The 72089-nt window shown below is 38.9% G+C and overlaps 1 protein-coding gene and 1 long non-coding RNA gene across 2 annotated transcripts; one reads left to right on the top strand and one right to left on the bottom strand.

Annotated features, from left to right (window-relative positions):
• Positions 1–8604: 8604 nt before the first annotated feature.
• LOC106007333 lies at positions 8605–17146 on the bottom strand. The gene is made up of 3 exons (XR_006601324.1): positions 16671–17146; positions 13140–13459; positions 8605–13045 (listed from the first exon to the last, which is right to left on the bottom strand). It is a non-coding gene; the product is annotated as an uncharacterized LOC106007333 (long non-coding RNA).
• A 33217-nt stretch (positions 17147–50363) lies between these two features.
• Positions 50364–64630, top strand: PDK4 (pyruvate dehydrogenase kinase 4). Its single transcript, XM_004767845.3, has 11 exons — positions 50364–50741; positions 51912–52053; positions 53610–53681; positions 54433–54617; positions 54777–54863; positions 55320–55397; positions 57347–57423; positions 59546–59644; positions 60072–60182; positions 60487–60600; positions 62418–64630. Exons 1-11 carry the CDS (start codon positions 50612–50614, stop codon positions 62559–62561), a joined length of 1239 nt encoding a protein of 412 aa, XP_004767902.1. The 5' UTR covers positions 50364–50611; the 3' UTR covers positions 62562–64630.
• The last annotated feature ends 7459 nt before the right edge of the window (positions 64631–72089 follow it).

The raw sequence follows: 72089 nt of genomic DNA, 5'->3' as shown, positions 1-72089 counted from the left end.
GATCATTTTATGTGATCTTCACGACCTCGTGGAGAAGTTAGGCAAGTGAGGCTTACTGCCATTTTTACAGATATGGAGAGGGACTAACTGAAACTCCACCTCACAGAAATTTCCCGATTCCGACTATCGTCGTCTTTCTAGTGTTTCTGATTCTATAAAAGGCAGACAAAATCACCATTCCGCTGAAAGGTTTTTAATTACAGTTTGGCGTCTTACCTTCTCAAACAGAGTTTGTGATTAGGTGAGTGCAATGTGAAATGAATGGAGAGACAAGAAGAAAACACTAAAATCATGCTCTTCCAACTGCAGAAAATTCAATGTAGTCTGTTACACACGTGGGTTTGGAATGACCATCTAAGATTAGCGTGTGGCAGCCACCAGATATTTTTTCCGTAATTAAAATTAATCTGATTTTGAGAATTTTCCTGCAGTCTTTGCGCAGGCATTGTCAGATGCAAAAAAAAAAAAAAAAAAAAAAAAAATCTGTGGCTTGTTTTTAATGATTTCCCAGTGATCTGGACTCTGCATTGCCATGCACCTCTCCCCCTGTCACAGGCTTGTGTTACATTCTTTGTCACTCTCACCCAATAAATAAACAACCAATTCATGCATGCATGTGTTAAGAGTTGTTCAGGTAATTTTCTAGTTTCTGTCACAAAAATGATCTCTTTGGTGGCCTGAGGAAATCTTGGATTTTTCTGCAGAGAAGTATCTCTTCAGTTAGGGGCCTGAACATTCTGGAAAACAGAGGTTTGAAAGTGTCAAATGGAAGAAAACCTAATGGAGAAGGATAAATCCAAAACTCCACAACTTCCAAAACTAGGAAGGATGGAAGGAAGGAAGAAGGAGGATATTAGAGGTCTCTGACCAGTCCCTGCTTTTTCCTCATCAGCCCGGGGACAAGTGCTTGGTTGATTAGATGGGTACATAAATTCAAGGTGATACATTCCAGGCAGAAACTTCTGATATAAACTGCCTCTTAAATTTTCTATCACTTTTGAGGCCCAAAATGAGGCCCGTGGCCGAGCTTGCACAAAAATCCTCAAAAATTAGTATTTTTTTTCACTTCATCTTTCAGTCACTTTCCTGACTACACAAAAGAACTAAAGAACATGGTAGTATGTATGAATTACAGTGCAATTTTAGATAATCTTTCTTATAATCTCTGCAGAACAGACTTTATCATCGATATCTTTTCAAAGATTAGGAAACCAATGCTCAGAGAAAGTAGTACAGCCAAGAATTTGGTCCAAGTCTTCTGGTTATATATCCTGGGCCTGGCCTATCAGACCCTTTTTTGTTACTTCATGGTGTTAAGAATCTAGCTATCATCCATGTAGTAATTAATCTGCTAGGAGTTGTCTGATCATTAATGATAGCTGTTTAGACTTAATGTTCCCAGAGACACTGAAAAATGTGGAAAATGGTGAAGTTTTGTTGTTGTTGTTGTTTTAAAGAACAGGGTCCAAAAGAATGAAATCGAAAAGGTCAAAGGACAGATTGGAAGGGTCGACATGTTCAGCCGGGGAAGCCCATCCAATATTCCTGTTAAGGCATATCCTAAAAAGTCCTTTGTTGATTAATATACATGTTCATTCAGATAGAAAGGAAGAGAGACAAAAACAAAACAAAATTTTATTTCTCTGTTCATGTCACATGCAGCTTGGAATCCTGACCCTACAGAGATGTCCTTCGTAAAGGTCTCTGTAACACAATTTCAGAGGGTTTTAATATAACAAAATTATATTTCTGCAGTTAATTTGTTCACTTGTTGATAAGTATATTCCAAGTCTGAATGAAGTTTTTGCCTGGAAAGCAAAATCTATTGCAAGTTTTAGCATTTTCTGTCCTTTGAATACTCTCTATGAAAGCCCCTGGAAAAGATTTTAGCTAATTTTTGTTTGACTTCTTGCTTATTAGGCTCTCCCTTCCATTCCATTTTTCATTACTTCAGTCAAGGCTGCCCTGACTTGAAACTTGAATTTGAATTATAAAATTCTCAGGCAACACTAGGTATTGTGCTTAGCTAAAGAACAATATTTATTTAGTGTAGAAGTTGCATTAAAGATAACTTAAAGGTGATTTGCATACTTGAAGATAATTGTTTAGTCTTTCACTCACAAATTACTCTATAAGAATATGGTGTTAAATGTTTTAATGGCTGTATTTGGATGTAATTGGTGTTCCTTATAATCCTATGTATTTTACTTTAGGCATTTAAGTATCTTTTTCTGATTAGGAATCTATCTCATACTGCTAAAATGTCCATGGTACGAAATAGGTTAATAACTTTTGCTCCATGTGCTAGAGTACTATAGGTCAAATAGAAGACAACTGCCCCCAAAACACACATTATAGAAATTAAGTAACATAGATACAAAAGGGCCTATTTAATGTGGTAGTGAAATAAAAATAACCTAAAATAGAAAGAGGAGATACAATGTAGAGATGTAATGCATGTGAATTTAGTTCATAAGTCGTAAAAAATTATGTAAATAATTGTGTTATTGGTATCAATACCAACAACGTTAAAGTGCAAAGAACAATATTTACTACCTCTCAAAAACTATTCTTTTTGCCAAGCTTTATGGAATTTCTAGCATTTCACTCTAGTGGAAGAGAGTTTTATTTTTAATCTTCATTTAGAGTACAAATTGAATATAAGCTACTACGTCCTTTCTTGAATGGGGCTTTTATTCCCCCAAGAAAAGGATAAGATTTGTATGTTTTAAAACAATAATTTCCTTATTTCAAATTCTGTGCTCCATATTCTGGCCCATAGGAAAAAATGGAAGATTCTAGAAAACTACCATTTAATGACATCACTTTAATTTAAAATACGAGATTTTAAAAAACATGTACTTTCCTATTCTTATAAATGTCTCCATTGTATAAAGGTTTTAAATTTTAAAGTCACAGAATTTGATTTTTTTCTGCCTTCATTCCAAAATAATCTTATGGAAGGAGATATACATATCACTCTAGACAAGAGACAGTTCATGGAAGAAATGGAAGGAATTGCTGAGGAACTCCTTATATTAATCAACAGATATAGTGCAATCCATGAGAATTCTACCTGGCTTCTTTGCAGAAATTGAAAAGTTCATATTAAAATTCATATGAAATTTAAGGGACCCAGAATGAAATAAATAAAATTAAAATTAAATAAAATAAAACCAAACCTTGGAAAAAACACTGGGGAACTTATAATAACAGATTTAAAAACTTACGCCAAAACATCAATAATCAAGACTGTGTGTACTGGCATAAGTGTAGACATAAAAATCAATGGAATAAACTAAAGATTCCCAGAATAAACCCATTTATCTATGGTCAATTGATTCTAAACAAGGATGCCAAGACCATTCAGTGGGGGAAAGAATTGTTTTTTTAACAGATGGTGCAGAGACGCCTGAATAGCCACATGCAAGAGAATGAAGTTCAACTCTTACCTCATACCATATAAAATAAATTCACTCAAAATGAATCCAAAACATAAGCATAAGAGTCGAAACAACAAAACTCTTAGAAGAAATCCTCACTGTTAGGTGTAAATCTTCCTGACCTTGGGTTCAGCAGTGGATTCTTTGTTATAACATCAAAAGCACAAACAACAAAAGAAAAATGGCTAATAGAACTTCATTGAATTAAAAACTTCTGGGAGCGCCTGGTTATCTCAGTAGGTTAAGCATCCAACGCTTGATTTCAGCTCAGGCCTTGGTCTCAGGGTCATGAGTTCAAATCCTGTGTCGGGCTCCACTTCGGGCAAGGAACTTACTTAAAAAATAAATTTAAAAAATAAATGATAAAAAGTCTGTACCTCAGGGCACCTGGGTGGCTCAGCTGCTAAGTGTCTGCCTTCAGTTCAGGTCATAATCCCTGGGTCCTGGGATCGAACCCCACATCGGGCTCCCTGCTCAGTGGGAAGCCTGCTTCTCCCTATCCCACTGCCCCTGCTTGTGTTCCTTCTCTCGCTGTGTGTCTCTGTCAACTAAATAAATAAAATCCCTAAAAAATAAGTAATAAAAAAGTTTGTGCCTCAAAAGACCTCATCAAGAAAGGTAGAAGACAACCCACAGAATGGGAGAGAAAGCTTGCAAATCTTATATTCGATGAAGGTTTCGTATTTAAAATATGTGAAGAACCTTTACAACTTGGTAGTATAAAAAAGATGACCAAGGTATACCTGAGTGGCTCAGTTGGTTAAGCTCAGGTTTTGATCACAGGGTCATAAGTTCAAACCCTGTATTGGGCTCCCCACTGGATGTGGAACATACTTAAAAAAATAAATAAATAAAATAAAGACCCAAATAAAAAATGGACCTGGGTTTGGTGGCCTGAAAACAGAACTGTTGAAAGCTTATATAAGAAACAATTCAACCCTTGGGTGAACTTCCAAAGCATGAATTCACTTGCCCCCAGTCTCAGCACAGGAGTGAGCACTTATACTTTGCTGAGGACCAGAAGGCTATGGAGCTCCAGGCATAACTGAAGGTGAGAATATGGCTCTGGAAGTGAAAACAGATGTTTTCAGAGAAACCTTGCTGGACTCCCAGAGTATCGGCAATCACATTTACACATTTACACCCTCAAGCAGGATATTAAATTTCTCCCTGGAAAAACTGACCAGCCCCCTGACCAAAAAATAAAATAAAATAAAAATTATTTTGAATTCCAGTATAGTTAACATATAGTGTCATATTAGTTGCAGGTATAAGTATAGAGATTCAACACTTCCATATATCACCCAGTGCTCATCATAAGTGCTGTCCTTAATCCCCATCACCTGTCTCACACACCCTCCCACCCTCCCCCACTTCTGGTAACCATGTTTGTTCTCTGTAGTTAAAAGTCTGTTACTTGCTTTCTCTCTCTCTCTCTCTCCCCAAGAAAAAATCTGGGACACCTTCTTAAAATACAATGAAGTTTTTGTTTAATCACCCTACCTCAGGTGTCCCCTCCAGTCATATTAGCAAGGGTAAGGGTAGAGGATTTGTGTATAACAAACGAACCTGGAAAAAACCATAACTGTGAGCAAAGAGTGAAAGGAAGTCAAAGAACAAGGCATATAGGCAAGGCAGAGACCCTAAGTGTTCATTGTATGTTTTCAGGATCTATGTGTTTACAAAGCAAAAGAGATAGGAGAAAAGAATTCCAAGCAGAGGAAAAAGCTGAAGCAAAGCAAGCAAGGGCAGGTCTTGTCTGGATACCAATACGCGGTTCTGTTTGGCTAACGGGGAGAAGGGAAGGGAATGCAATGCAAAATAACATCAGAAACGTGGATTCTGTGACCTTCAGACCTAACCCTACTCTTCATCTTCACCTCCTGGTTGAAGCAGCCAGAGGTCTGTTTGTCCTTTTCTGATGGTTGCTGTGTTTTGTACCAGTAGATTGCTGAGAGGATTTGAAAACCAACCAGTTCAGACATGTCTGCAAAAGCTCATGGAGGTCAAGTGGTGAGAGGTTTGTACAAGCGCCCAATCTGTCTCCTACTTAAGACTGTACCGGGAACATTTAAGATCCTAAATCCTCAGTTAAACTGGTTTCATAATTATTTTTCCAAGTGGAGTCCTACCCAAATTTATACTCAAGAAGCATTTAAAGTATCTGTGAGAGAAAAAGTGACCTTCTAAGTCCAGTGCAATATCCATTCTTGAATGCCATTGCTTGACATGATTTTCTAAGAGAATAGAAAACTTACCTGGAAAAAATGCCCAGAAAAAAAATATATCAAGATTCTTTGACAGAACACAAAAAATGGACAAGTGTTTCTGTAGACACATTTTTGAAAAGGTAAAAAGACATTAATAAACAATATTAGGAGAAAAATCAGTAATGTGTCTGAGAATAAAAAGATAATAAGTAGATATTATAAACAACTTGATGTGATGCATTTGGAAACTCAGATTTTGTAGATAAACCTTGAGAAAAAAAAATATGACTTACCCAAATTTACTCAGGAAATGTATGTAACCATGGAAGAAATAGGAAATGTAAACAGTCATATAACTATAGAAAAATTTGAATCAGAAGTTAATAAACTTCCTGTGCAAAACCCAGGCCCAGTCAGTGTTGCCAGCAATTTCCAACAAATATTCAAAAAAGAAGAAAGTCTTCAAAAGTACAAGGGAAAATAATTTCAACCTTGTTCAAACTATCTCAGTGTGTAGAAAAATGGGATTATCCTTAGCTCACTTTATTAAACTACTAAAACTCTGATACAAAACCCAGTGAAGCTTAAAAACAAAATTGCAGATTAATCTTCCTTGTGAACATAGACACAAAAATTAGAATATTAGCAAACACAATCCAGAAGTATGGGTGTGTGTTTGTGTGTGTGTATATTTTACAATAAGGCATCGTTTGGTTGATCCTGGAAGTACAAGTTTGATATAAACATATATCAGATATGTGTGTGTGTGTGTGTGGGTGGGTGTAATCATTTTACTGAAATGAAAGGAGAAACCACATAATCATCTCAATAGAAGTAGAAAAAGCAACTGATAAAATTCTATATACTTTCCTAAATTAAAAGAAAATAAGGTAAATTAGAAATAAAAGACAACTTCCTTAAACTGATGAAGGGCAGCTACAGAAAACCCACAGGTAGCATCATATTTAATGGTGAGATATTTAAAGCATTCTTTTTGATCTTAAGAACAAGATGAGGGTATCTATTAGCACCATATGTAGAACATTGTATTGGAGAGCATAGCCATTAATCAGGCAAGAAAAAGAATAAATGCGTGAGAACTGGAAAGAAAGAAAGAAAACGTTCAGTATTTGTGGATATGCTCTGTGAATTAAAAATCTAAAAATGGTTACAGATAAATTACTGAAGTTAATAAAATAATTCAGCACAGTTATAGGATATAAAACTCAATATATAAAAATAAATTTCAACAAATACAAACTTTTAAGAGCTATATACAATAACATCAAAATTATTAAATGTCTAGGAATAAATAAAACTGTGCAAGAACTTTATAAGAAAATTATAAAGCTTTATTGAAAGAAAAAGAAAACCTAACTAAACATAGATATGAAAATCAGATACATGGATAAGAAGAGTTGATGCCATATGAACACCTATTTTTCCCAAACCGTTTGGTATTTTCAATCATGTTCCCATCAAAATCCCAAAAGACATTTTGTCGTTTGACAAACTGATTTAAAAATTTCTATAAAGGGCCAAGATGAAGAAGAAAAAAAGGTACTTACTTTATCACATACTTGGAATTATTATAAAACTCTAATAATTACAACAGAGGGTATTGTCACAGGATCATCAAATGAAACAGAAGAGAAAGCCCCAAACAGATCTACTTACATATGGATCTTTGATATAGACTTTCTCATTGGAGAAAGAATGTACCTTTCAATAAATTATCTTGGTACACTTGGGTATCCACAAGTGATAAAACAAAATTGTATCTCTATCACACACTATATTTAAAAACCAGTTCCATTAAATTAAACTCTTAGATTAGAAAGGCAAGACTCACAACAAAGGAGAATATCTTTATGACCTCTATATAGGAAAGAATTTCTTAAAACACACAAACCATAAGGGAAAAGTTAAATTCTATCATTTCATTCAAAAATATAAATATAGTTAAAGGAAAAATGTACAAACTGGGAAAACAGATCTTTCAACACATAAAACTGACAAAAAAATTAACATCCAAATATGTTGAAAAATGAAAAATGAACACAAAACCTTCTAAACATCAATTAAAAATGAAACAACTCCATAACAAAGGGTAAAATTTTCAACAAGAACTCTACTGATGCATAATCGTAAATGGAAATAAACACAAGAAAAGATGCTCAACTTTATTGGAAATGATGAAGTGTAAATTCATATCACAATGAGATAAAATATCATACCCACAATGGAAATTAAAGTCTGGCAACACTGCATGCTGGTAAGAATGTGGGAAAAGCATGGATTTTATACTGCTGGTAGTAATATCTATAATAACTACAACCAAACACAATTTATCATTTTCTAATAATATTGAAAATTGCCTACCCCATGGCCCAAGAATTCCATTTTTGAAAATCCATGCACATATGCCCCAAGCCAAATGCCCAAAATTGTGCATAGCTGCACTATTTATTATTTCAACAAATTCTGAAAAACCCAAATGTCTATTAGCAACAGGACACATAAATAAGCTGTGTGTTACTACCATGGATTACTATGTACTAGTGACATTTAATAAATTTCAGCTACACAAAACAACATGAATTAAAGAACAATTTGATAAAAAATACATCTGGCATGATTGTATTCATATAAAACCAACATGTTGTTTAGGGAGTCGGGGAAAAGGTAATGCTATTATGAGAAGGAATGAAATGATAAACACAAAATGCCAAATCATAGTGATTTGAGAAAAGAAATGGGACACATGAGAGACTTGAACATTCTTGGTGATATTCTGTTTCTTTCTCTCTCTCTCTCTCTTTTTTTTTTTTTTTAAAGATTTTATTTATTTGACAGAGAGAGGTAACACAGCAGGGGGGATGGGAGAGGGAGAAGCAGGCTTCCCGATGAGCAGGGAACCCAACATGGGGCTCGATCCCAGGACCCTGGGATCCTGATCTGAGCCGAAGGCAGAAGCTTAACCCACTGAGCCACCCAGGCGCCCCTTCTTTTCTTGCTTGGACAGTGAATAAGTGGATGTTCACTGTATTTATCTTTTACACCTTACACGTATTCTGTAAATATTTTCATACTAACTGTGCATCTCAGTTTAAAAATTTTTTAAAGTTGTTTAGGTATATCAAACACAGTACCGACTTTTCAACACTACAGTTGCGCCGTCTGGGAGTTCGTGTCCCAGTCCAACGGTTCAACCAGCCGGAGCTTGTGGCAGCAAAATCCCAAATGCAGAAATGAATGCATTGGACCAATGTAACCTGTCACACTCAGTCACCTCATCTAATTTCTCTTGTTCCAATTCATCTCCCAATTATAAATTTAACATCCCACGTAGATTTGCCCACAGGGAGAGAGAGGACCGATCAACAAGCATGAGTCACCAGAGAGCTTGATAGCTCCATTTCTCACTGTAATTTAAAGCTGGCATTCTGGCTGATATTTTAAGTTCTGTAAGCATCCTCAGGGACAATCCATGCCTGCCGAAGAGAAGATGGAAAGATGAATCATTCCAAGGACAAGTGGAGGGGGAAACTGAGAAGGAGACAGAGGAGCCGAAGGGAAGAAGTTGTCTAAAGCCACATTTCAGATGCCATAACAAAAGACTTTATTTATTATTGTTATTTTTTTTAACAAAAGACTTTATTATAGAGGCACTTAAAGTGGTAGCAGGGTAAACTCTGAGTGTTCACAAAGCAAGTATGCAACTTATTAAAAAGTAGGTGCCATTGTAGAAGACAGCATCCCGTAGTGGAAAGAGGAACATTTCCAGAGTCAGATTTGACTCATGTCTTGGCTTCCTCACTCATGAGGTCCCCGAGTCTCAGCATACTCAGCTGTACATGAACATAATAGTACTGGTCAGGTTTAAAGATTAAAGGCAGCAACTCTTCTCAAAGGGGGGGGGCAGTTTGGTAAAATGCAGGAGCTTGGTTTTGATGCCAGATCCAGCCCGATTCCAACTCAGCGACCTTCTGGTTTGATGGTCTCCAAGACTTGTTTTTCTCATCATGAAGATGGGATGATGAGACATTCCTGAGGATGTCCTGAGACTTAGAGATAAGAAGTCAAATATTGGTACTTAGGAAGTGTTCAATAAAGCTCACATAATTTTATTGTTACTGGATTGATGTGCTATTAAAAAAGAAAGAGATGGCTATGACAGAGAGTCAGCAAGACACTGGGGTCAGGGAGAAGGTGCCATTAGAGTGATAGCCCATTGACACGAGCTGAGGCAAGTGGGCAGAGAGGGGTAGCAGCCAAGCTACATGGGGCTGGCTACGGTGAAGTAAGGAGAAAGTACCAACTAGGAAGGAAACCAACCCTGGACTGGGTATGGTCATCGGTGTCAGCCACTCAGACATGGGGGCTTGGACCTAAGGACAGGTCTCTGTTCACTAGAGAGGAGGGTTAAGAAGAAGCAGTACTTCCAGTCAGTCCCAGAGAAGCTTGGGTAGCGGTTGAGTAGTCAAGATAAGGACTCCAACCCAGCTGCAGCTGCGAGGCAGACGGGGCGAGGACCTAGATGGTGGCACGGTGGCGTAAGTCACATCCTCAAGGCAAGAAGCCACCAGATCACAGTAAGGCTGACAGAGACAGAGCTGACTTCAGCTTCTTAAATGCTCGAACCAGGCTGAAGTAATCATTCTCTCTTCCAAGAAAAGAATGTTCAAGACCTCTGAGCTGACCTGGAGGACTTTGCCTGGGAAACTCATGGTGGCCGGAGGAGGGAACATGGCTTCAGCTGGGGTTACAGTACCCAGAGCAGGTGGAAGAGTTCGGTGAGGCTGCAAGCCGGGCCAAAGCTAGATGCTGGCCAGATGCACCACGCAGAACAGGGCCAGTTGGAATCCTTCCAGTCGGAAGCAGGTTTGAAACCTGGGGTGGTATCTGTGCCAATAATCTACAGACGCATTTTATAGGATGTGGGGGATGAAAAGTAACATGTGGATGGATGGGGCATCAAAGCCACAGAATTTACTCGGTACCACCGTGCAAGGACTCTGTGGCAAAGATGAGGGGATGTTATCTGCAAGGAGCCGAGCACATTTCATTTTCAGAACAGCAGACTTGGCAATAGGACCCACACTGAGGTTGACGCCCAGAGCATGGCTAATCCCAAACCCAACACTCCTTAGCTTGAGCCGGTTCTCTGACTCATTCTTAGGAGTGACCGGGCAAAACTCTATTCACAAGGACGTCTGTTCCCGAGTTCCTGGCTACGCCAGATGCAACTTTGGTGTTTGGAGAATAAAAATCAATTTCCTGCAAGAATGCTATGCAAAAGAATGTGTCATTTCAAAGTATTATGAAGAGTTCTATGAGCATTATTGACTTGGAAAATCACTTTGAGGGGAACACAATGATATTTCTTGAATGGGAAACTAATCCAATTTCAGAATAACTTTTTCAAGACCATTTTTTCTTCCTAGTTTACCTCTCACTGAGAACATTAGCAATGTTCTCAGAGAGTCAATATTTGCTTGTGGATGCGTAGGTTTCCTCTATAATTTTAATTAATTTCAGCACATGCATTATGGTTTGGGATGCCATTTTTCACCTGGCATAAGTATGTCCCTACCCAGGGCCCTCCAAAGTGCTGTGATTTGACATTTGGTAGGACAGGTAGCTTTCTCTGTCACACAAAATCTCTTATTCATCATCAGTGACGCCAAAGAAAACACCTGAGTGCTTTTGAGCATCAATAACAAAGGTCTGCTTTTTCCAAATGCCCTTCAACTTGAAAAGAAATAAATCCTCTCAAATTCTACCGCCCACACCAGGAAGTTTATTTCATCGCAACTTAGAGTGGGAAGCAAACTCTTGGGGGAAATAATTGGACTTTCTAATCCCAGAGTAAAAGGTTTAAGGTCTTAGTTCATGACTCAAGATTTTTAATTAATAATATTGTTCTGTGTTTCTTCCACTCACCCTTTCTTTTACCTAGTTAAATATTCAATTTGTTTTTAAAATGTCTTTATTTCAGTGTCTTTATTACACATCTCTAAGCTATAAGATTCATTAGTAAAATCATCATAATTACAATTTCTGGTGCTGGGTTCTCTCCAGTACTCTGGGGAGGGGGACAATGTCCTGATGTTCCTCCTCTGTTCTGGCTTATAGATAAACTTAAATATTCTTCCGTTAAAAAATATTTTTTCCACCAGCCTCAGCCTCTGTGGCCATCCAAAATTCTGACATTTCTCTAGAATATTCCATAGGCTTCAAACTTAAATTAGATCCAGGCCTATTTTGGAAAATTGGAGTTTTGTTTGTATATGAGGAAAATAAAATTGCCTTAAAAAAATTTTTTTAAGTGAAAACACTGGAGCTGTGTTCTAAACAGGTAGCAGGATTTATCACTTTTCTTTGGGAGGATTTATTTCCAAGTCTTATTGTCATTCTGGTAAAGAACGGCCTGTGGGCTAGTTTGGAAGGAAGATACTGAGAAAGGGCAGAAGCCAGATTGTATGTTGTATGATAAAATTACAAGGATTCTTGACTTCCCCCCTGGCAGCTAGAAGGGAAGGAAGTATTAGGGACCCCACGAAATGTAGGAAGTGGGAAGATGGGAACTTGCAGACCCCCCCAGTAACACGAGACAATTATGGCTGAAGAGAAAGATGGCCACTAATGGGTTCTCCTAGAGAAGGACTGGCCACATACTTTAGGAATACTGAGGTGAGCCATCCAGTTAGCTTCTCCTCTGTATTCTGATCCTTCTACTATTCCCAAATCTTTATTAAAATCCTGTGACAATAGCAGCTTTGTTGTGACAGAATTGCTGTGGAGAATAGGGTAGCTTATGCCTGAAGGAAGGAGAAAGAAGTTGGCAAAAGTGTTGACAAAACACACTTGGTTGGCAGAGGCAAAGCCAGGGAAGGAATTCTGAGGGACAGATGACAAACAGCATCCAGAAGAATGTATACTTCTCCCATCCAAGGAGCTTCACACATACCATAGGATCTGACCTTTTCAACGCTCTATGGCATGGGGATGTAGCTCGAATAAGACCTGTGTCCAGAATGCTATAAGACTCAGAAATCTATGAATTATGCATAACTCACAAACCTCTTTTTCCTTCTCTGAAAAGTCAATATCATGTCACCATCTGATGATATTAATGTGGAAAACACTCATTGCCATTCTTCTTACGGTTTATTCTCTTTGATCGAAAGCACATGAATCCAAAGGAACTGGTTATTATCTGCCAATCCAACTCATGAAAGATTTGTTTTGTCGGACACTGACAAAAGAATGTTGTTCTGTGTTACATCTTATAGTGGAATCTAAACATTCCTGTGAGTGAGAGCATTTTCAAACTGTTGTGTTGCTTTCCGGCGGCTCTGTTCACTACAGTCCTCCTCAACTTCATTCCTTTCAAAGATGGAAGCAAGAAGACAAAGTTATGACTCTGTATATCCAGAGGACGTAAAATGGGGATAAACTTAAGAAATGCCATGACTCCCACCTCATGGACATGGGGTTCTTTGCTGATAAGTCCAGACTCAGCTTATGGATTCTTCTTAATCCCAGACTCCCAGCAGCCACTACAAGTCGGTTAGAACTGATATGTTGAGATGTGGTAGTTTCTTCCCGCACCCTGTCTCTTCCCCTTGGCTCACCTTCCACTGCAGACACTGCTGCAGCCAGTACCTCTGCTCGCAGGTGCATCCTGATAGCCCCTCACATCGACTTCACCCCTTATCTCTTGCATTCCCACCTCTGGCTTTTCTGCTGCCATCTTGAAGGACCCTTTGGGAATCTGTCACCCTCTCTCACATGTACAGCCTGGAAAAACAAGGGAGTTAATACTCACAGGTCAAATTTAACCCATGAGGGTTGCAAGCTAGTAGATAAGGGGCACATGCCCCCTTTTTCCATCTCCTGGGTAATACACTCTGAGGCACAGTCTACACTGTTAGAGAGTCCCAGACGCCAACAATAGTGCCCAACCCAAGAAAGCACACTTATATTGGCTTTCCCTCCTTTTTTCCACTACCTACTGTCCTCTGTTGCTGTTTCTTGGGACTGCTTCCCAAAATGAACTACCCTCATACAAGCCTTTGTTTTTTAAGGGGAAAACCAGGCTAAGCAAACTATACCTTAACTCGTGAAACAACATTTCATAAATAAAATAATTTCATTTCTATTTGTTATGCTTCTTTTAAAAAAGATTTTATTTATTTATTTGACAGCGAGAGACACAGTGAAAGGGGGAACACAAGCAAGGGGAATGCAAGAGGGAGAAGCAGGCCCCCTACTGAGCAAGGAGCCTGGGCTCAATCCCAGGACACAGGGATCATGACCTGAGCCGAAGGCAGCTGTCCAAAGACTGAGCCACCCACGTGCCCCTGTTATGCTTATTTTATAAGCTCTCCCTCAAGAAACCTACAAAGGATTTAAGCATAGGGCCATGACAAATTGTCCTTTACACCTCTTCCCTGTCTGGTGTAAAATACTGTCATGTTGATGAATTTAATCTCTAATTAGTTTCATGTTTGCATTTTTAATAATAATCTATAGATGTTAAAAATATTTGTTCTTGGTTTAGTTGTTGATGATTTAAAGTAAATAGAATTTATCACTTAACTTTTATTTTTACTTTAGATCTGGCTTTGCTTTTATTCCAATTTAGTATGTTGACTTATTTTTATACTAGGCACTTGTTTTTGTGGATTATATGAGATGGTTTTGCTCGAATGTAATGTCAAGTTTACCCGTATTGTCCCTTCCCTCTAGGAAACTCTGGCTGTTAAGGCATGCTTTAAAATAAAAAGGACAGATCTGAGATGTCTCGGGACAATCAAGGCTTGGAGTTTGCTCTCTGCTGTTGCTGCCTGGTTTCTGGGAATCCATGGAAATGGGAGTTGCATGGCAAAGCTAAGTAGCTACAATCAATCTCAGCAGCCAATTGTGTTGAGGACAATATAATCAATAGTTAATGTAACCATTGTAACTAATAGCTAGAACTCTCCAATTCCAAGTCTTAAATTCGGACTTGCTCCTTCTCATCTGGACAGTGAAGGCAAGTCTCTTTGTACCTGAATGTGAGGGTGAACCCTTATTCACCCTCACATTCGTCATCCAGCAGGCTTCTCCCTTCCAGTGCCATCACTGGGGGTGGTGCTGGATGCCACCTGCCCAGAAAGCTGCCTATCACAATCTCTGGCTTAGGAGTGTCTGCGGGTGGGGAGAGGGTGTAGAGTGGTGGTTGGTTTCCCAGGACCAGGGAAACATCACCTTTCATTGTCTTTGAAGGAAGGTCTAAGTGATTGGAGAGGAGTCTTTAGTATCAAGAATAAAGGTCCTCCTTTGTTTCAGCCTGACAACCTACCCACATTTTACACACTCATAAGACTTTCAAGGCTAGGTGTGCCTGGCTGGCTCAGTGGTTTAAGCCTCTGCCTTCGGGTCAGGTCATAATCTCAGGGTCCTGGGATCGAGCCCCACACTGGGCTCTCTGATCAGCATGGAGCCTGCTTCCTCTTCTTTCTCTGTGCCTCTCTGCCTACTTGTGATCTCTGTCAAACAAATAAATAAAATCTCAAAAAAAAAAAAAAGACTTTTTCAAGGCTAGTGCTTTATAATTTGTTGTCTTATTCTTTTGTAATGTCAAATAACTTTTACATTATTTCAAAGGCAAGGGCAGAAGCCCCTCTAAGAAGTTAACCTGTGATAACTTGCGATAAGTTAACTCTTGATTTTGTGTGAGTGAGTTAGGAGTCCAAAGGGATCAAGGAGATCTTACCCGGTGGCATTTGAGAAAAGCTATTCAAAGCCAAGGAATAGTCATGATCGAATCAGTGAAAAACAGGCCAACGTGACCTCTAAAATGAAGTATTGAGCAATTAATGGTCTTAGAAAACAGAAATTCTCATAAGATTACGCCTCCTGTAGGTGTGAAAAAGAGTTGGGGTTAATCCTGGACTGCAGGTTCAAAGTTTTAGGACAGCTTAGAAATGAGAAAAACGAAAGTGTTTCCCTAGGAAAGAAACCATGATTTTTCTTGCTATTTGGTTTATTCATACTTTTAAATCTAAATTCCACCATTGGAATTTTTCTTTAATATCATCTAAAAAGCTATATAAATAAAAAGATACCTGCACTTTTAGAATAGTGAAAAGTTAGAAACCATCTAAATAACACCTTACATTTTAATTGGCTAAATACATTATAATACATCAATCAATAGAATATTTAGCAAACCAAAAAGGAAAGATTATGAAGACCTTACAGTGAGAATATAGAAAACACTCCAGATATCTTATTAAAAGGTAAGGTTTCTCAACTTCAACACTATTGACATTCAAGGTCAGATCATTGTCCTGTGCATTGCAGGATATTCAGGAACGCCACTGGTCTCTAACCCTCTAGAAGACTAAGGCACTGCCACCCCAGCTGAGATGACCAAAAATGTCTCCAGACATTGCCAAAAGTCCCAGTCTGTGAGTGGAGTGTGGGGGAAAAGCTCCAGGTTTAAAACTACTATTAAAGGGAAAACCAAACTACAATATCTCTTCTCTACTATAATTAAATCTAATGAAATTAGGTATGCATCTAGATCAGAACAAAGATTAAACAAACATACAAAAAAACCCCCAGAACACTAATTTATTAAGGTGGTGGGATTCTGAATGATTTTCTTTTTGTAAATTCTTAATAAATAAAAATTTATAGGGAAAGTATCAGGATTGGAGTAATATAATATTACAGTGGTATTACATTTGCATGATAAATGAATGGTATGGTTAAAAGTATAAATGAAGGAATGGTTTTCTTACCTCTCATACTAATGAAGTCTACCCATTAGACATCAATCACCTAGAGCAAATTTCATGATTTATCTTCTAGAAGTTTCCTACTCACAGAGTTATGATGACTGAAACATGATTAGGTTTTAAAAACCTTTTGTTTTCTTCAGTGATGGAAGGTCAGTGTATGGGTTTGCTAGGGCTGCCATAACCCATACCACAGATGGGGGGACCGCCAGAACACTTACCACAGAACAGGTGGCTTGAATAATAGAAATGTATTATCTCCTAGTTCTGAAGACTAGAAATTCAAAATTAAATTGTTGGCAGAGTCGGTTCCTTTTGAGAGCTGAAAGGCAAGGATCTGTTCCAGACATTTCTCCCTGGCTTGTGGATGGCGGTTGGTCTTAATGTTCACATGTCCTTTTCCTTATATCTTCATGTTGTCTTCCTCTGTCTTCTGATTTTCCCTTTTCATAAGAATATGAGTCATATTGATTAAGGTGCACCCAGTGGACTTCATTTTAACTTGATTATTTCTATAATGACCCCATCTCCAAATAAGGTCACTTCTGGGGTAATATCAGGTTAGGACTTGAACACCTGAGTTTGGGGAAGCATAATTCAACCCATAATAGTCAGAGTCTCAAGATGAGTGGGAAGAGCTATTTCTAACTGCACACAAAGCCCTGAAAATTCTGATGGGTTTAGTTTTAGGTTGGCTCCTCACACATTTCTTCCAAATGGACAGATACCCCTCTTTCTTCCTTTCCCTGCCCCATTTCCTAAGGGAGTATCTTGCCTTGCGAGTGAAGAAAATGTGTGGTATCTTCCAGGTAGTATTGGGGTAAAGCAGTAACCATTGGCCTTGGATAATGATTTAATAGCCTAAATAATAAATATTTATATGCCCTTAAAGCAAGCTTTTTTTTCCCCCTCCCCTTCCATGCATCAACTACATGCAGATGAAGAGCTGCTTCCTGTGGTTTAAACACAAAGTAGAGGGGCACCTGGGTGGCTCAGAGGGTTAAGCCTCTGCCTTTGCCTTGGGTCATGATCTCAGGGTCCTGGGATTGAGTTCCACATCGGGCTCTCTGCTCAATTGGGAGCCTGCTTCCCCCTCTCTCTGCCTGCCTCTCTGCATACTTATGATCTCTCTCTTAAATAAAATCTTTAAAAAAAAACAAAGTAGAAAATTTATAAGTAATAGCCATGGGATGGATTAATTTCCTTAAAGTGGTGTTCTCTGCAGTTTCAATTTCATGCAGAGAATTCTAAGAGTGCCAAGATGCTACTCCACAGAGCCCTGCTTATTTGATGTGCAGTGGAGGAAACAGTTATGGATTCTGGCTTAGTTTCCAATCTGAAAGGATTTAAAGAAAGTAGTATTTTCATCTGTAAGTCTCAAAAGTTCACCATATTTTAGAATTAGATGAAACAGAAGTCATAAATTATGCTTTCTATGGATTATATAGACCTACACTCAAAGTTGATGTTAAATTGGGACCATTTCATAGAGATGCCAGTGCACATTTAAATGTGCACATTAAACTGGGCCATGAGTAATTCTTTATTAAAGAGTATTGGGACGTTTCCCCAATAAGTCAGAGGTATGAAGAGGGTCTATATGCCTGTGTTTATTTATCTCTGCTCTTCTTATATCAGACAACTAGAAGCCCAGATTCAGAATTCAAACTCTTCCCATATTCCCACAGGAATTCCAATGACTTTAGGCATGGATTTGGATTTTGTACACACACTGAAGAGCCAGGGATGACGGGGAGCCCAGAGAAGAGAATTCTGCTAGTTCCTAAGCTTCTTTCCTCCTAGTTTCTTTTCTTGTTTTATCCTTTCTGTATTCTTTCCACCCTATGCCCCTTCTTAAGTCACCACAGCAGCAACAACAATTCCTTTTGTCAGTTTGTGCATAATATGGAACGCAACATGTCAAATTATTTCCTCCCATATATGCGTGCTTAATATAATCAGGAGAATAAACCTTTCTCTATTCCATGACACACTGACCGTGTGTAATTTACTTAACCTCTTTAAAGGAATATGGTGAAAGTCACCCTATATGGTGAATTTGTGTATACCATGATCAGCAATGACTTCCATCCTCTGATCAGCCCCTTCTCAATCAAAGGAAGGTTAAGTTTGTCTGGGCGGGAGGAAAAGAGGGTGAAGATAGAAGGAACAATAGGGATCGACATCAACTTGAGGAAAGCAGGAAGAGGAAAATGGATTCCTGAATCCTGGAATACCTTCCTGGCCCAAACTGGCCTTCTAACTGGGAAATTTCAGACTGCAGCAAGGTGGAGGTGGGCACGGACTGGTACTCTTGGGTCCTGGAACTTCCTGCATTTCTTGTGCAATCAAATTACTCCCTATTGGGTATGACTGAAGGTTTAGACCTTGCTTATTGTGTTCTGATGGAGTTTATCTGAATATGTTATTATTTTTTTAAAAAACACTTTAGTATGTCATCTTACAGCAGTCTCAAAATAACTACCCCATTTAATACTAATACAACACCACTGCCAACAAACAGATACTTCTGAAGGAAGCAAAGTTCTTAACAAATTAATAACGAGAGTTGGGACTCCTACCAGTTCTTCTGATGGCAACTACACTGGTTTTTCCTGGACAGCATGCTTCCTTCCCCAGGAGACCTCATCAAGACTAGATAACAGGAACTTATTCTTCCTCCAAAACAGTTATTTGGACTGATACTCGGTTAATTATCTCGTGATTCTCCTGGCCTGTGTCCATATGTTTTAGGCACTGTGTGGGCCCGTGCCTTCCTATTGGTGGCCTCCAACTGCAAGCTGGGTCTAAACCTGGCAGTTTGGTGAATTCAAAGAGACAAGCAGTCACTTCAGTTAAATAAATAAGATGAGTTGTTCTAAGTCATCCTCTACTTCCCCCGAGTGAAATTTTCACTCCCCACTGGGATAAAGAGTTTTGCAATAATATCAAAATTGGAAGTGGGAAAAAATTGGCTCTGTAGTGATTCCCTGGCAAAGATGTGTAATAATAATAAGAAGAACAATAGCATCAACCTCTATTTCTTGATTATATGCTTACTGTATTCTAGGTACTGCACTCAACACACCATATAATTTAATTAGAAACAATTTTGTGATCTAATTTTGTCTTTTTCACTATAAATGAAGAATTTTGTGTGGATGACAAAACAAGAGTTGGGAGTCCTACCGGTTCTTCTGATGGCAACTGCACTGATTTTTCCTGGACAGCATGCTGGGCCTTGGTGCCTACTCTCTGATCTAATGAGCAGATGTGAGCAATTACAGTTCAGCCTCCAAGCACTGCTGTCTGGTGGAAGAACAGGAACAGCAAGAAATGACCATGATACTTGATTTAGTCTTTGCCTCTTATACACTGCAACATTTGTACTCTCCATTTATCTACCCAGTGGGTATAAGTTAATGCTCATGACCTGGTGTTCTGTATCGGCTACTTCTCATATGGCAGAAAATACTCATACGTCTTACAAGAAAAACACTGTCCATAGCCAGGAGCAAGTTTCTCCCTGAGGGTCCAGGATGATTTGCCTACTTTTATCAGCACGGATTTCTCTCCGCTTTCACAAGCAACTTGAACTTGTCTGCTAGATGAGGAAGGATATTGGAGCAATTTTGGTCTTAAGGTTCCTGTAGCATCATTTTTTGAGGAGGACGTTTACATTTAATCCCAATGCCGTGTAGTCTGTTGGTATTATCAGAAGGAGGATTTGGAGACCAGAGCAAAAAGAGTGGACATCTAGTGACAGATTGCGTGTTGGAATTTTGATCACAGGCAGCCTGGGTTTAAATCTCCCGTCTACCATTTATGAACTGTGTTATCTTAGACGTTTTACCTGCCTTCTCCAAGTTTTAATTTTCTCATCTTTAAAATGAAGACAAGAGGGTGCCTGGGTGGCTCAGTGGGTTAAAGCCTCTGCTTTCAGCTCAAGTCATGATCCTAGGGTCCTGGGATCGAGCCCCATATCAGGCTCTCTGCTCAAGCAGTGAGCCTGCTTCCTTCCCTCTCTCTGCCTGCCTCTCTGACTACTTGTGATCTCTGTCTATCAAATAAATAAAATCTTTAAAAAATTATAAAATGAAGATAAGAACAGTGTCTGTTTCATAGGGTTAGTGTGAGGGCTCGGGGAGATACGGCACAACAATGTGTTGGCATACTGCTTGGCACCTAACACAGCTCAATAAATGCTAGTTATTGTGTAAGCAATTCCTCTCTTTGCCCCTCCTTGGATATGCAACTTTGGCCAAGTCATGCAATGTTTCTAACCTCTGCTTCTATAAGAAAATAGACTAGACAAAATGGTTTCTAAGATCTTTTTCAGGGGCACCTGGGTGGCTCAGGTGGTGAAGCATCTGCCTTCGGCTCAGGTCGTGATCTCAGGGTCCTGGGATCGAGGCCTGCATCAGACTCTCAGATCAGTAGGGAGCTTGCTTCTGCCTCTCTTTCTGCCTTTCTTTCTGCCCACATGCTTACTTTCTCTGACAAAGAAATAAATAAAATCTCTTAAAGATAAATAAATAAATAAATAAAATCTTTTCTCACCCCTGGCTCCCTATACATCAAAATCATTTTGTACATTCATAGCACATAGTAGTCACCAAACACTTGATAGGCTCCTCTGCATTTTTCAGCACTCTAGTTAGTTTGGGATGTCATACATAGTTTTGGCCAATGGAAATACATGTGTAAATGATGTGTAATTAAAGATCAACATGTGGCCTGAGAGGCATGCATGAAAAAACATAGAAGGGGCCAAAAAACCCAATACGCATTGTTGCATGTGTAGCTCCAGGATTTTTTGGCATTTACTAGATGCTACCCTTTTCCTCATTGGCATGGTTCCAGGTTTATTTCACTGTATATGCAGGATGGCTCTGACTCTCAAGTCGGAAATTCTTCAGCCTGTTTTTTATAACACCTTAGCATTTCTCCTGGTATTTCACAGGGCATTAGGAAATTCTGAAGCATAATTATTTCTGTTCTAACTACACTAATTATAAGAAGCAAAACTTTTCACATCAGAGGTAAAATGGAAAGGCACACTATCTTGCATCTCCATCTCACAAGATTGTTGTGAAAATCAAAGTAGACAGCAGAGATTGAAGAGGGAAGTGTTGTGCAGTAAGGCGAGGGGAACAATGTGATGGTGGAGTGAGAAGGGTATTGGAAAGGGTATTGGTATTTTATTGGTATCATAAAAGAATTTGAATATTGATAGAGGAGACCTATATTTTTAAAGAGAAGAAACATATGAAAGTCAAAATGCAAAGTATGGCCAGAGACCTACACAGGAACTTTAATTAGAAGAGCCTAGCTTCATTCCACAGATTACATCTCATTTCCCTATTTTATTTCTTTAAAAAGAAAGAGGTACTAACTTAATATATCCAAAAAAGAAATAATAGCACCTTCCTCAGAATAACTGAAATTCAAAGAACAATGAGAATGCTGTTTTTAAGTAGCTGTTTACTTACCCAACTCTGGATAATTTAGGGAAACTGGAATTCTTTGAATTTGCCAACCCTATTTTCTTAACTAAGAAATAATGTTGGTTGACATATATCAATGTCATTTTATTAATAATGATTGATTTAAATGTGAATCTGAAAAGTAAATAAATACCAGTGATTCAGCTCTCCTTGTCATTTATCAAGATGCATTTATCCAAGCCATTTGTGATTTGGATAGAATGTTGGAACACAGACCAATGCACTGTAACAAACAAGATAGATGAAAATCTCAGAGGATGACTGTTGACCTAATCCAAACAAAATAACTCCTGGTTCCATTTGCTGTTGCCAAGTCTCAGTAGAGTGCTAAGCATAAATATAGCACAAGTATGGAAAGGGGTCTGCTTGTCTTTCTGTTTGTGATTGTTCAAGCAGATGAGTGATAGAACTGTGAGCTGATCTTCACTAACTGCCTGGAAGTCAGCAAGTCCTTGACGTCAATGCTCAAATCCAGGTATGCTGTGAAAGCTGTAGTCCTTCACCAGGTAAAAGGAAAAAGTAAACAGTATTATCTAAGGAAGAGAACGAGGCACGAGGCAATGAATCAGGTCACTGAGGCAAGAATAATGCATCACTTCACTACACCAACACACACCACCTAGTGAGGCCACACTTTGGACCCTAGCAGTGACGGGTGTCCTAAGAGGTTATTGATGAAAACTTGGTAGGTGATGTGAAAAGGTACTTAACAGTATCATTTCCATATCAGAAGGACCAATGATTCATGTCTTCTCTGAGCCTTTGAGCTAGGTACATTGTTTAATTTATAGGAGACCTGTTTCCCCAAATTCGGGCCAACAGTTGGTCATTTCATCTCATATTCATTCAAGCTATGTATTGAATACACTATGATTTTAAAAAGAGGCAAAAATGTATGTTTAATAATTGTCAGTGACTCTGCATTAGATGTTACTAACCACCAAATGGTGCCACGACACTGGTATATAGAATAGTTCTTTGGCTCATCACTCCATGTGGACCAATCAGCGAGAGGGTTGCTACCAATAGGGAGAGAGAACAGGAGTGAGATGTGTAAGACTTAGAGGATGGAAGGAAGGGGTAAAAGCACCATGGGAATAGACAGTACCAATAGTCTAATACCTGCATTTCAATAATTTGGTCTTTTCTTGGCCACAAATTCCCTAACTGGAGGAGCAGAAGACTTGCCAGCCAACTGAACTCCCCCCTTTTTATTCCTGCCCCCACCGTACACACATACACTTCTGAAGCCTTTATTTCACTTTCTTGTTTAAATGCTCTGGCTAGAATCTCCAGTACAATGTTGGTTAGAGGTAATGAGAGAAGACATCTTTGTCTGATTTTAGGGGGAAGGTCTTCAGTCTTATATAACATTTGCTGTGAGCTTTTTGTTTGGGTCCTTTACCAGGTTGGGAAACTGAACTTTTATTCCTAATTTTTTAACTGTCTTTATCATGAAAAGGTATAGGATTTTGTGAAATGGTTTTGTTGCAACTATTCAGATGATCATGCGGGACTTTTGTCCTTCATTTCATTAATATTACATATTACATTAATTGATTTTTAGATGTAAAAACCAAACTTGCATTAATCCCATTTGGTTAACATGTATAATTCTTTTCATATGTTGTTGAATTCGGTTTGCCAGTATTTTGTTGAGGACCTGCATCCACATTTATGAGAGATATTGGTCCATAGTTTTCCTTTATTTTGACATCTTTGGGCTTGATATCAACATAAAAATGATCTCATAGGATGAATAAAGAATTGTTCCCTTCTCAAGGCTCAGTCAGTTAAGTCTCTACCTTCAGCTCAGGTCACGATCCCAGGGTCTTGGGACTAAGCCCTGAATTGAGCCCTGCATCAGGCTCCCTGTTCAGCAGGGAATCTGATTCTCCCTCTGCCCCTCCCCCTGCTCATACTTCCTCGTGCTCTCTCCCTCTCTCCCAAATAAATAAATAAAATCTTAGAAAAATTTTTTAAAAAGAATTGTCCCCTCCTCTTCCCTCTTTATTTTTTGGAAGAGTTTATGAAGAATTGGTATTCATTCTTTAAATGTTTGGTGGCACTCACCAGTAAAACTGTCTAGGCTTGGAGTTTTCTTTGTGCATATATATTTTTTTTATTACTAATTAAATACCTTTTGTTGTTACATGTCTATTTAGATTTTATATTTCTTACTGAGTAAGTTTTGGCAGTCTGTGCTTCTGTAAGAACATCTTCATTTAATCCAAGTTACCTAATTTATTGTCATACAATTGTTCATATTATTTCTTTTTAATTCTTTTTTATTTCTGTAAGGTTGATAGTCACATCCCCACTTTCCTTCCTGATTTTAATAAGTTGAGTCCTCTTTTCTTCCTTGGTCAGTCTAGCCTAAGTTTTGCCAATTTTATTGATTTTTCAAAGCAGTTTTTATTTCATTGATTTTTCTCTATGTTTTTCTTATTCCCCATTTCATTAACTTCTGCTATAATCTTTGTTACATCACCAAAATTAGAAGGAGAACGTAAGCTATCTTTTTCAAAATCCAGTCTTATGAATGAAAATAAGCAGAGTCCCAAACTCATACTATAGGAAGATAGTTATTGCTTTAAACTGTTTTTAGACTCTCAAGTTCAATAACCCACTGCAGAAGTTGGTTTATGTGTACAGATCTTCCTTGACCTTCTGTGGGGTTACATCTCAATAAACCCATCATAAATTGAAAATATAAGTTGAAGCTGCCTTTAGTATACCAAAACCACTCAACATCGTAAGTTAACCTCACCTACCTTAACTAAGCTCAGAACACTTGCATTAGTATACAGTTGGGCAAAATCATTTAACACAATTCCTGTTAAAATAAATTGTCAAATACCATGTAATTTATTGAATATTGTACTGAAAGTGAAAAACAGAATGGCTGCAAAGGTACAGAACATTCATAAAAACATACTGGTTGTTCGCCCTCCTGATTGCATGGCTGTCTGGGAACTGTGGCTTACTGCTGCTACCTACCATCACGAGACTATCCTATCACTTACATTATCCCAGGAAAAGATCTAAATTCAAAATTCAAAATATGGGTTCTACTGAATATGTATTGTTTTCATACCATCATAAAGTAGAAAACTCGTAAGTCAACCCCTGGTAAGTCAGGGACCATCTGTATAGGAATCCAAAGTCTGGAAGGAAGATCAAAAAATGTCATCTCCCCTCACCCTCAACAGCATTTCTCATCAAAATCACCACATGATGAAATCAACTAGGCTTCTGCAGAGGCAGCTTCTACCCTTTCTCTCTCCTGAAAGTGAATTTGTAAATGCTTCACTCATCAAGCAAAGGTGATTCCTATACAACCAAAAGACTAGAGCAATTGTTCACAAACTTTTCACCACCATCGTGACTTTCCAAAATGTATTTCATCTGTGCCCCCACCCCCCATGTCAGCAGAGTCTTTAAAAGATTTTGTCTACCAAAAAAGCTACATATGTATTAAGCAAGATACAATTTGTTCTGCCCATCCTAATACTGTTCTTTGTCAACCTTAATGGAAATTGCAAGTGATTTATTAGCAGCAAAGTTTATGGTAGTATTATGAAAGCACAGACTATTAATAAACAAGAGTAACTAAGAATACAGTCCTTTAGAACACGGAACTCTTAGTTGCTCAATACTGGCTGTCATTGTGGCAGGATTCAACCCATTTAAGTCAAGCACTAAAATCACATGACTTGTGCTCTGAGAGTTGCATTTGGCTCAGTGCTCTTGTCCTAGTTGTTTCTTTGATGTCATCAATGACCAAATTAAGCTGGAATTACAGTAGCTTGGTCTTAGTAATATGGCAAACACACAATTTAGAGCCCTTGGTCAGCTCCATGGTCCCAAACTGTGTGCCAAGGCACCCCAGCATATTGTAACTAATTCACAAGAGCACTGAAATACATATTAAAATTTCTAAGGAAACATAGCAATTTCTCTCAGGTACCACACAAACTATCAAGTTGTTTGGATATATTTAATAAATAGAACTGTTAGAAATTTCTTTTGGCCTAGGAATACTATGAAAAAATTACCAACTCACTGTGATCTGGAAAAGATTTGCAACCTCTGTATTATCTATTTTAGTTTTCCCCCATAGCCCTATTAAGGATACTGCATGGTTTCACTGGCCTTTTTGAAATGGAAATATTAAAAAGAGCTCCAAGACCCTTTTTGGCCTCATGAGCCCCAAGCTGGTAACTGATAAACTAAGATGTCTCTAAAAATCACATCAGCAGAACAAAAGTGTGTATTATTGATAAGTGCATTCTTTATCATGATACATTTATAGCAATACAATGCTTCCTGCTCTTGATTACCTTCCCCACCTTTAAAATTTTCTAAAGGTGGAGAATGAGTAAAGAGAACACATCTGGGGAGACATTTAATTTAACAAAAATTGACTAAGCATATACTTAGGTGACATGTCAATTGAGATCTGAATGAAGAGGGAGAGAATCACATAGGTAATTAGAGAAAGGCTTCCAGGCAGAGGGTTGCAGCAGGTGCAAAGGTGAGAACATGTCCCGATAGGAGTTTGCATTGAAAGTTTGACTCTTTCGAATTTGACTCTCAGATACTGGTTAGCTTATAATAGTAACTTTGTGAACCTAGAAATCCAAGAGCCAAGTAAGTTCAGGCATGCCTCAGTGACTTGAGCAAGAGGCAAACACCCCATTAAAACTAGCAAAATGAACTTGCCCTCCCTCCCTCCTTTCTTCCCTTCCTTCCTTCCCTCTTTCCTTCCATCCAATCTCCACCAAAGGTGATTGAAACTCCACTATCTTGGGTACTTACTGTACAGCAGTAAATAAAACACACATGGCTCCAGCCTGCTTGAAACTTACAGACTAGCAAACGAGGGTTTTGTAAACAAAAAATCCTGAGTGTGAGAGGTATCAAATGTTTGTTCAGTGAACCTGGCCCAAATGAAAAGATAAATGTTTGATCAATGAATCAATATTTAAATGAATGAACAAATTAGGAGATGGATTGACTGACCTTTAAGATTTTATAACTCTGAGATTTTTACCATAGCAGGATAATTAGAATTTTTTTTTTCTGAATCCCATTTTCTATTCCTATATTGGTGTGAGTGAAAAATGTTGAGAAAGAATTAGGCTAAATCTGCCAGTCATAAAACTTCATAAGAAAATCAATTAAGTAGCTCAAAATCATTTCTGTACTTTCAGAAAAAAAGAAGCAGCTGCCTGATGATATTTTTAATTGAATTCAGAAGCTATTACCTACAAGAACCTTTAATTTATTCTTACCCAGTCAATCGAAAACAATTTAAGCAAAGCAGAATCTGTTTTCTTCTAAGTTGCAACTGAGCTGAGAGCTGTCATGCCAAGTTTCACCCAGTGTGAATTTCAGCAGCAGAATGATAAACACCAGTAAAAGAAGCCCTTTTCTAGAAAGCCAGCAGGACTGCTTTAGCCAAGTTTATGCTACTAGGCAACAACTTAAGAAAACCAATATTCTGTTGCTAATTACCCATCTAAAAGGCTAGAGAGGAAATTACAGGAAGAAGCAATCTTCTTAATAATTCCCCCATTACCAAATCCTGAATCATCTCTTACCCATGAAAGGATGAACATAGAAGTTTCAGAGAATCCCAGTTCTCATTAAAGTAAGAGAAGAGACTGTTTCCCTAAAGGAATGGGCTTAACGATTCTGTGTATAGATCTTACCCCCATCTAGAAATTTACAAATGTCATGGGTGAAAGGGACGGACAGGGCAAGTTTCTGGGGGCTAAAAGGGTGGGAGCTGGAACCCCAAACTTATGTCAACTCTGTCACCCACATTGCAACCCGGGCTCTACTGGTTCATCCATTCACTCATTACATGTGAACAAGACAGAAAAGTTTACAGTGTAGTATAGAGTCAGGTAAGAAATAGGTAAACAAATAAACGAGATCATAAAGATAACTGTGCTTTGAAGAAAATTTCCAAGGTGATATGATAAATAGTAACGTGAGAAGCCTCATTTAAGAGGGTGGTTAAGAACCTTCAGAGCATTCTTCTGGTCCAAGGTTTTACATATATTGCAAATGTTCTCTGTGTTCTTTTTAAGTTGGGCCTAACCATGCTCCTATAACATTAGCTAATGATGCTTATTCTTTTCCAGCCAACTCATGATGAGTCTGAGGAAAGGAAGAGAAAGGAAGGGAATGGGGGAAATTCTTAATACAATGGTTCAAATAACCCAACATAAGAATGGTTGAAATAAGCCAACATGAGAATACCAGAAGAAAACTCACTTTTTCCTTTATGATCACGGCATAGCCAAATTCTTTAGAAAGGTTAAAAAAGCAAGAATATTGAATAAACAGTTGCAAAATTGGATTTCAAAAAAATGTAAAGCTTTTGCTCTTAGAAAGACACCTTTTGAGAAAGGAAAAGGCTGACTGCAGACTGGAAAAAATATCTAATATACATCCAAAATATTATTTGTGTACACACCTAGTATTCTGTTTATATATACATACATGTGGGCATATACGCATGTATGTATATATACATATAGGACATATGTGTGTATCGTATTTCATCTATATCTAAAAAGAACACATATGGAACACAGAGAATTCTTAGATATCAATAAGAGGAAAAAACTCAATTTTTAAATGAGCAAAAGGTTGGAATAGGAACTTCACAAAGGAGGATAAGCAAATGGCAAATGTCATGAAAGATGGTCAACACCATTAGACATCAGAAAAGTACAAATTACAACCACAGTGAAACACTCCTTTACACCCTCTAGAATGGCTAAGATGAAAGAGTAACCATACCAGGTGTTGGTGAGGATAGGAAAAATCTGGAACACTCCCAACACAGCTGGTGTACAGGCAAACTTGTATACAATGTTCATAAAATCTTTATTCATAATATCTACAAACAGAAACCTACTGCCCATCACAGGTGAATGGATAAACAAGTTGTATTATATCCATAAAGTGGAATACTATTTAGCCATAAATTGAATGACTAATACATTCAACAACATGAATGAATGAATCTCAGAAAAATGCTGAATAAGCCGAGTATAAAAGTATATGATGTGTGAAAACATTTATAGGAGATTCTAGAAAAAAGGAGATAAAATCTGCAGTAATAAAAAACAGATCAGTGGCTATCTGGAGCTGGGGTTTAGAATGGATTGGCATTTAGAGGGCATGAGGAAAATTTTGGAGTGATAGAAATATTCTACAATATGGTTGTGAATATGATGGTGGTTACAGAGATGTATGTATAGATTTGTCAAAACTCTCAAAATTCTGTTTATTATATGTAAATTATAATAATGTTTATAATACAACAAAGTTATTTTTGAAAATTAGCTCCCTTCAAAAAGTGGTTTTAATGTTTGCTTATAATACTGGTAAAAGTGTGTCATTTGCTGGATCAATTCATAAAATTTGAAATTGGAAATTTAGGCAGACATAGGGCCAATATAACAACCATGGCCCCAAGTTTTCACTGACCTGGTTTTACTAAATTTTGCCATACTAATCTTGAAAGAAGTTCTGTGAAGAAAAAGTCTCTCTGGTCCAGTAGATTGTAAAGAGACTGAATGACTTATTCGGTCACACTATACACATTCGGTATAATGTGTAGATTCACATTATGTCTCACTATAAATTTGGTTCTAAAAGTCCTATAAAGAATATCTAGTGGAACACAGTTTGGGAAATGCTAAGTTAGTTGATCAATGTCAATCTGGAGGGAAATGTATTAAAATGTTTTTCATCATCTATATATGTTTTAAATATCAAAAAGGTGATTTAGTATGCAGCATTTTCCACATGTGTTTGAGCATGGTGTTGATCTTGTAAAATTGGCTTTCCATATTGTTTTCTGATGAATAAAGTTTTTTAGGGTTCTTCCAGAGAGCTTGGTCTTTGACTCTATCTTTATAAACAACTTGGCCAAGTGGCAAAAATGGGATTGTCAAATTTTTGGATGGCACAAACTATTTTTTTTAAATGATAGTCATTATTATAGAATTCGAATCTATTAAGATGCCTGTCTTGGACAGGCAAGATTGATGGGATTTTAAAAATTATTGAAAAATCAATTAAGTGTATATGTTTTCTGGGGGACAGAGGAGAGCAGGCTTTGGAGTTTTGGCTGACCACAAACTCAATCAAGAGTATAATCTTGCAGCATTAAAAACCAATTCAACCCAGTCTCCACAATTAAAAGAATAGTGTCCAGAACAATAAGAAGAGATCCATTATAGATAAGTACCATTGTAGATCTAAAAGATGGAGAAAGGACTGAGAATAATACCAAAGGAATACCATCCAAAATCTGGGGAAAAGAATACACAGGCATAATGGTATTTGCCTCCAAGTATGTGAGGAAATGTCATGGACTGTCACTTAAGCATCTTGGTTGCCAGCTTCTAGACCTTTTTAAATCTTTTTAAATCTCTAATTGGATCTAATCAGGACTGTTTTAATCAGAACAGAAATTTGTTCACAAAATCCACAGAACATGGGAAGACCAGGTTCCTCCCAGGATGGAGGGAACTCTGGGACAGGGTGACCAGATGCCCAGCAGGGGTCACAGACAGTAGAAATCTGGTCCCTACTCCCCTCACTCTACCATTAATGATGAACCACCAGCACCCGCCCCATCCTTGCTTTTGCAGCACCCAAGACACAACATCGGTTAAATGGCAAAAAAGGTGGACCAAAATCATGTGCCTGGTCCGGGCTTGATTTGTTTAGAGTTCTTCCAAAATCAGAAAGGCAATAATTACTCAGACTATTCAGTGAGAATTTTAATATCAATAATGGAATCAAATTTTTTTAAAATTAAATTAATAATGGGCAAACAATATTTTAGGAAGGGAATGTACCTTAGAAGTTATCTACAAAACAATTAATCTTTTTCAATGTGGAAACTGCAACCTCCCTTGAGTAATCAGATGAGTTTTTTCATAGACTCTCAGTGAATGAGTACTGTAGGATCCAAGGGCAGACTGCCCCAAGTTGGGCCACTTTGGCATGAAGATTATTTTTAGTTAAAAGCAAACAAAACCCAGCAGACTCAGGAAAAGCTGTTTAGCTTTACACAAATGCCTAAAAGAATTTCAATAGAGTAACTACTCCAGGAAGAGAGTTATCACTTTAAGTAATTACATTATAACTGTGACTAGGTATAGTAGAGAGGGAAGAACCCAACAGGCCCTGTTTGATCAAAGTCATCTATGTCCCATTGTTTCTGTCTGGCCCAACTAAACTTTGTTTACCAAGCATTTACCTTTTTGTCTTCCTGTGAATTGCATTCCTTCCCTTATGAAGTCCCAGATCCCCACTTACAACAGCCCCCCCCACAACCATTCTCCTTAGTTCGTAGTGACATATATACCTCATTTTGCCTGACTGTCTTTGGAATTTTTATGTCTATGTGGATTCCCTGTTTGTACAAAATTAAATTTGACTTTCTCCTGTTAATCTGACTCCTGTCAATTTGATTCTTAGTCCTGCTAGAAGGACCTTATAGAGCAAAGGAAATTCATACCCCTGACAGTATCAAAAGAAATGCAGAACATAGGATCTCCATGTCTTCAACCCATTTTTCTCTATAATAAAATACTGCTTCCTTTTTCAACTGAACAATTTCACTTACTAATATAAATATACTGAGATCCCCATATCTACATATTATTGTTAACAGAATGTGAACACAGGAACGTATGACCATGAGGGGAAGAGGGAGAAAGTTAAGGGGGGAGGTAGAGACAAGATAAAATAGCCATTCAAACTTAATGTGTTTGTGTAATTTTTGTTTGCTTGTTTGTTTGTTTGTTTGTTTCTGATACCACCTCCAATTTACTAGCATGTCCTTGGTTTTGAAGCTAACCTTTTCTGGTAAGAGTGTTTAAGGAAAAACAATGCCTTTGACTATTAACAAAATGTCACTGTGAAGGCAAATTATTTTTCATCTGCTTAGTAAACTTTTTGACTGATGAAAAATCAATGCTTCACCAATTCTTCTTTCAGGTGTTGTATGTCTTATATGTCTCCTATGTCATCTGGAAACTACTGTTTAAATACTACTTTAATGAGAAAAATCACCTATGGCTGGTCTGGTACTGCCTTGAATGGATTTGCGGCTGATAAGTGACTGATAAGATGCTTGTTTGAAATATTTCGGAAGGACAAATCCATTATTTGTTGCCACTTTTTTCACAGTCCATGGAGAAATTAGCTTTAATTATTTTTTTAGTTGCCAGAACACAGCAAATCCTCCTTTCTTGAGAAAGGGCAAACACTATTAGACTCTTATTTTGCCCAATTCTTTTGTAAATCAAAATACTGAAACTAGTGGATTAAACCATTAGACAACATTCCCTGAAAGACAGAATATATTATATTAATTATTTCTCCTTATTGTAGAGGCAGAAAAATAAATAAGAATTTCCTCAAATGTTGTGTCAAAATTTTGGGATAAAACGCGGAATTTCAGTCATTCAGATTCTTCATGTATATACCTAATAATTTTCTGGCCTCCCACTTCCTTTCAGATTGACGTAGGGTGTAGATTCTCTAACTGCTCCCATCCTGAAACAATGTGTCTTTTAGCAGCCAAGAATGTAGCACAACCCAGAAGCACTCATTTAAAAGAAAATTAAAAAATAGGAAAGAAGAGGGAGGAGTCAAGATGGCGGAGAAGTAGCAGGCTGAGACTACTTCAGCTACCCGGAGATCAGCTAGATAGCTTATCTAAAGATTGCAAACACCTGAAAATCCATCAGCAGATCGAAGAGAAGAACAGCAATTCTGGAAACAGAAAAACAACCACTTTCTGAAAGGTAGGACCGGCAGAGAAGTGAATCCAAAGTGACAGGAAGATACACCCCAGGGGGAGGGGCTGGCTCCCGGCAAGCAGTGGAGCAACTGCACACAAAATCAGGACTTTTAAAAGTCTGTTCCGCTGAGGGACATCGCTCCAGAGGCTAAACCGGGGCGAAGCCCATGCGGGGTCAGCGTGGCCTCAGGTCCCGCAGGGTCACAGAAGGATCGGGGGTGTCTGAGTGTCGCAGAGCTTGCGGGTATTGGAACGGGAAAGCCGGCTACAGAGACAGAGCCTACAGTAAGCTCACAGCTCGGTGTTACCTTGAACAGGTCGCAGGCTCGGTGAGCTCGGAGCGCGGCCGGAGGTCAGGCAGACGGGAGTAACTGGGCGCTGTTCTCTGAGGGCGCACTGAGAAGTGGGGCCCTGGGCTCTCGGCTCCTCCGGGCCGGAGACCAGGAGGCCGCTATTTGTATTCCCGTCCTCCGGAACTCTACGGAAAGCTCTCAGGGAACAAAAGCTCCTGAAAGCAAACCCTAGCGGATTACTCACCCCGGCCCCTGTTAAGGGCGGTGCAATTCCGTCGGGGGCAAAGACACTTGAGAATCACTACAACAGGCCCCTTCCCCAGAAGATCAACAAGAAATCCAGCCAGACCAAGTTCACGTACCAAAGAGTGCGGTTTCAATACCAAGGAGAGCAGCAGAATTCCAGAGGAGGAGAAAGCAAAGCACGGAACTCATGGCTTTTTCCCTGTGATTTTTTTTTAGTCTTGCAGTTGATTTAATTTTTTTCTTTTTCATTCTTTGTTATTTTTCTCGCCTTCTGGTAAATTTTTTTTTAACTTTTACCTTTTTCTTTTTTAACATTTTTAACTAGTTTATCTAATATATATATATTTTTTCTTTTTTATATTTTTCTTATTTGTTTTCTTTTTTTAAATTCTTTTCTTTTCTTTTTTCTTTTTTTTTCTTTCTTCCTTTTTGAATGTCTTTTTATCCCCGTTCTCGCCCCTCACGATTTGGGATCTCTTCTAATTTGATTAAAGCATATTTTCCTGGGGTTGTTGCCACCCTTTTAGTATTTTACTTGCTCCTTCATATACTCTTATCTGGACAAAAAGACAAGACGGAAAAATTCAACACAAAAAAAAGAACAAGAGGCAGTACCGAAGGCTAGGGACCTAATCAATACAGACATTGGCAATATGTCAGATCTAGAGTTCAGAATGACAATTCTCAAGGTTCTAGCCAGGCTCGAAAAAGGCATGGAAGATATTAGAGAAACCCTCTCGAGAGATAGAAAAGCCCTTTCTGGAGAAATAAAAGAACTAAAATCTAACTAAGTTGAAATCAAAAAAGCTATTAATGAGGTGCAATCAAAAATGGAGGCTCTCACTGCTAGGATAAATGAGGCAGAAGAACGAATTAGTGATATAGAAGACCAAATGACAGAGAATAAAGAAGCTGAGCAAAAGAGGGACAAACAGCTACTGGACCACGAGGGGAGAATTCGAGAGATAAGTGACACCATAAGATGAAACAACATTAGAATAATTGGGATTCCAGAAGAAGAAGAAAGAGAGAGGGGAGCAGAAGGTATACTGGAGAGAATTATTGGGGAGAATTTCCCCAATATGGCAAAGGGAACAAGCATCAAAATTCAGGAGGTTCAGAGAACGCCCCTCAAAATCAATAAGAATAGGCCCACACCCCGTCACCTAATAGTAAAATTTACAAATCTCAGTGACAAAGAGAAAATCCTGAAAGCAGCCCGGGAAAAGAAGTCTGTAACATACAATGGTAAAAATATTAGATTGGCAGCTGACTTATCCACAGAGACCTGGCAGGCCAGAAAGAGCTGGCATGATATTTTCAGAGCACTAAACGAGAAAAACACGCAGCCAAGAATACTATATCCAGCTAGGCTGTCATTGAAAATAGAAGGAGAGATTAAAAGCTTCCAGGACAAACAAAAACTGAAAGAATTTGCAAACACCAAACCAGCTCTACAGGAAATATTGAAAGGGGTCCTCTAAGCAAAGAGAGAGCCTACAAGTAAGTGGTAGATCAGAAAGGAACAGAGACCATATACAGTAACAGTCACCTTACAGGCAATACAATGGCACTAAATTCATATCTCTCAATAGTTACCCTGAATGTTTATGGGCTAAATACCCCTGTCAAAAGACACAGGGTATCAGAATGGATACAAAAACAAAACCCATCTATATGTTGCCTCCAAGAAACTCATTTTAAGCCTGAAGACACCTCCAGATTTAAAGTGAGGGGGTGGAAAAGAATTTACCATGCTAATGGACATCAGAAGAAAGCAGGAGTGGCAATCCTTATATCAGATCAATTAGATTTTAAGCCAAAGACTATAATAAGAGATGAGGAAGGACACTATATTATACCCAAAGGGTCTGTCCAACAAGAAGATTTAACAATTTTAAATATCTATGCCCCCAACGTGGGAGCAGCCAACTATATAAACCAACTAATAACAAAATCAAAGAAACACATCAACAATAATACAATAATAGTAGGGGACTTTAACACTCCCCTCACTGAAATGGACAGATCATCCAAGCAAAAGATCAGCAAGGAAATAAAGGCCTTAAACAACACACTGGACCAGATGGACATCACAGATATATTCAGAACATTTCATCCCAAAGCAACAGAATACACATTCTTCTCTAGTGCACATGGAACATTCTCCAGAATAGATCACATCCTCGGTCCTAAATCAGGACTCAACCGGTATCAAAAGATTGGGATCATTCCCTGCATATTTTCAGACCACAATGCTCTAAAGCTAGAACTTAACCACAAAAGGAATTTTGAAAAGAACCCAAATACATGGAAACTAAACAGCATCCTTCTAAAGAATGAATGGGTCAACTGGGAAATTAAAGAAGAATTGAAAAAAATCATGGAAACAAATGATAATGAAAATACAACGGTTCAAAATCTGTGGGACACAACAAAGGCAGTCCTGAGAGGAAAATATATAGCGGTACAAGCCTTTCTCAAGAAACAAGAAAGGTCTCAGGTACACAACCTAACCCTACACCTAAAAGAGCTGGAGAAAGAACAAGAAAGAAACCCTAAGCCCAGCAGGAAAAGAGAAATCATAAAGATCAGAGCAGAAATCAATGAAATAGAAATCAAAAAAACAATAGAACAAATCAACGAAACTAGGAGCTGGTTCTTTCAAAGAATTAATAAAATTGATAAACCCCTGGCCCGACTTATCAAAAAGAAAAGAGAAAGGACCCAAATAAATAAAATCATGAATGAAAGAGGAGAGATCACAACTAACACCAAAGAAATACAAACTATTATAAGAACATACTATGAGCAACTCTACGCCAATAAATTTGACAATCTGGAAGAAATGGATGCATTCCTAGAAACATATAAACTACCACAACTGAACCAGGAAGAAATAGAAAGCCTGAACAGACCCATAACCAGTAAGGAGATTGAAACAGTCATTAAAAATCTCCAAACAAAGAAAAGCCCAGGGCCAGACGGCTTCCCCGGGGGAATTCTACGAAACATTTAAAGAAGAACTAATTCCTATTCTCCTGAAACTGTTCCAAAAAATAGAAAGGGAAGGAAAACTTCCAAACTCATTTTATAAGGCCAGCATCACCTTGATCCCAAAACCAGACAAGGATCCCATCAAAAAAGAGAGCTATAGACCAATATCCTTGATGAACACAGATGCGAAAATACTCAACAAAATACTAGCCAATAGGATTCAACAGTACATTAAAAGGATTATTCGCCACGACCAAGTGGGATTTATTCCAGGGCTGCAAGGTTGGTTCAACATCCGCAAATCAGTCAATGTGATACAACACATCAATAAAAGAAAGAACAAGAACCATATGATACTCTCAATAGATGCTGAAAAAGCATTTGACAAAGTACAGCATCCCTTCCTGATCAAAACTCTTCAAAGTGTAGGGATAGAGGGCACATACCTCAATATCATCAAAGCCATCTATGAAAAACCCACCGCAAATATCATTCTCAATGGAGAAAAACTGAAAGCTTTTCTGCCAAGGTCAGGAACACGGCAGGGATATCCATTATCACCACTGCTATTCAACATAGTACTAGAGGTCCTAGCCATAGCAATCAGACAACAAAAGGAAATTAAAGGCATCCAAATCGGCAAAGAAGAAGTCAAATTATCACTCTTCGCAGATGATATGATACTATATGTGGAAAACCCAAAAGACTCCACTCCAAAACTGCTAGAACTTATACAGGAATTCAGTAAAGTGTCAGGATATAAAATCAATGCACAGAAATCAGTTGCATTTCTCTACACCAACAGCAAGACAGAAGAAAGAGAAATTAAGGAGTCCATCCCATTTACAATTGCACCCCAAACCATAAGATACCTAGGAATAAACCTAACCAAAGAGGCACAGAATCTATACTCAGAAAACTATAAAGTACTCATGAAAGAAATTGAGGAAGACACAAAGAAATGGAAAAATGTTCCATGCTCCTGGATTGGAAGAATAAATATTGTGAAAATGTCTATGCTACCTAAAGCAATCTACACATTTAATGCAATTCCTATCAAAGTACCATCCATCTTTTTCAAAGAAATGGAACAAATAATTCTAAAATTTATATGGAACCAGAAAAGGCCTCAAATAGCCAAAGGGATATTGAAAAAGAAAGCCAACGTTCGTGGCATCACAATTCCAGACTTCAAGCTCTATTACAAAGCTGTCATCATCAAGACAGCATGGTACTGGCACAAAAACAGACACATAGATCAATGGAACAGAATAGAGAGCCCAGAAATAGACCCTCAACAATACATTAAACTAATCTTTGACAAAGCAGGAAAGAATGTCCAATGGAAAAAAGACAGCCTCTTCAATAAATGGTGCTGGAAAAATTGGACAGCCACATGCAGAAAAATGAAATTGGACCATTTCCTTACACCACACACAAAAATAGACTCAAAATGGATGAAGGACCTCAATGTGTGAAAGGAATCCATCAAAATCCTTGAGGAGAACACAGGCAGCAACCTCTTCGACCTCAGCCGCAGCAACATCTTCCTAGGAACAACGCCAAAGGCAAGGGAAGCAAGGGCAAAAATGAAATATTGGGATTTCATCAAGATCAAAAGCTTTTGCACAGCAAAGGAAACAGTTAACAAAATCAAAAGACAACTGACAGAATGGGAGAAGATATTTGCAAGCAACATATCAGATAAAGGACTAGTGTCCAGAATCTATAAAGAACTTAGCAAACTCAACACCCAAAGAACAAATAATCCAATCAAGAAATGGGCAGAGGACATGAACAGACACTTCTGCAAAGAAGACATCCAGATGGCCAACAGACACGTGAAAAAGTGCTCCATATCACTTGGCATCAGGGAAATACAAATCAAAAGCACAATGAGATATCACCTCACACCAGTCAGAATGGCTAAAATAAACAAGTCAGGAAATGACAAATGCTGGCGAGGATCCGGAGAAAGGGGAACTCTCCTACACTGTTGGTGGGAATGCAAGCTGGTGCAGCCACTCTGGAAAACAGCATGGAGGTTCCTCAAAATGTTGAAAATAGAACTGCCCTATGACCCAGCAATTGCACTATTGGGTATTTACCCTAAAGATACAAACGTAGTGATCCAAAGGGGCACGTGCACCCGAATGTTTATAGCAGCAATGTCCACAATAGCCAAACTGTGGAAAGAACCTAGATGTCCATCAACAGATGAATGGATCAAGAAGATGTGGTATATATACACAATGGAATACTATGCAGCCATCAAAAGAAATGAAATCTTGCCATTTGCAACAATATGGATGGAACTAGAGCGTATCATGCTTAGTGAAATAAGTCAAGCAGAGAAAGACAACTATCATATGATCTCCCTGATATGAGGAAGTGGTGATGCAACATGGGGGCTTAAGTGGGTAGGAGAAGAATAAATGAAACAAGATGGGATTGGGAGGGAGACAAACCATAAGTGACTCTTAATCTCACAAAACAAATTGAGGGTTGCTGCGGGGAGACGGTTTGGGAGAAGGGGGTGGCATTATGGACATTGGGGACGGTATGTGCTTTGGTGAGTGCTGTGAAGTGTGTAAACCTGGTGATTCACAGACCTGTACCCCTGGGGATAAAAATATATGTTTATAAAAAATAAAAAATTAAAAAAAAATAGGAAAGAAGAAAGGACATTAACGGGTTAATTTTTTTTTTTTTTTTTTAAGATCTCAAAGGAGGAAGGAGAGGGACAAGCTGACTCTGTGCTAAGTGTGGAGCCCCAAGTGGGGCTCCATCTCTTAACCTTGAGATCATGACTGAGCTGAAACCAAGAGTCGGACACTTAACCAATGGAGCCACCCAGGTGCCTCTGTGTTCATTTTCTAATAACAACTCCATAGTCCTCTCTTCTGTTGCTCAGCATCTCCAGTGGAGACACCTCTACCACTCAGACTCTGAATCCTACCATTTGGCTGATTTTAGACATTATCACATTGTCACTAACAGCCTGTTTACTACCCCATAATACCACAGGTCAGAAGGGCTATCATGGCCTTTTCTAAGCTAGCTCGGTTTTCTTAGAGCAGAGCTCACACTGGGCAAGTTTTCTTCTAGAATTCCAAGCAACCAACCTCTTTCTCATTTGAATTTCACCATTAATTCACCTTGGAGTATTTGTTGTGACATCTATCTTTACATCCCTGATGTTTCTAGAGGAAATACTTATACTGAACTAACTCTGGGAATCATCTGGGAGGAAGGATTTGCATAACTGTTTCCAAAATAACATCGTGGCAGCCTTCCCAATTCACAGCCACAACATCCTGTGGAAGCAGCAAAACTGTTTAGAAAGGCAACAACCAATTTGACTTAGAGCAATTCCATGGAGGGTCAGAGCAGCAGGGCTTCTTCTTCTCCTTCTCCTTCTCCTCCTTCTCCTTCTCCTCCTCCTCCTTCTTCTTCTTCTTCTTTTTTTTGAAGATTTTATTTATTTATCTGACAGACAGAGATCACAAGTAGACAGAGAGGCAGGGGGAAGCAGGCTCCCTGCTGAGCAGAGAGCCTGATGCAGGGCTCGATTCCAGGACCCTGGGATCATGACCTGAGCTGAAGGCAGAGACTAACCCACTGAGCCACTCAGGCACCCCAGGGCAACAAGGCTTCTTTTTCTAGAATGTAGAATAATGGTATTCTTATATCATGATACAGGATAGATCTGAAACAAGTTTGAGCCCACCCCCCAATCCTACTTAACATGAGTATACTTTTTTCCCTCTATGCTATTGCATGTTCACGATAGTTATGATCCATTAAACCGACTTCATGATCCACTAAGTTGTCATGGCCCATAATCCAAAAACGTGAAGAATTTCTCTGTTATGTGGGGTCATTTCAAATGGCCATGTTTTAAGGATTCTAAAGCAGTGCTTAGACCCACCTGAAACACTAGATAAATGAAGATGGCTTTGTCCCCTGGCTAGAGTCTGATTCAACCAGTAAGGAGCAAGCAACAGTCATTGTGAAGACTCTCTAAGTAATTCTAACATGGGGCCAGGATTGGGATCCATTGCTCTAGTGTAGAGCCACTAAAAAGAAAACCTACCAGATCCTTTATTGTAGTACACTTGTCCCAAGAATCTCTCCCAGCAAAGTTATTCTGCATAATGCAAATTTGTCCCTCCATAGCTTGTTTATATCGGTTTGCCACATTCAGTACAGGATGATCTTGCAAGTACTTTACAATCTCTGTTTTTCCACTTGAGCAGCAGAATCCCTAAAGGCCAGGAGGCCTGAGCACTTGGCCTCCTGCCTTGGACACAATGTAGAGGCAGGCCTGGGTTATGATACAGCTGTCTCTGCTCTGTGTGGCCTTTCCCCTAGTAAGCTCGGTTTCCATGAACAGAAACTAGATGCCTGAAAGCTGACACATGGAAAGTGCCTGCTGGTCTACAGCAGTGACCCTTCACCTACTAAACTTCCCCTTGTTGACTCTACTGCCAGCCGGAACAGCCAAGGCTGTGGGTGTGGGACTGACCTTTTACCCACTTAGCCCTGCAGAGGCCCAGCATCTGCAAACGTCTGCAGGATGGGCTGTATTTCTTCCTTCCAACACAATGTTGATGAAGAATCACTTGCTTTTTATTTCTTAAACAGGAAGTGGGACTATAAGTTAGGGCTGTTAGCATGAGAAAACAATCCTTTCGTTCCAATACACAGTGCATTCGGAGGTGTCTGTTTGTTGCCAGAGGCGGTGGGGGCACCCTACTGTACAAGGGCTGAAAGAAAGAATACAGAAGGGGTTCCCTCACACCTTTGTTCTCTGGACTCAAAGAGGACTCGTGAAACACAGCCCGGCCCCTTTCTTCAGTCAAGAACATAAACATGTCACCCAAACTCGGCACTGCTGGATGTCCACATTTAGTTTTCAAAAGACTGAAAGCAGAAAGGAATGTGTGTTTGTGTGGTTACTGTGAAAGCTAAAGATAGTGTAGTTTTCTTTCTGGCAAAGTCTAACGGATGCTCTAATATGAAGGACACCAGGAAAAAAAAAAATCAACATTCTTGAAGAAACAAGCTGTTGAGTTTCCAGCATCTTTTTTTAAAAATCTAAATTCAATTAGCCAATCTATTATACATCAGTAGTCTCAGATGTAGGGTTCAATAATTCATCAGTTGTGTATAACCCTCAGTGCTTATCACATCACGTGCCCTCCTTAATGCCCATCACCCAGTTACCCCGGCCCTTCACCCATCTCCCTTCTGCAACCCTCAGTGTGTTTCCCAGAGTGTCTCATGGTTGGTCTCCCTCTCTGATGACTTCCCATTCTGTTTTCCCTCCCTCCCCCTACGGTCCTCTGCCCTGTTTCTTATATTCCACATATGAGTGAAACCATATGAACATTGTCTTTCTCTGATTGACTTATTTCGCTCTGCATAACATCTTCCAGTTCCTTTTGGTTTGTTTTTGAACTCAGTTTTATACAATCGCTTCATTTGGGCCAGAAGGAATATGCATTCTTCGTTCTAAAGAGTCAGAAAGGCTAATGTAAAAAAATCTGAAATTTCCCAAGCTGCAGAAGAGTGTGGCAAAGATTCTCTTTTAAACTAAGATTGAGAACTCCCATTTTCTACTAGCTATGTGTCCTAGGTGACTTAATGACTCTCCTGCCTTGGTTTTTCCTCTGCAAGAGAAAGTGCTGGATTAACGAAGGATTTTCATGCTTGTAGTTGACAGTTTTACTCAGGGGCAGTTTTTCCAAGTGGAAAGGGGACTTTGGAGGCAGGGGTCCTGTTGCAGGCCAAAAAGTGGAGACGGTTTAGACCTGGAATAATAAGGCGTTACACCTTCCAAATCTGATGCCCTGATTTGCTGATGTCTAGAGAGCTATGTTGAGAAGAATCCTGAGCCAAACCAGACCTAACAGGAAAGGATGTTATGATCTGTTGGTGGTGGGGTCAGCCACGGTTGGAGACGGAAGAACTTATACAACATGCACTTGCTTAAACTAGTATTTTCAAGCAAAGAAAAATTTAGTGTGACATCTGGTTATCTATCCTTTTATTGCTAAGCATTATTAAAAAGAAAACCACAAGTCAAAAATGGTATCACTTTGACTGAGTTCCCAAACTGGGGCTTAATATCTGACCTAATTGTAGTTTCGTCTTTCCCAGAAATGCACTCTTAACTAGTTGGTCAGGAATTTTCCCTCTAGTGCTGGGGGGGGGGTCAGCCACTTGGACTCTCTTCATCTCTACCCACCTTCCCCAAAGTGGAGGAGGTGATCTGCATGATAAGGTCCCTTGCTTTTCCTCTAAGGGAAAATGGCCTCCGTCGAACAATCCTTTTTCTTTGCTAGTAACGTTCTTGTCCCACCCTTTTTCTATAAAACCTTACCATTCTGTATGACCCTTCAGAGCTTCCCTCTACTTGTTAGATCAGATGCTGCCCAGTTCATGAATGGTTTAGTCAAGCTTAATAGGTCTACAAAATTTACTCAGCTGAATTTTGTTTTTTAGCAGCATATAGACATACAATGCGTTGCATATACTAATAGGCCAGTACCCAGGAATTGACTGAACTAACCAGTCAGCAAGGAATGTGTGTATAACTGACTAAATTTTCTCATTTTCTTCTTCTTTTTTTTTAATTTGACAGACACAGCGAGAGAGGAAACACAAGCAGCAGGAGAGGGAGAGGGGGAAGCAGACTCCCAGCAGAGCAGGGAGCCCGATGAGGGGCTCCATCCCAGGACTCTGGGATCACAACCTGAGCTGAAGGCAGACATGTAACAACTGAACCACCCAGGCACCCCTTAAATTTTCTCATTTTCAAGTGGATATTCAGTGAGATGTTGACATGCTTTTGATCATACCCCCTGCACTGGGTTAAGCAAAGAAGTAACAAAAGAGGAAGCGACCTCTAAGATTTGTCTTCCAGATGACTTGGTGCCTGATTTGTGCTCCTTTTATTATCCGGAACACCAGGAAAGCCTGCCTGAGACAGCCAGTCAGTTCTACACAAACCAAGGCTGGACTTTAGTTTTCATTGTTAGCGTTTTGGTTTTCCAAATAAGAAATTCCTGTTTGGACACCATGTGGGGGTGAGGGGCCGGGAGGGGGGTGAGGGTTCAAAGGAGAAGAAAAGTCTTATTTGGTGATAGTCTCAGGAAACTTGGGCAATGATCAGCAATCAGAGAAAAGGAACAAGCCACAGGCTTGGAAGTAAAGTTTCAGCCGACAGTAGCTCCGACAGTAGCTCCGTGTCAGTCCACAGAAGGCAATAGCAGGGACAATAAGGGGCTAAGAGCTGATTATGGGCTCCTCAGGCCTGGAGTCTCCTGGCCTCTTGGTATGCCCAAGGGGGTTAGAGTAGAAGGCAGGAGAGCACTAATCCAATTCCCTGTCCTTATTCTGCCTTCCAATTCGGTTCAAAAGCTTATTCTGAATGGATACATGCCAAATTCGTTTGCCTATTCTTTAGCTATATTGACTGTCATTTCAACTTTTGAAATAACCTTAATTTTTCCTATAATCAAGAAGTAACACAAGTTTCATTGCTAACATTTGGAAAAGCCCAAGAAAAGCCAATGGAAATACTGATACATCTAACTGACCCGCCCTCCCCCATAACTGCTACGGACATTCTGGGATATTTTCTTTTATTCATGTTTATACATATAATATTAAAAATATTAACCATGTATGTTTTCCACTAACATTTCTTATTAGTCCATGACCCCTTCTCTCATTTGGGCAGCTGAACCTTGATTCATAAATGGAAGCCAAAAATACTTACATATATTTGGGAGATTTGCTTTATTGAAGAATTATGATATATGGGGTTTTTTTTTGTTTTTTCCCCTCAAATACATAAAATCCTATGTATGGTTTCTGTGATCCATCACTATTCCTCTCTTAAGTTTCATTTGAATCTTCAACAAATCAGTGTCTGCATAATATAGTACCTGGAACTATATTAATCTGCTTGAGAAAACACACTCTGTGCAGCAAGGCAGGACCACCACTCCATTGGTTTATAACAGTCTATAGTCATTCTCAGGGAATTACCCAGTTTCCACAGATGAATTCAGTGGAGACATGAAGAGAACCAATACACTTGAAATACTTATAATGATGGAGATAATCTCAAATCATTCCTAGCAGGATACCGTATTGGTCTGTATTTGCTACCTTGGTCAGGGGCACTTTCAGAGGTTTATACTTGGCCTTCCGCACTATGACAGCTCTGTAACCCCACAGGCCATGAACCTCATGTGGAATTTTTCCAAATGCCATTTGCCAAGTTTGTAAATCCCAGTTATATATGCATTCAAGGACCAGTGGAATGACCTCTATATCTGCCCAGGGCAGGACCCCTCTCCTGTGAAATGTTTACTCTGGAGCTCCCAGCTGGGTTGACTGGGGGACGGTCAGTGAAAGACTAATAGGAAAGAAGCAATACTGGGTAGGGAAAGCTTGGAAACTGTGTGGCATCTACGACATCTGTGGAAGGAAAGGGGGCATAGAAAGCAGAATTGACCTGGGACAGACTCACCCTGAAATGCAAATGTGACAAAGCCGTAGCCACCCAGAAGAGGTCCTGGGAGCAAAGAATTCCTTAACAGAGTCCCACATAGAGGAGAGATGGCCAGCCCCAAATGCTTGTCCATCATTGGGGATGGACGGGAAGAGCGGGGCCTCAGTTCAAACACTGCACAGATCGAAAAACTGCTGCAGATGGCCTCTGTCAGCCGATGGCCTCCTGCTGCCGACTGCACGTAACTTAGTGCACGGGTACGTCATGTATTTCTATCCATTCCCTCATGAGTACACATGTTGTTTTCACAGTTTTGTTGTTGTTGTTCTTGCAGGCAATATTGCCACGAACACTTTTGTACAGTGTATCTGTACAGTATATCTGTACAAGATACTGTATCTTGCACACTATCTCTGCATTCTCTGTTGGTAAAACAGAGTGGAATGACTAAAACACCTGGTAACTATCCTTACAATTTTTGCAAATTCTGCCAATTGCCTTCCAAAAAAAATTGCCAATTATACGCTCCCACAAATAATATAGGAGAATGTTTATTTCCCCAGGATTTGCCAATATGAGATGTTATTAGCCTTTGTCGTTATTTGCCAGCTGACGGAACTATGATGTGGTGTTATCTTACTACTTTTTATTTTCCTGCTTCACTCATTCAAGCATATTTCCATATGTTCATTATACATTTGTTTTTCTTCTTTGGTTAATTTTTAATTTCCTTCGCTCACCTTCCCTTTTTGGTTTTCAACACCAACATCAGACACAATTAAGAAATTTCTGGGTGGGGAGAAATAATGCTCAGCCTGTATTCTGAAGCAAAAATTCTTCTTGTCTTCCCACAAGTCAAGATGTATTAGCTTCAGGATTCACCTGTTTTTTGATAACATTGAAGCTATAGGTGCCAAAAAAGAAAAATGAACTTTTTGTTTTGGCCTTGGTTCAATGAGGGAAGAATTTTCGCCTTTATAAGTGTAAGGAAGCAAGAATGAAACCAAAGCCTTCTTCAGAAGGAAGTTTTGTGCACAGAAAAAAAAAGTGATCTAGAACTGTGGGATAGTAGGAGAGGAGAGCCTCGTGGAAAGAAACAGGCAAGAGGCTCACCCATCTATCTTCACTTCTCACCAATGGCTGAACAACCTTGAGTTTGCACCTTCCCCTCCCCAGGAACCACCACCGTGACTACTTCCCCAGTGGTTTCTCATTAACTCAGTGTTCCCAAATAAACGCATCATTTGTGTTCCCCCTCTTTAGTCAACCTACCCTTTCCTCCTCACTCTTTGATTTCCCTGCTTCTATTAATGAAATCACCCCCTCCCAATAATACAGGCTTATAACATCACAGAACTTTTAGTTTTCATTCTTCCTTCTCAGATTTGACAAGACCTGGAGAGCCCACCAGAGTAAAATGGTTCCTTACATTCTCTCTCCCATTGCCATAGCACCTTTCCTTTTTTTGTGTGCCTTTGAACTTCTTTTCAATCTTTAAAACTCAGATGACCTGTCATTGCCTCGAAGGGAGTCTTCCTTGACCACCCTGCCCCCCACACACCTTATAGATACCACATTATTTTTTTCTTTAGATTATTCACAGGTTTTTCTCCTGTCCTTGAAGGCAGCAACTATGCTTTTTTCATCTTTATATCCCCAGCACTAATCATGGTATCTGGTACATAATGGATGTTCAATGAAGTTTTATTGCACTGAATTGTTTAACTGCTACAAAATTTGAGCTCCAATAGTTCCATGTTCATATCAGCATTTAAGGTTTTTTATGATATAATCCTAAGCTCCCATCTCCTTCTTCCTTGGGTACTCCAGATGGCAGCTGTCCCAATCTAGTCATCATTTCTCCACTATATCTCTAGCTCCTATGTTTGTGCTTCTGCTTAGGCTTAGACATCCTTCCTCACTGTCTACCAATAACTTTCCCAAATCTTGCTCCTGTTTCTCAAGTCATCCCCAAAACCAGTTATCAGAGGAGGCATTTCCTGATTCCCAACAGAGCCCTTCCTTCAAACACCCCTGAGCTCCATTACTATCACCATCAACATCACACACTGACCGAATCTGTTTTTAATATGTACTTAATTGTATTTTTTGCTCTGAAGATTAAATGAAAGTCCCATGAATAAAAAAAATTTTTTTTTTAATTAGCCATTGTTGGGGCGCCTGGAGGGTCAGTGGGTTAAAGCCTTTGCCTTCGGCTCAGGTCATGATCCCAGGATCCTGGGATAGAGCCCTGCCTCAGGCTCTCTGCTCAGCGGAGAGCCTGCTTCCTCCTCTCTCTCTCTCTGCCTGCCTCTCTGCCTACTTGTGATTTCTGTCAAATAAGTAAAAATTTAAAAAAAAAATTAGCCATTGTTTTCCATCACCCACTGTTAGTCTGAGATTCTTGAAAGAAGATGTTTTTACACCAACCAAAGCATCTAGTTCAGCTCCTGGCACCTACTAGCCTCTAAAAATACCAATTATAAGAAATATCACAGACCAAATGGTGATTTAGGCCTTGCTTTCCCCAATCTCCTCACCAATATGTTTTCCCTCATACTCCCTTCTCATTGCCAAAACAAGGCTGCTCAATCACCTGTAATTATCACTTCCTCAGAGAGACCTTCCTTGCCTGCCAAATCTAAGGTAGCTCCAGGCCATTATCTATAATCCCTCAAAGAGAAAACATCATGACTATTTTGTTCCCTGCTGAAACAGATATTTCTTAACTAATCATTTGTCTCTTACATATTTTGTAAAAAGTTTCAAGTCTGCTGCTAATTTTTTAAAATATTCCACATATATATTCTATTACACACATATACACATATATCTATATCTATATATATAGAGAGAGAGAGATATTTGGCAACACACACACACATACGCTCTCTTCCTTCCATCATGGCTTTTGAAATTCTCTCTCTCTCTCTCCATATATATAAACATGTATATATATATACATGCACACACATTATATATATATACATATATACACAAATATATATATTTAATGCTCCCTTCCAATATATACCTAGAGGTTAAAAAGTTGAAAAGCCATCTTTTTAAAGGTCTTGAAGCATTTTGTCAAATTGGACATCTTTAGCCCTCCAACAAAAGTGTCACTTGCATTCTTAAAGTTCTCCCAATGACCTTATGTGACCAGGTTCTGCTAGGCCAGCTGGACAGAATTAACTTGGTGCTAGCTAAGCATACTCTTAAAAATTTCAGGAATCAGGAGCATAAAGTAGGGGTGCTGTGTTCAGCACTGTGTACACTCCTCCCTGCTCATTAGCACCAAATATTTGATAGTCCTCTCATGATTTACCTTTACTTGAATGAATGCACAAATTTGTCCATATCCATTGCACCCACATGCTAATTTTCTTTGCTTTATTTCTGTAGAGACTGGATAACCTCCAAGATCTGTGGTCAGCTGGAGAACAAGTGCCACTATCTTTCCAGGTCACTCTCTAATTGTGGTAATACATAGTAACTTAGCCAACTGTGTAAACAACTTTACCTGGCTATTCCGGTCCATTTATCACAAATGTTGCCAATTATAACAGTTTCCATCATAGAGAAATGACATAGAAGAATGCAATGCACTGTGAGGGTAATCTGGTAAATATTATTGGATAGGATGACATGGAGACAAATTTTGGTGACCTCAGTACACACTTAGCACCGAGCCATTTCTGTGAGCATCATATGACTTCCCCTGATCTTTAGTCATCCTGCAACATGTAGGAAAACAGTGCTGGGTGACCCAGGAGAGCACTGGGTGCAGCTTTCCTAAACTACACCTGCCTGTAATACATCATTTTCCCTGGCCTTTCCTCTGCAAATTAAAAAGTGTAATTCTTTATAATATACATTTTTGCCTCGTCCAGATCCCACAGACGTGGAAAGAAAAACAAATACATTCTTTTATTTCTGTTCTTAAAATGTAATCTAGGCAGGGGAAAGTGGGGTGGATTTTTACCTTAAATTTTTCTTGCTTTGTCAGAGAGAGTTTTATTTCATTGTTTGACTTCTTGTACACATTTTTTGTTTTGTTTCGCTCTTCTTTTTTCTTTTATTTGTTTTTTTTTTGTTTTTTTTTTTGTTTTTTTTTTTTTTGTTTTGCTTGATCAAGCTATGCAAATATGTAATAAAGAATTCAGAGTACAAAAACACAAATCCTAGGGGGACCTGAGTGGCTCACTCAGTTGATCATCCAACTCTTAATTTCAGCTCAGGTCAGGGGTGGTGGGATCAAGGTCGACATCTAGCTTTGACCTTCTGGAGCCTGCTTAAGATTCTCTCTCTCTCTCTCTCCCTCTGCCCCTCGTCCCCACTAGTGCACACACTTTCCTTCTCTCACTCAAAACAATTTTTTATATATTATGTATATGAAAATCATGGTGGTATCAAATCCTATCTCCAAGTGTAGATGCAATTTAGAGCTTCCCCCTCGTTTCCACAACTGTTTAAGCTTAAGTAGTGTTAAAGCAGGGTAGGAGTAACGAGGATACACCCGGCTTGGTCCCCACCCTGATTGTTTCCACCGGAGGGGATTCAGAGAGGTCAATACAATAATATGAATAGCTATAATACCATGTCCTAAGTGGCAAAGGCAATATTAGAAGAAGATTGGAGGAGAGGCTATCAGGAAAGACCTCTTGCAGAAGGCTGCGCTAGACATTTAAGAGCTGAAAAGAATGTCTTGGACAAATATTTGGATTAAGGACATTCTACACAGGAGGTCAGAGTGAATAAAATCTCTGATGGTAGAAGGCGGCGAGTTAAACTCGACAAATTGACCCCTTTATAACTTAGTTTTTAATTAACAGAGTTAAACCTCATGAAGAGACGGCCTTCCTGGAGAAACCCAAAAACTGATGGCCCTGTATGGCCACCAGGAAAAAGTAAATATATTTTGGGAAGTTACCGAAGCCTTAGTGTCGACAGAAGGAACTTCCAGTTCCCAAGCAGTACAGATCGCTCCTGGAGAAAACACCAGAACCCGTCCTCAGGCTATTTATTTCCCTCACTGTCCGCTGGCACAGGGGCTCACTTTTGAACGCCGCTGATTGGCTACTGTAAAAGCCCGCTCTGAGCAAGAGCCAATGACATCCCGGAGCTCAGATTCTTGGAAATAGTTTCTGGTCAGGAATGCGTGACATTGAGACAGCTTCTCGCTTGTAAACAAGGACGAGTCTGGGCGGGCCCCCAGCCCACGCGGTCCCGGACTCCTGTCCCAGCGGCTGATCTTAAGCCTACATACCTCCAGATGCCCGCTTCACCTTCCACCTTTCCCCTTACTCCTCACAGTCCCGGGCACTGGTGCCAGATCTCTCCCCCGACAGGACCCCGCGCCCGGGGGGCGGGGCCCAAAGTTCTTTATCTGAGCTGATTGGCGCGGCCCCAGCTCTGGACGCGTCTCCAAGTCCCAGTGACTCCTCCCCCTTTGGAGCTGGGGGGAGCGTGCGGGGAAACAAATAAAACCACGGGAGGCGGCCGGGGGTGGCCAGACGGGAACTTGAAGTCTCCAGCCACTCGCTGCTCCTTACACTCACTGCCGGCCTCCTCCCCTCGGAAGCACCCCAGGATCTCAGCCCAGGCAGGGTGCACGAGCCAGCCTACCTGCCCTTCCTGCCCAGACGCGCACCGCCCCAGCTCGGTCCCAGGTTCTGCTTTCCTGAGCCTTCGTCCCCTAAGCCAGCCCCTGCGCTAGCCAGGCCGGGTGGGCATCAAGATGAAGGCGGTCCGCTTCGTGATGCGCAGCGCCGGCTCGCTGAGCAGCGCCGGCCTGGTGCCCCGCGAGGTCGAGCATTTTTCACGCTACAGCCCGTCCCCGCTGTCCATAAAGCAACTCCTGGACTTTGGTGAGCTGGGAAGTAGGGCCGGGTGGGGGCGCTGGGGTTGGGAAGTTTCCTTAACTTTCAGCCCCGGAGCTCATTGCTTAAAATAGCTGGAGTCTGTTATCCGGCTGAACCTTGGAGCCTCGACGCCAGTGCACCTTGCCCTTTCCTAGATCTGCCTTATTTCTGACAGTTTGTGCCTACAGCTCAGGGCCACTTGCTCACCTGCGGATGCTGGATGGTTTGAGCTCATCTTTCTATCCACAGCTTCCAGTCAAGATACTTTTTACTTTGCGCCAGTATTTCGCAGTGATTTAAAAAACTTTATCCCTCTCCTTCACAGCAGAATACTTTGGGGGGAGGATTCTTAATGTTATGAAGTGGCCTCAAATTAATTAAGATTTTCTCCCTTAGCCACCTGCCACCTGTTTACGGGGTATATACATCTGTCTGCATTGCTAACAGATTTCTTTGTCTCTTTACCATTATGGTTTTCCATATATTTGCATTACTGCCAAAAATGTTTACAAGCTTTCTGCAGTGTTTTTTTAAAAAATATTTTATTTATTTATTTGACAGAGAGAGAGAGAGAGAGAGATCACAAGTAGGCAGAGAACTAGACAGAGAGAGAGAGATAGGAAGCAGGCTCCCTGCTGAGAAGAGAGCCCCATCCATACCAGGACCCTGAGATCATGACCTGACCTGAAGGCAGAGGCTTAACCCACTGAGCCACCCAGGCGCTGCTCTGCTGCGCTCTTATAAGGAATATTTCAAGGATTTAAATGTGGTATTATCTACCACTAATGTGGAAACATCATGACTCCTACCCACCCTTTTATTTCTCTACTCCAATTTCATATCTAGAACTCTCTGTACGATGTTGTGGGGTTGACATTGTGCTGTCGACTGAGCTATAGGATATTCTGACTTCATGGAAGTGAATCCTCTTCCAAAAAAAGAAAGCAATAATCCTCATATTGGTCTTTTTCTTTTCTTTTCTTTTCTTTTTTAAGAAAGTAGAGAAAAAGACAATGAAAAATGAGATACTTCTTACTTTAAACAGTAATCCAACTGCAGGTGAAACTCTAATTTTATGATTTGTGTGTGGGTTCAATATTGGGGAGTTAATGCTATTCAAATGTATCATTTAGAGCTACTTTTTCCCCAAAACTAAATAAAGGTTATTTATTACAGGTTCAGAAAATGCATGTGAAAGAACTTCTTTTGCATTTTTGAGGCAAGAATTGCCTGTGAGACTAGCCAATATCCTGAAGGAAATTGATATCCTCCCTGATCGATTAGTCAATACCTCTTCAGTGCAATTAGTTAAAAGCTGGTAAGTGGTGAACCATTCCGAAACAGTATCTATTTTTAAGACAAGTATTTGTATAGGAATTCTTATAATATAATAGCATCATAATTGGAAAACGAGAGGCCTGAAACTAAGTATTTTGAAGAATGTCAAGATGTTTTTGTAATTTATGTATTTATTTATTTATTTTTAAGATTTTCTTTATTTATTTGACAGATCACAAGTAGGCAGAGAGACAGAGGGAAGCAGGCTCCCTGCCGAGCAAAGAGCCTGATATGGGGCTCAATCCCAGAACTCTGGGAGTCATGTCCTGAGCGGAAGGCAGTGGCTTTAACCCACTGAGCCACCCAGGTGCCCCTGTTTTTGTAATTTAGTGTGAGTTGTCATAAGGACAGTTATAAGCTATGAACAGACATTTTCCCTGAAAAAGTACATACTTTTCACAATATAACTGTATTTTGAATAATAAAAGACAGAGTTTGATATGGCACACAGAATCCTATCCTAGAAATAAACAGAAGGACGGCTATTTAGAGGATCTAATCTTTGTTACTTACAAACTAATTAACAGCAGGCTTTGGGTTCAAATCCTGTCTCTACCTCTAACCGGTTGTGGAATTCATCGCAAGTATCTTAAATTCTTTATGCCTCAGTTCCCCCATCTGTTACTGAGGAAAATAAAGTATATGCTTCAACAGTTTACGTGAATGAAATTAAACGGGATAATCCATAAAAAAAGGTACTTAAAACAGTACCTGGCACACAGTCACCACTTAATAATTGTCAGTTATTATCATCGCATTTTACAGATAAGGATTTTGAGGCTTGGAGAGGGTAGATCACCCAACAGAACAAATTTTCAGAGAATGGAACCAGTATATGCACTAATGCGGATATATACCAGAGCCTCACCCTAATTCACTGACTACACAGCTTTACTAATTTAAGAAATCTCTATATATTATAATATTATAAATGTATATTATATGATTGTGTATATTATATAAGTATTATATTTATAATATATCAATAAATATATCTATAAATATAAAATAAGCATTATATTTATAATAATTAAATATAAATATATACTATAAATATAAATAAGTATTATACTTACATAAATATAAGTATTATATATTATAAATAAATATATATAGATTATTAAACAATTACTATGTGAAACACATCATCCATAATATTTACTGATGCTTTCATGACTTTTACTCACCTATGAGTGAATATAGCAGGAAAAATATGAAGCCTTCCTTATAAAGTTCTTTTCTAAATGCTATAAAAAAAGAAAACACTTGCCAGATAAAACAAAAAGCTGACTACTGATCTGGAATGATTGAAGCAATATCAATTTTAAGTTAGAAAGTTGAGTGTTAATGTAGTAGCTTTGTTTGTTGTTGATGTTGTTTGGTTTTTTATTAAGATACAGTGTTTTCCAGATGTCATGAAGGAAAGTTTTAATTTTAAACATAATACTTTCTCTTTTGCAACCATTTTGAGATGATTTAGCTACTTGTATCTGACTGTTCAAGTTTAAAACTTAAAGCACGACTGTCCCTTTACAGGTATATCCAGAGCCTGATGGATTTGGTGGAGTTCCATGAGAAAAGCCCAGAGGACCAGAAAGTATTGTCAGAGTAAGTTCTATGCATTTGAATATTTGTCTAAAACTTTGACTATTTCCAGACATAGTTCTAAGATTTTTTTTTTTTTGGACATAAATTAAAGGAGTTACACTCTGAATAACAAATAGCCTCTCCCTTACAAATGACAAGTTTTGACTTGCTGGTTTTTTAAAAGTGAAGAGGAATGATGGCATTGAAAATGATGCTGAGTCTGAGCAAGTGCAGGGAACTTTTTATTTTTGAGGAAATCTATTTTTACTATAAATTCAGTCAGATGATTAGATTCACAGGTGGATTTACTATTACATAATATTAATATATGTCATTGTTACTGGAGATTGAACATTATCTTTCAGAGTAACTGATCGTTTCTGGCTATAAGAATAGGAAAGAAGAATCTTTTTATAAATCCGAGAAGAAATCTTGAGGGTTTTTTTCCACAGTGGCCTTCTAGAATTCTCTTTAATAGTAATTATCTTTTAATTATTATTTTTTAAAGAGAAGGCTTAATGAATTCCCAGAATGAATTCACCAGTTAGAAAGCCTATATTTTTACATTAAGCTAGAAGGAAAAAAAAAATCTGTTTGTGATACTATCTTTTCTATTGTAGTCGAATCTGTAAGTGAGAACCTTACATTTTATCATTTGATTTCTTTAGATGGGTACTTAAAAAAGTTTTAGCCTTCTTTGGGGTAGTCTAAGACACATAAGTGAAGGAAACTTATTTGAATTTTCAGTAACTGTAAATGTGTTTTGGCTTAGTTTTGTAGATACTCTCATCAAAGTTCGAAATAGACACCACAATGTAGTTCCGACCATGGCACAAGGAATCATAGAATATAAAGATGGCTGTACAGTTGACCCAGTCACCAATCAAAATCTTCAGTATTTCTTGGATCGATTTTACATGAACCGTATTTCTACCCGGATGCTGATGAACCAGCATAGTAAGTTAGCTCATTGTGGCCATGACCTACTGAGAAGGGTATGGAATATAAGCCATACCCCAACCAAATGTTTCATTATTCAGGGGCTCACGTTCTTTTTCAACAATCATGATTATACTGATTTTTATAACAACATCTTTTGTTTTTATTTTTCAACAGTTCTTCTATTTAGTGACTCACAGACAGGAAACCCAACTCACATTGGAAGCATTGATCCAAACTGCGATGTGGCAGCCGTGGTCCAAGGTAATCTCTAGATTTCTGCATTTCCCTTATTGAAAATATACGCTATGGAATTGACATATCTCTGGTTGAAGTGAGTTTGTGAATAACTTTATATTCGGAGTGTTACATTTATATTTTTATAAATACTGTCATGGAGGTCCTTTGCTTTTGAGAGCCAGAGGTTTAAAATTCATTAATAAAATTATAAAAATTCAAACATTACTGGTTAATGTGCCATATTCTTATATATTGTATCCAATATCTGAATTGTGCGTATTCCTATTGCCACAGCTATAACTTCAACACTATCTTCATTTTTTCTTCAATAAAGTATTAAAGGTTTTTTTTTTCATATATAGAAACCTGTACTCTCAATGAATATTCTAGACTAAGGGTAATACATGCATTGAAGATCATGTGAAAATTTTACTTGGCATAAATTCGTTTCATCATTATGAAAAAAACCTTCTATTTCAGATGCCTTTGAGTGTTCAAAGATGCTTTGTGACCAGTATTATTTAACATCTCCAGAATTAAAGCTCACACAAGTAAATGGTAAGCTACAAATAAACCATATTTTAATCTATGGGAAAGTCACTGTTCTCCCAGTATGATTTACTTCTTGTAAATACAAAGCAACTTTTGTGTTCCTTTTCTCCCTTCTGAAATTCTCTAGAATTTGTACACTTCTCTTTTGAAGCCAAAGTTCTCTTCATCTCAGTTGGAAAGCTCCAATTGAGTATATTCAGTTGTTAATGTTGATTCATAAAACGGAATGGTTTGAACAAATAATTTAAAATTTAAAGTAGCAACCTAGTTTCAGTATCTTAGATCAAAGAAAGAGAGCTTATTGCAAAATATGGGAGTCAGGGAGGCCAGAAATAGGAGGAACCAATTGGTAATGGAAATATCCTCCTGGAGAAGTTACTCATCAGACCTAGAAACAAAAATACTTTAAATTGTACTGTAAGAAATAAGCCAGTCATGGACAAATACTGTGTGGTCCCACTTACCTGAAGTATGTAAAATAGTTAAATTCAGAGAGGCAGAAAGTAGAAGGGTGGTTGCCAGAAGCTGGGGGCTGGGGTAGAGGGGAGTTGCTATTTAATGAGTATAAAATTTCAGTTATGCAAGATGAATAAGTTCTAGGAATCCACGGAACAACATTATGCCTACAATTAACAATACTATATTGTATACTTAGGTAGTTAAGAAGGTAGATCTCATGTTAAAAGTTCTTTTAGGGGCGCCTGGGTGGCTCAGTGGGTTAAGCCGCTGCCTTCGGCTCAGGTCATGATCTCGGGGTCCTGGGATCGAGTCCCGCATCGGGCTCTCTGCTCGGCAGGGAGCCTGCTTCCTCCTCTCTCTCTCTCTCTCTGCCTGCCTCTCTGCCTACTTGTGATCTCTCTCTGTCAAATAAATAAATAAAATATTTAAAAAAAAAATAAATAAAAGTTCTTTTAAAAAGGTTTTCAAATTACCAAAAAAATTAAGTGCACTATAAGTGTACACCACTCTTTTGAAAGCAGAGCATAACTCAGTGGCTTCAGCTCTAGGGTACCTGAGAAGAGAGGGTCTTCCCACACTGAAGTGATAATATAACGAATGCAGGGCACCGTTTTTATTGTATCCTGTAGTGCTTCTCAGAGCAAGACAGTTAAAATTAAGTTGCTCACATTTAAAGTACCCCAACTCTAACTCATGGATTGGGTTATATGGACATGTAATTGATTGCTAAATTAAAAATAGGAATACAAATAAAGGTTGAAAAATATCTCTAAGCATTAACAGCATTGTTGCATAATATGTGTAGATAAACTGCTTGAACTGTTTGATAAAATAAAGAGGGAATTGTGCCAGGCCTTCTGTTTTCTGATTCAAACTTGGCCAGGGCCTGGGACACCAAAGAATAATACTTTGATTTTTCTTCTCAAACAGTATTAAGAGGTTTTTGTTTCTCTGTTTTCTTTTGCCTCTCAGTAAAATGTAAGTATATTTAGCCTGTAAGATTTAATGTTTGGGTGATATAAAGGAAGAATAATCAAATGTGTTATTTTCCCATAAAATATGAAAATTTTAGTTAACATTAATTTTAGTATTATACTGTGGCTATGTGAATTTTTTTCTTTCTTAAAATGGTGATTTTAACTCTGAAATAGTACAGTCTGAAAGTTTTGAAAGCAGAAACAAATAGTTCACATGACCTAATTTAGAGCACTCTTGTCATGCACTTCATCTGACCTCATACATTTGTAGAGAAATGCAGAAATTAATGATAGAGCACAAGGCAGCACTGTGATAGCATTTTGAAAATAAGCCAGCTGTGTTCACTGTTTAAGAGGGAAGTTCTAGGACAGATCCTAGAAGGTTCTAAGGTAGTACAGGAAGATGGGGGATATTCTAATCTTGGGAGTAAGGAGTCTCTATTAATCAAATAGATACAGAAGTTTGTCTTCCTGAAATACTTGTTCACCAGTTCTAAATGAGTTTTAATTTTTTTCTAGGAAAATCTCCAGGCGAACCAATTCACATTGTTTATGTACCTTCTCACCTTCATCATATGCTCTTTGAACTATTCAAGGTATGACACTTCCAAATAATTGCAATCTTGTTTTGTTTTTAATTCCCTGGTTACCTTTTTATTTCCTTTATTGTTTCCCACTGAGTGGGAGCCTCACTATCTTCTCCCAAACATGCTTCAGGGCTCCGAACAGAAAGGAGCCGCAGTTAATGTTTGAAAGGGACCCCGCCGTTCAGCAGAGCCTCCACACGTACTGGAGAACACATGATAGGACTCACGATGTCTTTGTGCTCCCTGTTCTTATTATTTTTTCAAGTGTCCAACAAAGCACTAGTCATACATGCAATTGTTAAGGAAGGTCGGCGGTGGGGGCAGTCAGTTCCCTCCATGATCGACTTTAATGTACCTATGAATCATCTGGGGTTTCCTTGAAATTCTGATTCAGTGGCACTAGGCTGGGGCCTGGGGTTTAGAATTTGTAATAAGCTGACGGGTGATGCACACTTTCCATTGCAAGATGATAGGACAGTGCTTCTCAGACTTCGGTATGCATTGGAATCACCTGGAGGTCTTCCTTCTTTCTTTCTTTTTTTTTTTTGAAGATTTTATTTGTTATTTGACAGAGAGACAGTGAGAGAGGGAACACAAGCAGGGGGAGTGGGAGAGGGAGAAGCAGGCTTCCCTCCCAGCAGGGAGCCCCCATGGGGGCGGGGCTCGATCCCAGGACTCTGAGATCATGATCTGAGCTGAAGGCAGACGCTTAACAACTGAGCCCCCAGACGTCCCTGGAGGGCTTCTTTAAACATAGATTCTTAGGCACTGGTCCAGAGATTCTGATTCTGTACATCTGAGAATTTGCATTTCTAACAGGCTCACCAAGGATGTGAATGTTACTGGTCTGAGGTAGCCAGGTACCAAGAATCAAATCCTGTCCTGGGTTCTAAGACAAAGCTAAAACTTTATTTACACCAAAAAAAAAAAAAAGAAAGAAAAGAAAAAAACACCCTAAGCTTTATGATGCTTTCCATGAATCTCCTGGACTCCTTGAGGAGGAAGCCTTAAAAAAAGTGAAATTTGCCTCTAATTCTGACATAGCTTTTCTCAGAATTTATTGTTTCTTACTTTATTCTAATGTTAGTGTAATGAGGTATTGATTGTACCTCAGACATTCTGATCTATTTTCTTTTACTTCAGCTAATGATTAGAACTTAGTATTATATAGAGGGGCACCTGGGTGGCTTAGTGGGTTAAGGTCTCTGCCTTCGGCTCAGGTCATGATCCCAGGGTCCTGGGATCAAGTCCCGCATTCCATCGGGCTCTCTGCTCTTCGGGGGCCTGCTTCCCCCTCTCTGTCTGCCTGCCTCTCTGCTTACTTGTGATCCCTGTCTGTCATATGAATAAATAAAATCTTTTTTAAAAAATTTTAAAAATTACAAAAAAGAACTCAGTATTATATAGAAACCAGAAAACAGATAATGTACCACAAGGAGGATAGAGAGGAAAATGGGTGACATAAACCAAAACTTAATCTGTATGAGACCTATCCAGTTGTCTGCAAACTTGTTTGAGTTTCTTCTCTGTTAAAGGACACAAGATACTTTTTGCCTTGATTTCATTCATTTTTAAATTGAATGGTCCAGCTCTTAGAGTTGTTTTGCCATCATTGGTAAAAGTTAAGATGATAATCAAATGCAAATTGAAATTTAATTTAGAATTATTTACTATCCTTTTAAATAGTAACAACCTTTCCCAGCAAGTTTTATAAAAGCCAATAAATTGGTTCAATGATTCACTGTTCATTTGTTATGTAATAGTCTTTGGTGCTTGGATGTAAAATGTAATGGAAAGACAGAAAAGAGAGAGCCAGGAAATGGACTATAAAAACCAATTTCTACATTTAAATTAAGCTTACAAATAAGAACTTGACAGCTAGCAGAATTGTTTTTCCATTAGACATTACTCCCAGGAGCTATATTACATGGTAAATGAATATTTTTCATTATATATCCTGCATGACACATTCATAAATGGCTATTTACAGAGCTGTTTTACTACTAACTTAAAAAAAAAATAGGAACTTTGAATTACCCTCTGTGCCGCTTTTATTTTAAACATAAAAAACAGTTATTTATTGTTTCTCATTCTTCTGCCATTGAATTCCTTATGGTTTTGATTTCTTTAGAATGCAATGAGGGCAACCGTGGAACACCAGGAAAACTGGCCTTCCCTTACGCCAATTGAAGTGACTGTGGTCTTGGGAAAAGAAGATCTGACAATCAAGGTAACCATTTTCTGTTGTTCGTTGGAGTCTCTCTCTCTCTCTCTCTCTTTTTTAAAGATTTTATTTATTTGACACATAATAAATAAAAAAATAAAATCTTTTAAAAAAGATCACAAGTAGGCCGGGAGGTAGGGTTGGGGGAGAAGCAGGCTCCCTGCTGAGCAGAGAGCCTGATGTGGGGCTCAATCCGGATCGTGGCCCCAGCCGAAGGCAGAGGCTTTAACCCACTGAGCCACCCAGGTGTACCTGGAGTCTCTCTTGAGAGAACGGAAAAGTGTCAATAATAGTAAAGTGATCTGCTTTGAGCAGCAGATCAAAGTCTATGGTGTACATAGACCATAATGACCTTTTTAAATAAAGGAAAAACTTTTTTAGATGGACAAATGCATCTTGTTTTTCACGCGAAGCTTTGGTTTGTTTGTTTAAGATTTCGGACAGAGGAGGTGGCGTTCCCCTGAGGATCATTGACCGTCTCTTTAGTTATACGTACTCTACCGCACCGACCCCCGTGATGGATAATTCCCGCAATGCTCCTCTGGTAAGACCAGTTACACGGCTACATTCATCCCAGCCACCTAGTCCGAAATGCAGAGCAAGGATTACAAGGAAGTATTTAGGCAAGTTAGTCAATTTAGTTAAATTCGGCATGGGGGATAGGAGAAAGCAGGAGAAATCAAGCTGAAGAAGGTGAAACAATTTACCGGAGGTCTCTGATTGGAAGCAGAAATCACTTACCTTGGCTCTAGAACATCAGTAGCAAGGAGGCTAATAACTCTTGCCTATGTTTTGCGTTTCCACGAGTATGTCCTCTTCTTTGCCAATAATTGATCTTTTCCCTCTAGGCTGGTTTTGGTTACGGCTTGCCAATTTCTCGTCTCTATGCCAAGTACTTTCAAGGAGATCTGAATCTCTACTCTATGTCGGGATATGGAACCGACGCCATCATCTACTTAAAGGTATCCTTTCAATTCAGTAGAAACAATCATATTTCTATTTTTGTAAAGACTTCATGTGTTTGTTTGTTTGAGAGAGGGAGAGATGGGGAAGGGGCAGAAGGGGAGAGGAAGAGCTCAAGTGGACTCCTCAGTGAGGGTGAAGCCCGGGACTTCGCCTCATGAGTCCGAGATCAGGACCTGAGCTGAAATCAAGAGTCGGACGCTTTCGCCAGGTGGCTCAGATGATTAAACATCTGCCTTTGAAAAAAAATAATAGGGGCACCTGGGTGGCTCAGTGGGTTAAAGCCACTGCCTTCGGCTCAGGTCATGACTCCCAGAGTTCTAGGATCGAGCCCCATATCAGGCTCTTTGCTCAGCAGGGCCTCCTTCCCTCTGTCTCTCTGCCTACTTGTGATTTCTGTCTGTCAAATAAATAAATAAAATCTTTTAAAATAATAATAATAATAATAAACATCTACCTTTGGCTCAGGTTATGATCCCAGAGTCCTGAGATCGAGTCCCTCATCAGGCTTCCCTCCCTCTCTGCCTGCCTGCCTCTCTCTCTGTCTCTCTCTGTCTCTCTCTCTCTCTCTGTCTCTCATGAGTAAATAAATAAAATCTTTAAAAAAAAAAAAAAAAGAGTCAGACGCCCCACTGACTAAGCCACCCCGGTGCCTCAAAACAATATTTCTGAAAGCAATGTTGCTCTTAAGGTCCTGAGTTCCACGCTCCACAGTGTGAATACCTCAAACTGAGTTAATGCAAATAACAACCACATGTCATTTTATTTTCTGTTTGGTATGTGTAGATTTACTCATTAGTATTTAATATGGTAACTTACCAGTTAGAAGTGGGACCTGGCTACCTGCTTTAAGTGAAGCAAAATTTTTTCTCAAGAAGCATATTAATCTCCAAGTGAGGACATCCTCATATGAATTTCTTAAACCAATGCCTTTTGGCATCTGTGAGAATAGCTGTGCCTTTGTTTTACTTAAACTCATGGGAAATATATGCTAATAATGTTCCAGCCGAGAAAACAGCTGATACCAAGATACTCAAGACCTTAAGTTGACCTTATTAGAAATCCAGGGAAGAAAAGCTAACTGCTCACGAGCTGTTACTGGGATGTCTGGCATTTCCTGATTAAACTTTAAAACTTGGCACTTGTTTTTTCTATTTCTGATAAAGCCTCGGTGTATTCGTTAAGGTCACTGTCCTGATTTGTTCATTGTTTTCCAGCAGTTTTGACTGAAAATGTATTTACAGATATTAGTAACTAAAACATTAAACTTGTGGGTTCCCATTTTGTGCCAGGGAATTATGTGCTGAGAGGCCTTTGACTGTCTGAAGTAGTTACTGTATTCATTTCTTAAATGAGAAGTCTTCAAAGTACTGGGAAAGATTAAGAGATGATAGAGTTATAGTATCAGATTTTAATAAATTAATAGTATCAGATTAGGACTCTTCATCACAGATACAAAAGAAAAGTTTTTGTAAAGAAATAATAGCTTTGCTATTCAGTTCTATCACATCAGCAATATCCGAACAAGGGACAGGTGTAAATATTGGAGACAAATTCTGTTCCCCAATTTATAACTATGTATATATTATTTTGGCACCTAGAGGATGGAAATAATATTTACTTTTTTCGTTTTCTTTTATACCCTGCCCAGCAGACTGTGAGCTATGGTGTGCTCTTACTAACTGAATCAACTAAAGGAATGTATTTGAATGTTTGAACACTTACCTCTGGATTTATTTTGAATAATCACTTCGTGGTACAAATTGTGCCACGAATAATTTCTTTGAGTTTACTTTTCTTTCCCTTCTTCTTTTAGGCTTTATCTTCAGAATCCGTAGAAAAACTCCCAGTCTTTAACAAATCAGCCTTCAAACACTATCAGATGAGCATCGAGGCTGACGACTGGTGTATCCCAAGCAAGGAACCAAAGAACTTGGCAAAGGAGAAAGTGGCTCTGTGAAGAGAGTCGCTCGGGACACTTTACGGGATCAAAGTGGGTCTACGCCAGTGCTGCTTCCGGAATGCTTGCGTGTGAGCTCTCGTTTCCTCAGAAACAAAAGCACAAAACCCCGCTGATCAGAACAGTGGGGCAAAGAGGAACAAAGCCTGTTTCTCAGACCTAGGATAGTGTAACGTAGGCGTTATTCTTTCAGCCTGGCCCGACATACGAGCTTATATCAAATCCTGAAGCAGGAAAGGCCTCAGTTTGCCCTGTCTTTGTCAACAAGGATGGGAATGCAAGCAAAGTGGCGATAGAAGCTGGCACTTGCAGTAGACTGCTATTTTAGGCCTGCTGTTGATGGCATAAGATGTTGGTATTTATTGCATATCAGGTGTCACTATGCCAATATTTCCCTGCCATCAAAGGGTTGGGGCTTAGTTTACTCTAAGTCATTAGAAATGTATGTAACGGTACTTTTCCTGCGTTTCTATGTTCTCTGGGGAGGAAAAGCTGGTGACTAAGTAACATTTACTTTGTATGTTATTTGAACGAAGAAGAATGAGTCGGAACACTTTATTCAAAGTTGCAGCCAAGGCATCCGGCCTGTGTAGAAATTCAGAAGAAAGCCTCTTCTGATAAATACTGTGTCTTCATTAGGCTGCTCTCCTGTTCACATTTCATGTCATAAGTGAACACTTATTGCAGGTGCCTGCCTAGTCTTGGGTGAGTTTTAAAATAGGCACTGAATTCAGGATGTTGGTGGTTGGAGGGGAAGAAGAATTGCCAAAGTGATAACAAAATTATCTCTCGCCTTGCTTTGTTTATAAATGAGATGGTGGGTTGGAAAAACCAATGTTAGGGAAAGAAATCATGCATTCAGGACCTAACTCAGTAGGAGGGTCTGTTGTCTCCCCTGCAATGGTGGTAGTCCAATGATGTCATCCCCTTTCTAGGCTTAAAAAGGTATATTTTGGATATGTGTAATTATATTCTTTACACTCCTGCATTAACATGTCTGTATAAAAAACTCCTAATTATCAAATGGCTCAAGAACATTTGAATTTAAATACCTCTTGGGACAGTTTTAACAAATAGCCTGAGAGTAAGAGGTTTTCATGCCAGGAGGCTTTCATTTGGATCTTTGAGACTGAGGACTGATAACTGGAAGTTGTAACGCATATGGAACTTTGGGGGACTTCAAGTATAATAGGCAGGTGGACAGGCCTGTCTAGCACATAATTCTCACAGAATGAAGGACAGGAGGAAGGAAGGAAGGAAGGAAACAGAGGGCAGGCATCTTGCTTTTTCCCCTACAAAGTATTTCAAGAAATTGTCTATATTTTCATTAGATAAGTTACTGGCAAGAGGATGAATTGATGTTTCCCAGAACAGAATGGCTTTTTTAAATGGGTCTCTCACTTTTGCAACATAATAGGCTTTCATGAGATTAAATAAGCTCATCCGTATCCAACTGATGTGTCAACCAGGATATAGAAAAAAAAAAACCAAACTAGAATTTTCTGCATTGCAAAAGAATCAGTCCTCTTTGTATATGTTGAATTTAACATCTGTGTTTAATTTTGTTGTGACCTAGAATTGTGGTGCTTCTGGTCGTGGCCATAGAGGCCTCAAATGATTTGCTGCTTATGTCAGACTTTATCACGAGAAGTCCCAGAGAGTGACTTTTCTTGATGGTGGGACTCTGGCTCATGCATTTATCGATTACATAAAATTTCTTGCAATAGGTCATTTGACTTTTTACTGAGCTTAAACATTTTGCACGTATATACTTGTATTTACCAAAGATTTAAAGCAGTTGATTAAGGAATTAACCCCAACACTGTGAATTATCTTTAAAATATTAGAGAAGAAATGTTCATATCACAATAACAAACTGTAAATAGAATTCTGTAAGAGAGAAATTGTATTGGTATTTGTGAAATCTGCAGAAGTGCTTTAGGATTCTAGCAGATGGATACTGAATGTTCAGGCCCACTTAAGTTACTGATGTATAAACTGTGTTTTTGTCTCTATGTACAGAAAGATGTAATCATTTTTATAATAAATATTTTTATTATAACAGTAAACATCGTCTTTTGAAATTTGTTTCTCAAATAGATGGCAAAATACTAAGAAACATTTGAGGTAAAGATTTTCTTCATTTTGCACTCAAATCTAATTCATCTCTATATTGGGGATAGCCTTTTAAAAGTATTGAAAGCAACTTAAAATTTTGATTTTTAAACTAAAAGATAAGTACTTTATAGAAGTCCACAAATTTCTGATTGTCTTTTGCTTCTCATGTATGCCCCAGTTGCACATAATACATAGTGCGTTTATTACATGAATGCATTGAATATATTCAATAATCGTTTTTGCCATGTACATATTATGCTTTTTTTTTTTTGTAAACTTAAAATTCCACTTGGTGACTGTAATTACGTAATAAATAAAGTACCAAAATAATTACCTAGATAATTTAGGTTCCCAAACAACTTCTGGATTAAATATCTGAATAAGATAGAAAATATCTGAAAAAAGATAGAAATTACTGAATTAATCTTTATGTTGTCTTTCTTCACTAATTTAATCCTACTTTATCTTTAGATAGCATCCTTTGTCTACCTTCATAATGCCCTTATTGGCAAAGTTCTGTAAATAAAAAAGAAAAAGAGGGAGAGGGGAGAGAGGAAAGAAAGAACAAAAGAGAGAGGAAGGAAAGAAAGAGAAGAAAATTAGTGGAATGGATTCGTCATAACTAAATTCTAAATTTTGTCAGAGTAAGCATATTTGAATCAGAAATGCCATTAAGCTAAGGCATTAGACCTAAAGAACGTAAAGATACACTATATCATGACACTCTGCTTGACTGCCTTCATTTCTTCTGTCAGAGAAGTGTAGCACCATGTGACTTAAGAAAGCACATCACACAGGCGCATGCAAACACGTACACACACATACACACACAGAACTTAGCTGTACAGTGTCCTTGGATTAAGCTGCTTGGATGATAGACAGTTCATGCACTACACAAGGCTCAGAACCTCCATCCACATTTCCATAAAAACTGTAAGACTTTAAATCCCACAATTTCCCATATATGCGTGCACGCGCGCGCACACACACACACACACATCTTTTTGACTCAAGTCAAAGGATACTAATTTTTGAGTAAAACAAAGTTGGCTAAATTTTCATCAAACCATCTTTATACCATTTCTCCCAAATTTCAAATTTGACTAGAAATGGCAAAAACATTTGATCTTAACTACAATGACATATGCAGAGAGATCTTTGAGAGCTAGTAGCTTGGGCATTGACCTTAATAATTCCTTCACTCTCGGCTCTGCTTCCAAGTAGTGTACTTACCCTTAGCTGTGTACCAACACATCAAATGTACATGAACTTTGCCGATCACTTTAATCTGGCCTGGGGAAAGAATTGAGGGACTTTCATAATTTCACAGGATTTTGGCCAAGAAATCCCTAAACCCCCTGCCATGAACACTGAAAGCAGTCAGGTTTTGATTTCCAATAATGTTTTGCCCATATCTCTCTTTCTGATTTTTCACTTTTTATCTTAAATCACAGTTATTTGGGCAGTCCATAAACATTCACTGGACAAAGAGATGAATAAACACATAAATCAACTACTGCCTATAAGGACAGCCTCTCTGCATTTAAGGGGAGATTGGACCTCTGTGTTAAAAACAATGTATAGGGGCATTTGGGTGGCTCAGTGGGTTAAAGCCTCTGCCTTCGGCTCAGGTCATGGTCTCAGGGTCCTGGGATCGAGCCCCACATCGGGCTCTCTGCTCATTGGGGAGCCTGCTTCCTCCTCTCTCCCTGCCTGCCTCTCTGACTACTTGTGGTTTCTGTCTATCAAATAAATAAATAAAATCTTTAAAAAAAAGTGTACATCAAATCTTATACAACTTTATGCTTTAAATGGTATTCAAGAAGTTTTACAACACTGCAGAACCTCTGGAATACGTCTCCAAGTTGCAAGTTAAATTGCATCTGATCTTTGTTTAATGTCACTCTGTTGGTGCTCTCTGTCATTGGAAATTATCACATATTTCAAAAGAAATGAAATAACAGGGAAAAGTTATTACTACTAAGGAAATTTCTTGAGCAAATGGGTCAGGGTTTCAGATCTATGAGTACTGTTTCTTCATGTTCACCTTGGACTCAGATGAAAAAATATTAACATCCATATTTCATGGCCCCTTAACGGAAATGAACGACTGTCTTTTAATGAGATTTTTCAATTCCTACCCAAGTGCAAATAAACATTAAAAGCCACTCAAAACCAACAGAAATGTCAGTAGCCTTGAAAACACGTTGAATCTACTAAATGATGTGAAATAGATATGAGCTGTCTCAGTGATAAATTCAGCAAGAAAATGATAAAGTTTATCAATGCGTTATGAGACATCATTTTCATGTTTACTGCTACCATTTAATGTAATGAAAATAACTCGGGACTGGTTGTCGAATAATGCAATATAGCTAGGAATTATTTATTAGCATATTCTTTTCATAAATGTAAAAGGGTGTTTTAATATATAAGACAAATAACATATCGAATAGGAAAGTCTTGAGGTTTTTTTTTTAATCGATTCCATTAAAGCTATGCCTTTTAATGTTTTTCTAGCCCCAAAATATACTTTGACAGCTGGTAGAACTGCCCTTAATTCAGTCTTTTTCTTTTAAACTCATTTTAAAGGATAACAACATTTGTTTGAAATTACAAATTTGTGATCTGGAAATAAAATAAAAACTTGAAAACAAAAATAAAAGCCTCATACCGTGTTCTTAGGCAATTCTCTTTACCTATTTCTTTACAAAGGAGTTGATAGCAATAAAGTACCGTCTTTCTGATACAAAGTCCTGGAGTGCGAACCCACAATATCAATGATAGTAACACATTTGCCATATACCCTATTGCCTGATTATGACCCCGGAGTTAGGTTGTTAGACCAAAGTATGCTTTGTGACTCAAAACTGCTGAGCTAGACTGAAACCTCTTCAGGCAGGGATCAAATGGAGACCTTGACCTCTTTGTAATGCTGTCCAACCAAAAACCGGGTGGATGGTGGTGCCATGTGTTACCTAACGAGGTCTATTAACCCTTTCAGGTCCCTTTGCGATCATGGCACAAGGCTGCCCCTCCCTGAATATGGGGCAGAAGCTGGCTTGCTGCACATTATCAATAAACACATAGACGGCTTAACGCACACTTTGCCCAAAGCATACTCTCAGTAATTGTTTATCGAGTGGATAAAAAGAGACTTGAGCTATTAAAGTAACAATCAGTCTTCAGATGTTCCTGAGGCAGCCTCTTTCCCCTACTAAATATTATATTTCATCTTGTGAAAGCAGACCTCCAAATGATAATAAAAACAAACACTAAACATAGTTTTCAAAGAGCCTTTGAAAACAGTTCTCTGGCTGGATGGAAAGTAGAGAATGTTTTCCTGCTTTTTTTTTTTTTTTTCTTAGAGTGTTTGACAATAGTTCTTTGTAACTAAAAAATAGATCCTGTCTCTGTATAACTCAGATGTGATTCTTATTTCTACACAATCCAGATTGTTCCAGGCAGGATTTCACTTACCATGCACTACTCTGGGGATAGTTTGTGGGATAAAACTTGCCACTGAACCTGAAGAAATGATTTCTTAATCAAAGAATCTATAGGTTAAAACGTTGACTTGATCTTTTAAACTATATTTTTCACTGGCCAAAATTTTTTTCCTATCCACTGTACTTTTTTCCTTCTCTCTCTGAACCCTTTCTAAATTGAATACTACATGGGCAAAAAAAAAAAAAAAAAAAAAAAAAAAAGAATTGTAGAACTTATTAGGTGGCAGGTATTTTTCTAAGGCTTTTATGTTAATTAATCCATCTTCTCCCTCACAACAACCCATTATATTATTAACTCTTATGTATAAATGGACTCCTCTAACCTCACAACATGGGTGATATTCCTTTTTTTCCCCCAATGGGTGATATTCTTATACTGCCCATTCTACAGATATAAAATTGAGCCACAGAGAAGTCCAGTAAGTTGCCCCTGTCAAGGGACAGAGCTGGGATTTGATTCAAGGCAGTGGATAGTCCAGAGCCTTTGCTCTGAAGAAATAGTTCTTCTGTGAGGAATGTATCCAGGAGAGTAACAAGTCAGAATGATGTCCAAGGCTGTATGAATGAGTAACCCAAAACTAATCTATCTGGTAACGGGACACTGCCACTGGTCTCATCAGCACTGAGACTAGTGACCAGATGCAAGCCTCTGGATTCCTTCAGACCATGTGACCGGAAGCCCTTACCTACTTGTCCAGGCATCGCGCGCTTTGGCCTATTAGACCAGCTGTCCTGTCTACTGAATGATGCTGAATCATTCTTCAGGCATTGAGGCAATTCACTTACTTACTCAATGAGCAATCAACAAAGATTTCTTAAGCACCACATACCACCAGGCACTAGGAATACCGTAATGAATCTCAAGGATCTCTACATGCAAGGACATTATAGTCCATTTTTGAAACATAGAAGTTAAATTTGTAAATATTTTGATCTGTTTTAATATCTCTATTTATTAATATTATCTGGGGAGTTGGAGACAAGATTTCTGGAACAGAGAAAAACTATCTGTGTTTACTTACATTAAAAAAACAAACAAAAAACAAAACTGCACGGGTTTTCTAGCCCCAGAATTTCCCCCTTCCAAGGTTGATACAATGAGAGCCAGATATCGTATTATATCTGCTGGAGTTTATTCTGTAAGTGAAGAGCCCCAAAAGAATCTGAGAGTTTTGTAGAAGAGGGATGGCTGCCCACCCACCCCCGCCCTCTCTTCCTAAGTCTGTGAAAAAACTCTCTGCTCCCTCAAGTACACAAACTCTCCTTCAGGAGAGAACAGAAAGCATCCTGAGTTTTTACCCTTTGGAATGTAAATGAACGTTTCCAGGAAGATAGAAGACACTGTTTCTCTGAAATGAGCTCCATACAAGGATCTCATTCCAAGAGCACTCTTGGACCGTCTTCATGCCTCAGGATCTTAGCATCCCTTGAAATAAACAGAGAACTCCAGGGAGGCGAGCTTCTTACTATCTTAAGTTTCAAAATCTTTCCTTTAACCCATTCCTCAGAAAAATCTGCCCGAAAACTCTAATTATGCAGAAACATAAAAATATTCACTTCCTGCCAATTGTGAGGCTGGTGACCAGCACAAATGAGACATTCAGAGGGCTGTGGAAGGGGGAAATGAGACCTAGTCCATGCTTAGTGAGGGAGGGGCGGATCGTGGACGACAACCCTGAAGAGTGACATTTGGTCTGAGGCATGGAGAGGAAGTTAGTCACGCAAAAGACAGGGCTGGTGGTGGGGTGGGGGTTCAGCTGGTGGAATGATTAAGGCAGATAACTGGAAGGTGGTTTCAGTGAAAGAAAAGCCGGTGCTGTGCCCGAAATTGGTAATGAATTGGGAGACGTAAGTAGAGACCAAACCATAAAGTGTCTGGTCAGCCTTGAACCTTTCTTTTACGATCTGGCAGGTGCCTGGCTGGCTCACTAGGTAGACCATGCAAATCTTGATCTTGAGGTTGAGCCCCACACTGCGGGTAGAGATTACATTAAAAAATAGTGGCGTGATTTCCGGTTGTCGTTTTTATTTGTTTTTACTTATTTTTTTCTTTTGAGATCTAATTTAAATTCAAGTTAGTTCACACAGAGTGGAGTATTAGTTTCTGGAGTAGAATCTAGTGTTCCGTCAGTTGCAAATAACACCCAGGGCTCATTACATAAAGCGCCCTCCGTAATGCCCATCACTCAGTTACCCCATCTCCTCAGCCACCAAGCGTCCAGTAGGTTCTCTACAGTGAAGAGGTTTTGTTTTTTGTTTTGTTTTGTTTTGTTTTTAATTGCTTGGTGCTACATTGTGTAGAATGGATTTGATAGAAAACAGAAAAATTGGAGAGGGTGGGAAGCTGAATAAACCTCTATAGTATTCATAGGCCAGGACATCAGGCTCCCAATTTTTTGTCGGTCATTCTCTTTGTCTCCTTTTGGATGTTCTGGTCTTAGGGAGATCATTTGCTTAATGGCTGGCAGCTACAAACATGCATTTAAAGCTTTTAAGACGCTACAATGGGCAAGGGAAAAGTGACACTGGAAAAGTGATAGACATGAGGCCACTGAGATTTTAAGCATCTATCAACCACTTAAATTTTATTCTCTACCTTTACCTTATGTCCATTCTCTCTCTTGCTCTCTCTCTCTCTCTTTTTTTTTCCACAGAGCCTGGACAGAAAGTTCCTCAAATTTGAGGCTATTAACAAGAGATGGGGAAACAGACCAGAGGGTCTCCAGCACTGGGGCAGTCTGAAAAGTTACCCACCCCCTCCGCTCCCCAATGGCCTGGGGATACAGATGAATGGCACTCTCTTTCCAGGCCAATACCACAGTCGAGGAAAGAAAGATACACTCTCTGCGTATATTTAGCTTAGGGGGGAAGGCCTAAAAACTCCTACCAGGTTCTGAATATCCTCTTCTGACTTGGACAAATTTCTGATCAGAAAGTTACTGAATCCTTTCAGATATCTTGTCCGTTTTCAGCTGGTACAATAACTATACGTAGCAGTGCATCCACATACATCCCCATACATCCCATACATACATCCACCGTGCGGGTACAAAGGATAACTTCCCAAGTCTAGAGTCACTTCCGAAGAGAGTCCAAGGAACCAACAACCTTCACATCCCAAGTACGCAGAAAGCTAAGCTGAGCTCTTAAGAGATGAAATGAGATGAGTAAGAAGACACTAGCTGGGAGAAAATAGGATCAATGACCAATGGATCTGGATATAGAAAGGAAGTGATAACATAAAATTATATTTCCGTCTCTCAACTGAGCTCAGGAGTTAGTCTATTTACAAAAGCTTTTGAGGATCCTCCCTGGGTTTAAGAAATTCTTGAAGGCCCCTAGTTTGGCCTTGGACCAGGGAGTGAAAGGTATCTGAAGAGGTTTGCCTGTAGCCGCAAGAGGTCTTATTTTAAGAGGTAACTGTTTAATAGTCTCTTCAGAGTGGAAAGGCCATTCGGAGAAGATTGTGAGAACAAGCACTCAAATTAAAGAGGATAGCGGACAGCGTAGGAGAGCCTAGCCTGCTAACCCCCAAATTATAGTCTTCTTTTAGGAACCTTGTATCTTTTCCTCACTAACCTTTTGCAGGGAATCTTTTAATGAAACTAGTATAGAATTTTGAAAAATTTTGGAGGCTTCTGGATGTGAATGTAAAATAGGCATCCCATTCTGTTCATTTAATTATGGAACCCTTGCTTTTAGGTGCACATCTTAAGTAATCTTATCTAATTGGAACATTCCTTGTAATGGCCATTGTAATTCTACATTGTCTTTAGTAAGATGTCGCCATTTTTCTAAGTACCTACAGCTTCCAGGACAACAGTCCTTCTACAGAAAGTAAGAGGTGATGGCTATGGTAGCTGCCAGTGATGGCCTTCCTCCATCAGTAGGGGATTGGTGG

This window comes from Mustela putorius, unplaced genomic scaffold (genome assembly GCF_011764305.1).
Source record: "Mustela putorius furo isolate JIRA1106 unplaced genomic scaffold, ASM1176430v1.1 tig00003845_pilon_pilon_pilon, whole genome shotgun sequence".
NCBI classification, from domain to species: domain Eukaryota; kingdom Metazoa; phylum Chordata; class Mammalia; order Carnivora; family Mustelidae; genus Mustela; species Mustela putorius.
The sequence above is the reverse complement of the archived record's forward strand: the minus strand, read 5'-3'. Positions and strand labels throughout refer to the sequence as shown.

What these genes read in the sequence shown, in the direction of transcription:
- PDK4 (XM_004767845.3), top strand. Translation starts at nt 50,612, where the DNA reads ATGAAGGCGGTCCGCTTCGTGATGCGCAGCGCCGGCTCGCTGAGCAGC. An exon ending in TGTGGCAGCCGTGGTCCAAG is followed by an intron (nt 54,864 to 55,319) that starts GTAATCTCTAGA and finishes CTTCTATTTCAG; the next exon opens with ATGCCTTTGAGTGTTCAAAG. An exon ending in TGCTCTTTGAACTATTCAAG is followed by an intron (nt 57,424 to 59,545) that starts GTATGACACTTC and finishes TGATTTCTTTAG; the next exon opens with AATGCAATGAGGGCAACCGT.